This window comes from Nanorana parkeri, unplaced genomic scaffold, assembly GCF_000935625.1.
Source record: "Nanorana parkeri isolate BGI_ZX_2015 unplaced genomic scaffold, ASM93562v1 scaffold448, whole genome shotgun sequence".
Taxonomy (NCBI): Eukaryota; Metazoa; Chordata; class Amphibia; order Anura; family Dicroglossidae; genus Nanorana; species Nanorana parkeri.
Window position 1 is genome coordinate 912,141 of NW_017306716.1, and position 71,778 is coordinate 983,918.

General features: G+C 41.8%; 3 protein-coding genes across 4 annotated transcripts; all 3 read right to left on the reverse strand.

Moving 5' to 3' along the window:
• Positions 1 to 5,041: 5,041 nt before the first annotated feature.
• On the reverse strand, positions 5,042 to 29,367 carry RRAGC (Ras related GTP binding C). Of its 2 annotated transcripts, none has more exons than XM_018560316.1 (7): positions 29,080 to 29,367; positions 18,819 to 18,922; positions 17,647 to 17,846; positions 16,377 to 16,491; positions 8,664 to 8,806; positions 6,772 to 6,920; positions 5,042 to 5,198 (listed from the first exon to the last, which is right to left on the reverse strand). In XM_018560316.1, exons 1-7 carry the CDS (start codon positions 29,255 to 29,257, stop codon positions 5,050 to 5,052), a joined length of 1,038 nt encoding a protein of 345 aa, XP_018415818.1. In that variant the 5' UTR covers positions 29,258 to 29,367; the 3' UTR covers positions 5,042 to 5,049. The 2 variants fall into 2 exon arrangements, with proteins under 2 accessions (XP_018415818.1, XP_018415817.1); XM_018560315.1 differs by having other exon boundaries at positions 18,819 to 19,022; positions 29,078 to 29,367.
• A 9,554-nt stretch (positions 29,368 to 38,921) lies between these two features.
• On the reverse strand, positions 38,922 to 48,424 carry MYCBP (MYC binding protein). Its single transcript, XM_018560318.1, has 5 exons — positions 48,320 to 48,424; positions 45,865 to 45,937; positions 44,341 to 44,389; positions 40,802 to 40,931; positions 38,922 to 39,094 (listed from the first exon to the last, which is right to left on the reverse strand). Exons 1-5 carry the CDS (start codon positions 48,332 to 48,334, stop codon positions 39,050 to 39,052), a joined length of 312 nt encoding a protein of 103 aa, XP_018415820.1. The 5' UTR covers positions 48,335 to 48,424; the 3' UTR covers positions 38,922 to 39,049.
• Positions 48,425 to 68,739: 20,315 nt separating this feature from the next.
• Positions 68,740 to 70,317, reverse strand: GJA9 (gap junction protein alpha 9). Its single transcript, XM_018560310.1, has one exon. It carries the CDS (start codon positions 70,315 to 70,317, stop codon positions 68,740 to 68,742), a length of 1,578 nt encoding a protein of 525 aa, XP_018415812.1.
• Between the last annotated feature and the right edge of the window lie 1,461 nt (positions 70,318 to 71,778).

The window sequence follows — 71,778 nt, forward strand, 5'->3', positions numbered from 1 at the left end:
CCTCCCCAGAAAAAAAAAGGGGGGGGGGGGGGGGTTGTACCATTTGATTTACACAACCTGCCTACCACTTTAAAGTTGCAAAATATTTTTGATCATGATACAAACAAAAAAAAGAAAACTTGAGCGTGCATAAGGATTCACCCCCCTAAGTCAATACTATGTTGAGCCACATTTTGCAGCAATTACAGCTGCAAGTCTCTTGGGGTATGTCTCTACAAGCTTGGCACATCTAGCCACTGGGATTTTTGCCCATTCTTCAAGGCAAAACTGCTCCAGCTCCTTCAAGTTGGATGGGTTTCACTGGTGTACAGCAATCTTTAAGTCATGCCACTGATTCTCAATTGGATTGAGGTCTGGGCTCTGACCAGTTCATTCCAAAACATTTAAATGTTTCCCCTTAAACCACTAAAGTGTTGCTTTAGCAGAATTCTTAGGGTCAAGGTCCTACTGGAAGGTGACCCTCCTTCCCAGTCTCAAGAATGTCCCTGCATTTAGCACCATCCCTTCAAATTCTGACCAGTATGCCAGTACCTGCTGATGAAAAACCTCCCCACAGCATGATGCTGCCACCATCATGCTTCACTGTGCATATGGTGTTCTTGGGATGATGAGGTATTGGGTGAATTTTAAATACTTTCACTTGCAAAGCATTCACTTCCTCCATTAAAAGGGCAAAATGACTTCAGTTTGGCAAAGCAATGCACACTGGGATTGCCTTGTCATCAGAGCATTGCTGGGAAATCTCATCTGTAATCTCAGGATATCTCAGGGAAAGGAATGTTTCCCCCCTGAGATGATATGCATTGTCACATGTCCTAGTCACATATGCCAGAAATCGAGGAAGTAAAAGGAGAGCCGTCATCTGCCCTTAGTAAACATGGCCAATGTCAGAAGTCTGGCAAAGAAAAAATAAATAAGGTATGCAAAGAATAAAAAGCCTGCAATTATCTAGAAGTATGTGTTTGTAGATTGTCATTACTAAACATTTCTAAAAGGCATGTTTGTTATTTTAACGATACGGGTAAAGGTCTGCTTTAAAGTGGGTTAAAAAAAAAAAGCTGGCTCCGCACATGCCATATATACTATTTTTGTCAAAAGTCATAGACATTTACAAATAAAACTGGGAAACAAACACAGAATGTAATTTTTATTTAGAAACATCAATTACAGGATACTTTTGAAAAGCAGAAACCAAAAATATTGATATAAGAACCACAATTATGAAAACGTATTTTCAGGTGACTTGGACCACCACTAGAGGGCACCAACCGTGCATTCAAACAGAATAATAATAACAAAAAGAAAAAGAAAAAATGATAGTGAAACCATAACTTATATATTGTTAAAGGCAATAATGTGATGGTCTGGAATATTTAAAATACATGCTGTTGGGGAGTAGCAGACACTGCCATGGGTAAATATGTTTATTGATAACCTTTGTTTGTACAGACTTTAAATAGAAAAGCATTTTTCCACTTTCTGTAGACTTTCACTCAAACATATGAATACCCAGCGAATCAGCTGCGGAAGTCCGGCTCGCCAACCATGCAGAGTAGAAGAGGTTCATACACAGACAGGGCACAAGGTTTTGCAATTATCCAGCACAAAAGAGCCTTTGGTACAGCAAGAGGTGCAACATTGTGGAATAGCCTTCGTATTAATATAGAACTGTGGATTTAACTATGTGTAACACAGAATTAACCTGGAAATCACAAATTGCAGCAAGTGCCTGCTCCAAAAAAAAAGTCACAGTATTTATATGGACTGAACTGAAACGCATGATAATTCTGCCCAAGACTGAAAGCAAAGTGTTGGCAGAAGTCTGAGAGTCTGATTAGCTATGAAACAGGTTGTTCACTGTGTAAACTGCTTCTTTTACTACCATGTAATGCTGAACATAGTAGTCGGTCAGGTCAGTTTTGGATATAGTTCTAATGCCAGCTTTAGTGAAATAAATGTGTGATTCTAACCCAGGAGATTTTGGAGAATCCCAATTGCACCCAACAACGTATTTTCTAACTGTGGGTGAATTATGCTTCAAACAAGGAAGGTAGTGTTACTGCAGGTGCGTTAAAAAAAATAAAAAGCAAGCCATAAACATACATTGTGCATATACTGTTAAAGCAGGATCCCTATTCCAAAAGAAGTATCCTCCAATATTATCTGTGACACTTAAAACGTGAACCTGCACTTACATTAATGTGGCCAAAGTACAGCAAGCTCCTAAAGCAGCACAGGTGCCTGAAAACCCAAGGCACTTCATCATTCAAACAGTGACTTTAGTTCCAAAGTTTGCCTTGTGTACCTTACCATTGGTTCCATAACATGATGCATGGGCTTGCTGACCAATACAGAGGTGCAGCAAACAAACATATACCAAGTGTACATGTAGCAGGCATATGCAGTTGCTGTATATGAACACAAACTTATTTTTTGTCTTCATGCTCCTTCAGCTCCTTTTAAAAATGGCCACCTCTGTGTTTTGCAAGCAGTCTGTGTAAATTAACACTCCCTCTGAGCTCTCTCCCTATTCATTAGTATTCATAGTGGGAACTCCCCCTGGACAGTGTATTGTGACCTGGAAAGGCAGAGCTGGTGTAGAGTGATCTTGTAACAATGACTCACAGGGAAGGGGCAGCTGTTTACAGCCTGCTTTACAATCCGACCTCAATGTCAGACTGAGTTTCCTGTGGAGAAAATGTTCAATTTGTAGGACCCAGGCCTACTTAAGTAAGCCTGCAATCTGAGTCATGACAAATGTACACACATACACACCATCATTGCCCTCTACATTACCACAATATTTGCTAATCACATACAAAAGGTGGAAATGAGCTTAAAGGCTGTATCTACATAAGTGAATGGTCCAGGTTTCAAAGCTCCCAGGACAAGCGGTAAGATATCTAGGGGTGCTTTCTTACCCTTGGTAGCAGGATCCTTAAAGTTAGCACAGGTTGACCTTAAAGTGGCATATACCAAGAGGGTAGGCCAAGATGTCAGAGCAGATTAGGACATACTAATACAGACTCTTCGCAGACATCAGTGCACACCAGTCTGCTCGTACAGAATATTAACAGGTCATACTGTCCCGATCTAAAAAGATGAGTTGAAATAATTAGTGTAATTTATAAGATTACCACTTGATTCCACTGTAGTCCTACCTGGAGGTCTTCCAAAAATGAGCGAACCATAGATTCCAAGGAATGGAATTTGACCACATTTAGAAAATGGGGGACATAAAAAAAAAAAAAACTAGCAAAGGATAAAACTAGGGCAATTTCTGCATTTGTTTAATTTTCCTTAACTGAGCTTTACAAAACAATGTTTGCCAAGCAAATATGTAACAAAATAAAAAATGTGTAAACCTAAAAAGCCACAAATAAATGCAGCCCATGTAATTACTTGGTTCTGACTTAGTATCAGCCTCTCGTAATCTCTTGTACAGCAGGACTTAAAAAAGCACTAGGAGCCAATCAGATGTGCTGCATGCACATGTGCCGACAGTGGGAGAGAATATTGTTAGCAGAAAGTTAAGCTGCTCCACTGTCCAATCACAGGCTGGGGACAGGGAGGTGACCTAGCTCTATTGCTTATCTGCAACAGAGAAAAGCCAGGCCCCCCCAGTCTGGCAGGCCTGTGTAAAACTCCAAACTGGATAAAAAGAAATATACAATGGTGCCTCGGTTCACGAACGCTTCTGTTCGCAAACAATTCGGTTTGCAAACAGGAAGTTCTGCAAAATTTTGCTTCTGCATCGGGTGACGGACACAACCGCAGCCATCTGCCCTGACACATGGACGTGGCTTCCTCTAGTCGAGATCGCGGTCTGATCACAGTTTGATTCGGTTCACGACCTATTTGGCTCCCGACCAGAATCGTGGAACGAATTAAGTTTGTGAACGTTAGCGTACATAATATACATTTCATCTGTGTATTTTAGCCATCTGCTTGGAGGTCATTTTAAAGAAAACTGCAGCCAGTGCCCTGTTTCAATCCTGTGCTCTTTTTGTAAATGTCCCAAGTATTTATTACATCACGCTCTCACCACATAGTTCATAGATCAGTGCAGTCAACTAGCAGCTCACACAAAAAATTATCTTGCACCATAGTTTACTTTTGAACAGAATTGAACAATTATGCAAATAAGAAATCATTGTGACATTTTCCTATTGATAGCAAAACTTTCTTCAATCAGCTGTAAAACACGAAATACTCATTCAACACCAGTATGGCACCATTTTTTGCTTAATGTGCACTTTATCCCACATCAAAGCTTCAAACCCAATTGAAAAATCTAATAAACTTTCTCAATATACATTAGGCACCTGCCCCCAAAAAAGGCATTTGGAATTAAGCAACTTGTAAGAGAATCAGAAATGGTATACAGAGTAAAAGCTATACAGTGAAAAACTACTCATTTATATCCCAGCTGTTGTCACAAAGTCTCTAAGGAAGGGAACGGCGGAGCTTCCCAAGTTATCCGCAAGGCTTCACAAGTCCCGCTACATGAATAGCATTCAGAAGCATTACAGGATAATGCACTTCCCACCTCTGAGGAGTCACCTGATGAATGCCAGTTTCAGGCATAAAAGATGAGCACTTGCATCCTTTTTTTGGAATGTTTTAGGGTCTGAATGAGGATGCAATCTGCAAAGCTAACTAACCCCAAATGGAATATTGGGTTTGCATTCTTTCACCTGTATCTAGGACACTTTGAAGGCCAACGATGTGCAAAGCAGTCAAAAATTTACCAGAGAAGATCTGTGCTACTCAATGCACGGTGCAGATTTTTACTTGAGGACTGGTTCTGAGATTTATTACAAGTGCTCCAAACCAAACGGATACATTTCAAATGGTACACAGCTGAACCATTAAAAGAGCTAAGCATAGGGGAATGACCCCAATGCTTAGGTATGCTGAAGAATACATGATGCAAATCCATAAGGTTTGTTCCATATGTGGTACCCTGTAAATCTTTCACTGGCCTGGTCTTAAGTGACATATTCCACATGGTGGGCAGTTGATTTTTGAGGAGTCTAAGATTTCAGTTTAGACCGTGTTCGCAGTGCCATTGTGAGTCACTGCATTAAGGTTGGGACTGCTGGCTTGATGGCTGAAGGTCCTGTGCGTGGCAGCTCCTACCTCAAATACCTCATGAATGGCTTTTCGAAAGCAGTGAAAATTGTAGTCTATTAAACCTACAGGGAAAAGCAACAATTAATGGTCGAGTGTGAAGTAAACAATACACAACTGTGAGAGATTTTGACATCTCACCTTAATATACATTAGTATACTTTTGACAAGTCATATTAACAAACATTACATTTATACTGGAAATGTGAAATTATTATTGGAACATTTTTTTATTGACCCTTGTAGTGGGCCCCCCCCCTCACTGCAAGGATTAAGTGCTCATTTTTCGACTAGGTTCAAAAATAAAGTTATATACTCACCCGAAGCTCCAAGCAGGCCGGTTGTCCCAGAACTCCCTCTAGTCCGTCTCCTCCTACACTGCACCAAAACGGTTATACTCAACCGAACTGCCGAGCCAGTTCTCTGGTTACTTAAGTCTGTCTCCTCTTCCACTGCAGCACTGGGTTGTTCCTCGGTGTACTCAAGCCTATACACTGTGTATAGAATGTGATGATTTACGGGTCCTTAGACTGCTGCAGTGGAGGGGAAGAGAAGCTGGAAGGACTGGTATAAGAGCATGCTGGCGCCATGGTTCAGGTGAGTCGAACTTCTTTTTTTTTTTAAACTAGAAAAAAAACGATCAGTTAACCATTGCACTGTAGGTATAGCCCCACTGCAAGGGCTAATATATTAAAGATGAACAAAAGAAAAAAATGTAAGCCTTGCAAACATTCTTCTCTATTATATCCTCATGCACCACTAACCACTCATTTTCTAACTCTTTACAGAGACAACTCTTTTACATTTCTGATAGAAATTGTGTTTGGTTCCATTTTTTGTGTGTCCCCTTTGGAGAGATGTCACTTATGAATAGCTCCTACCTGCAAGTCTGTAACGCAAGACTTGCTAAAGAACAAGTGTACTTTCATTATAATACAGCTAAATGTACTCAATGGGCACTCCTCTACAATTTCTATTTTAGAGATGTCTTTTTTTGTGCCAGTCATTTTCCTCTCATTACCCAGTGTGTCCTCTGGGGAGATGAACATAGCTTTCTCAGGACTTACTTTCCATGGTGCAACTCCTCCTCTCCTCCATACAGCACAATGTCCCCGTTCCACAAACCACTCTAGAGAGCAGTGTACTGTGCACTTGTTGGACACACTGCAGCAGAGTTACAGACTGCTCTGGTCTTGTACGGCTCAAGAATAGAAAGTCAAAGTGTCCGCAGATTAAATACTAAATTACTGCTGCTGGACACGGATGCCGACATCCAGCAGCAATTAGCAAGCAGTTTCTGCTAAGAAATGGAGACCCGTTTCAAGAAGTTGGCAGAGGGGACAGCGAGTGAGAAGAGTAGGAGAGACAGGGAGGAGAGAGCGGAATGAGATTACTGGATGGGACATTTATTGGAAGCAGAGGAGGTGACAGACAGACATTAAGATTAAAAGGAGGGAAAAGGGATGTGAAATGAAGGTGTAAAGCAGAGGAGGGCTGCAAGGAAATTTTGGGAAGGAGAAACTGCACACTTGACTTTTTTTGGGGGGGTTCCTGAGATTTTCACCGTAGCCTTGGAAAACCTAAACAAAGCTCAGTCCTGTCACAGATATTATTAAAATGGCTATTCATTACGCTCACCTTTTCGTTCAAAGCTTTCTTCTCTGAGAATACAGACGAGCGATAGAAACTTTGTCACTTCTTTTAAATAGAGTACTGTTGTGTTGTTCAGCTTGATAATTGCCATGGACTCCTTGTCATATGCAGTCCCATTACATTCAGCATGCAAACTGTGTAAACATTAACTTGATCAGTTAAGCAAGATTAGGTAAACAGATTAAAAAGGCTACCCACCTAAAAATGGGTCTACAATACCAAAGCATGGATTTATTGCACATGTAGAAATTGCTCAGCACCACCAGGAGAGAACACCCTACCTGCAGCTAAAGGTGCTGCTCTGCCACTGTAAGCACCAACCACTCCAGACCCCACGTCTTTTTGTATGACCAGTTCTGGGCCAATGATATTGCACAAGCACCAGTGACTAATCAATTTTATCAATATTAATTCAGCGCAGGCAAAGGCAAATTTTTCTGGTTGTCCAGCCGTGTGTGTGTGTGTGTTCTCCTACTCCCGATGTGCAGGGTGATACCACATATGTGTGCATGTTGTTGGTACCTGTAGTGAGGACCAGAAACCGTGCGCATTTTGTCTTCCTGGACTTCCAGATGGTGTGACAACTGATTAGATGTCACAGTCTTCACCAGATCCAGAGCTCGTCTTATGATCATCACTGACTGGGAGCCTTAGGTGACAGCGATGTCACTGTGCTGAGGGCTAGCGACTAAGCTTCCGGCACAAAAGAGCAACATGGAATAAAACCCACTCCATGCTGTCACATATATGTGTGCAGCCAGAAGGAAGTGGTTAAATAAAAACCTTTCATAAGTAAAACAGGGGCTTCCACTGCCATAGCACTTATAGAGAGGCTAGTATCCTGGATGTCATACAAGCTCTGGTTTCAGTACTTTTGGAATCACCGCAATAAACCTGCCAGGCGTTCTAATGCGTTCTTGCTCAACCCAAAAGTAAAAATAGTTACATACACTTTAAGTCAATATCAGTCAGGCAACTAGAAGTTTCAGAAATGGAAGCCCCACATACCTGTCATAACTAGGGATGCACCGATACAAGTACCGGTGTCGATACCAAGCATTTGGGCGAGTACTCACCCAAACGCTCCTGATGCCGGAACTTTCAGTATCAGAAAGCCAGGCGGCATGTTCTAAATTGGCCTGAGAAGCCGACTCCATGCTCCCTTGTCACCTGGTGGAGCCGACTTTCGTCATGGAGCAGACTTTCTGGCCAATCAGGAAGCCAGGGGGTGGGTAATGAGTTGCCACCTGGCTTACTGACTGTCCAGAAAGTCGGCTCCATGACAAAAGTTGGCTTCTCAGGCCAATCAAGAACACGCCACCCAGCTTGGGAAGCTGGGTGGCGAGTCGTTACACGACGCCCCACTTCCTTAATGAGACTTCCAGTATCGGTATCAGCAAGTACCAAAAAAAAAAAAAAAAAAGCTGTCAAATTGAAGATTCATCCTATTTCTGTCCTGGGGACAACAGTCATGACAGAGATTATTTTCCCACTCCTTCTAAAATGTTTTGTTTGTCTAAGTCCGACAATTAGAAGTAAGCAAGGTAATCACTAAGATTTCTCTCCGCTACCAAACACCTTTGCTAGTGACACCTAAGCTATTAATGTTTCCATTGTTACATTAATACATAATAATTTAGCAGAGCATGAAACAGTGGACATGCATTGCCCAACCCCACATCTTCATTTGAGGCAAATGGTACCTTACCGGAAAGGCAGCAATTAGAAAGGGCAGGAAGATTAACTTATTAACCTAAACTTATTAACCTAAACTGAGATTACTATCCACATTAAAACTATACCCAAATTGCTGGACAGAGCACAGCACAGCACATCATTCTAAAGGATAAACGAAAACTTACATGCAATATAGTTACCTGTATATACATGAAACATCTATTACTACATCTATCATATCGCAGCACAGCTCATACGACTGCATATCTACAGGAGAACTGTCTGTGGCAATGTAGATTTTACTGACCACATCAAACAAGAAGGCCTTTTCAATGCCTGAATTCTGAAAAAGAGAAAGCAGAAACAGATTAATCTGGTGGAAATAACATTTAAAAGGCGAATACAGAAAGTGCAAATCAGTTGTAGAGGAAGTGGCACTGATTGAGAGATGCCGGCCGAAAGGGTGCCAACAGCAGCAACCACTGTGCGAATCTCCTTCAGAGTATTGATCATTTCTACCACCTGTGTTCTTCACCCCACTCTCCCCAAGTGTCAAAGATTACCCTGCACTCTAAAGCTGGCCATACTTTATGGAGATTCACACAGTGGGTGCTGCTGTTGGCACCCTTTCGGCCGGCATCTCTCAATCAGCTGATCGAAAGAGCAGATCGGAAAATGTTTGAACGAACAGAGCCAGCAGCCAATGAGCTGCTGGCTATGTGCAGATATTCCGACAGCAGCTGGTGGCTGCTATCAGAATACAAAAGGAACAGCAGAGATTCCTCGATCAACACACCCACAGCGTTGGAGCAATCTGTTCTATTTTTTTTTTGTTCAGCCCGCAAGTTGTACAAAAGAAATACCGGTAGAACAGTGCATGGCCAGCTTAAGATCAGGGCTAGAAAGCTGTATTGGGAAGGAGTGAGTGGAATTTACATTCCACACTTAACTTCCTCCATTATCATACATCAATGAGTTATTTGACTTCACAGCAGATTGTCCCATGAAAAAATAACCGTTAAAAACAATCTGTTTTTAGGTTTAGCAGCCCTTTAAACATATTAACATGTCTGCTTTATAAAGATCTGCTTATTTCTCACAAGCCAGGAATCACAAGTGATCTTCAAGTCACATGTCTCTGAAACAGACATTCTGAGTAATATACTTCATGCATGCTTTGCAGATGTTGAAACTCTGAACTTCAGCTTTTTTTTTTTTTGCATTTGTACATTTCCCCTAAATAGTCCTAACATAACCAATGTTACACGCAGGAAAAGTCTTGAATGTGAATGTGTTTTATTGCCACCTCTTTACAAGCCAGCATAATAGAATAGAAAACTACTACCTAAAAAGGACATTTTTCACATGTCCCTGTGTGAACTAGGGTGACCAGACCCTAAACGTGTATGTAACACCTAAAGCTATTTTTCAGTATTTTTGGCATGTCTCACTGGATGTACAAACAAATATTTTTTTGGGCAAAGTATTTCATGTTTTTGTACATGGAGATCCTGCCAGTAAAAGCACTTCCAGTCTGACAACAGTAAGGCACTGCCCTGAAATTAGCAGCAGTGTTGTCAGTCATCTGTATTTATCATACAGGCAGCCAAATGATCAACTGAAGGGGTTCATACAGGAAGCTGGCAACACTTTTGCATACTGTAGTGGCTTAAGCCTCGTTCACATGGACAGCCAAGGCAGAAAAAACAGGTAGTTGATCCATGTTTTTACCACTCTTCGGCCATCGGCTAACAAATTAGCGCTGCAGCCAGACAGTGCTATAGGCATTGCCATGGCTGCTATGGTTTGCTTCGTGGTGCAGCAAAAACTAGGACAGCATGTTACTTTCGCCAGGTGACGTGAATAGGACCACACTGCTTGCCAAATACTTGGCCCAGGATTGTTGTGCTGTAGCTCCATGTAACATCTCCCTTGGTATTAAAAAAAAAAAAAAGAAAACCAGGCAGTCAGGAGGCTTCAGTATCACTCCTGAATGCCTAGAAGAGGATGCTCTACCGCCCTCCGAAAAGCAATCCACCGCAGATCGTTTTTTTAGAGCAGCAGTAAAGTCCCCCAGCCATGTGAACAAGGCCTTAGTGTTGTCAACCTACAACAAAAGACCGATACTGGCAGGATCTACTTATCTACAGATTCACCAAAATGGATTTGCTTAAAAAGGAACAGTATAGAATGAAACCAAAACAAAGTGAAATATAGATTTTGGGTTTACAAACACTTTAAAAGTAAAAATAGATTGCTCCATAAATCTACACATTTCTTTTGTTCATCATTCTAACCAGCCGCATTTTTTTCTTCACTACAGAGCGGCTGCTTCCTGTATATAATACGCAGTGTATTCTTTTCTACACAAGTACAAACAGGTCTACTGGGAATCCCCATAGCCTATTAATAATCACTGTATGTGTGGGGAGGCACCTATTTTCCACATAAGTTAAACACTTGTAATCCATTGATTTTGCATTTTTCGGTGTCATTACTGAAGTATAGCAAGTGAAACATTTATTTAGGAGAGATTTAGAAGCGTTGACAAAACGTGAAACTCAGGTTGCACGCACAAAAAAAATAAATAAATAGTTAAAGCATTTGATTATCACTGCATTCCCTTATCACCATTCTGTTTATCGGCAGGGCTGCCCAAAAAACAAACACCACGCAGCCTTTTTCATTTACATTCTTTTGCCGTCCACTAAAAATAATAATACCATAAACATGGTCTACAGAGCATATTTAAAGCTCATCAGCAGCCACACCAATAAATGTGTTTTCATATTTTGGACATCAGAGTTATGCTACAAAATGTATTTATGGTAAATTACAAATCACCAAACTTTTTTTTTACGTACAGACGTCTCGTACAGGTGAGCAAGGAAATATCTGTGGCCACTCTGTACAGAAGCACTTTTTTAGTTAGAGGTGGCTGCAATGTTATGTCATTACTTGTCCTGTAGGGAGCAACCACAGTGCCTAGCGTTCGAAAGCTGGCATACACTTAATATTTTCTTCTTTCGACCTGAACGAAGGAAATATAACAGATTCCTCCATCAACGCTGAAGAGCATTGAATGAGGAATCTCCCGCTATTTGCATTGTATTCAGATGGTGGCCGCCAGCCGCTGTCTGGATACTCAAACGGTTTGTTTAAACATTTTTCAGCGGGCTCCTTCGATCAGCTGATCAAGCCAGGCGAAAGGTTGCCAACAGAGGCACCCACTGTGAGAATTTCGGCTTTAACAAGAACCGGCCAAAATTTTCACACTGTATGGCCAGCCTAATAGCAGTGGCCCTAGGAGGAAAATAAACAGTGGCAAATATACCTTAAAAAAAAGAAATCAACTTACAGTGACCAGTAATTTATATAATGGCTAAAATAAAAATTAAGTGCTCTGTGCCACTTTTAGATAAAACACATCAAGCTTGGACATGTCACTTTGTCGGTAGCATCAGCACACACAAGAACACAGAACAGGTGTATGTTGACAATTTGTATGCTGTTTAGTCCAGTGCTGGTAAAGCACTTGGCAAAGCGAGTTTGCAGTTTTTGTTTTCATTCAATTAAGATTTACTACACTATAAGTGATCTCGCTCCTCTTCCTTTTGTGAGCCGTGTTATGATCCATGGGTTACTTTTGGAGCAAGGAGTTGTTTTAAACACATGGAGTTTGATATCGTGTGCCATAAGGGCTTGTTCACACTAGTACTAGCACTGGCACGGTTAGTGGCCAGAACGCACTGGATCGCATAGAGCAAGCCTCCCTGCGTTTTGAGGCAGGAGGGGGCATGGTGGTACCATTCAATTCAAGAGCACCACAGCCACGCCTCTTGCCAATAATGCAATATTTATTTGCAATCGCACCAGAATGCAGGGCATTGCTATACCACACGTTCTGGTGAGGACAATCGTACTGCAGACCGGAGGAGTGTCTGCGGTGCCATTGACGTTAATGCTACCACCACACCCCCTCCCACCCCAGAATGCAGGGAGGCTTACTCTATGCAGTCCAGTGTGTTCCGGCCACTAATCGTGTCAGAACACACTGGATATAGTGTGAACAAGCCATTAGACCTGCTGGTCATTGTAGGTCTGAAAGTTTGGTGACTTAATTTAGGATACATTTCCACAGAGGTGTTGGTTGAATATGTGTGACTATGTAGGAGATTTATTTATTCATAACTGGATGCACTATTGCAGACATTTTTTTTTTTTTAGATTGGTTTTGAATTGTTTTTGCAATGAGGCACTTTATTTATAAACTTTTTTTTTTACACTTTATAAATTGTTTCACTGCAGTTGAAACCAATAGTAGTATAATTTTTGGGTGTTTTAGTGCTGTGTGCGTTTCAAGTTTTTATTGTGATCGTACTAGCACAGTAGCTAATACACTGTTCAGCTATACAAGGTTAGCACTACACACTGAAAACTTAAGTACACCCCATGGAAATTGTTGAGTTTTTCCATAGCTAACAAATGAGATCTTTATTCAAACTGTTACTAAAGACATAGGTAATATACTTCAACAAGTACACAAGAGAAACAATCATTTTCAATCATTTTTTTGGACAAAAATAATCTAATGGTGTACTGTGGAAAAAAGTAACAAGTAACTTTATACAAAGTGTCTAACAAACTGCATAAAACTCCTTAAAGGAGAACTATGGGGTCAGTGTTTTTCCCCATAGTTCTCCTTAGGGTAACGGGAGGACACAAACTAGCGTCCTCCCGTTACCCTAAGCTCAGTATACTGCGAGCTACAGCTCTCGGTATACTGAGACGCCGCAGCCAGAGCGGATCCCGACTTAGACGACGGGATCCGCCCAGCTGCGTGAGTGACAGCTGGCTCTGCCTATCTAGAGACAGAGCCAGCTGTACCCGCCCCCTCCCCTGTCCGTTCCGCCAGTCAGCGCTGGCAGATCGGAGCGGGGAGAGGAATCCAGCCCTTCCCCCCGTCACAGCAGAGAGCCGTGACAGGATCGAAAGGTGAGCGAACCCGGTATGTGTTCGCTCACCTCCCGATCTACTGAGCCGACCTGTGACAGTCTCATTGACAAGTTTGTATGCAGGTAGAATGTATCAATTAACTAGTAAACCGATCTGCCTAAAGATCTGACACTTAACTGCTACTATTTGGCTACAACATTGCATTGAGGCATTTCATGCACTTTGTTAGTGGACAATTTGTATAAAAAGTAAATACCTTTGTGGTCCACGCTTGGACCCAAATATTTCAGTGGAATTCTGTGGTCGCAGCAGATACCAGTGAAAAATATATAGATTTTATTTTTTTCAATCTCACTTAACTATAAGCGCTGCTACTTGTGTGTTTTACTATTTGAAGCAAGGTCTAAATGTTTGCTTGTTCAAAATGTTGAAGAAAAAAAAAAAAAAAAATCAACAAATTTCTACATAGGGTGTATTTATTTTTACACATGACTGTATAGATATAGGTTTCCTCTAAACATTAGACTGAGCCGTGAGTATTGAAAATTGTTTGAGAAGACAATTATTTTCTTACTGTGTTGTGCAAAGCAAACGATCAGCATTTCTCCATATATCTAGTAATTTTAGTTCTCTCCCTGTGTTGCCTATAGCAACCAATCAGTATTTTTCTTTTACTATGTTTTCCACAGTAATCAAAGCATGTTATTTTTTTTTATTTTTTTTAGATATCTTCACCCTTGTATTTATTTTGTTTTATGCTTTTATTGTGATGTTATTAGAACAGCAGCTGATAGATTGTTCAGAGAGATTGTTCAAAGATTAGCAGAGAAAAAGAATAGCACAGTGCAGGGACCAATTCCTGAACAGAAATTGTGGCCAGTAATTGGTAAAGAATTACCATGGGGGTCATATTTAAAAAAAAATTGTAGCTCAGCTGCATATCATAGCATTTTCTAGATGGCTATGTGAATGTTCCCCTTTGAAATTAGGTACTTGTAAAATATTTTAAAACACAAAATAAATAAACTGATGGTTCTGACTGCTGGTACTTTTCACTTTCGGTATCTATAGCCTACAAGTTTTGCCTGGCAGTAAGAAAGAAAGACTGCAATTTTGTTTTATAAAGTTTTCTAAGTTTACATTTTAAATACAGTACATAATTATTACACACACACACACACACACACAATAAAAGGGCCTCTGTTATAACACATTATGTCAAATTTCTCAACTCTTTATGTTCCCATAAAGATAAACAGATAAACACACATATGGAAGTGCCTAACCTGCCAAAAGATTTGTAATTCTGTCCAGCCAAATTTGTTATTCATACACCATTGCTAGTTAGCACAGCAAAGAGGGTGACACTAAGATGTTACCGCTCCACCCACAGCTTGCCGATAGGACAAATTAAGAAGGAGCAAAACACTGACATTTGCTCTGCTCTCTCTTCATGTCTGCACCATATCTGGAACAGATCAGCAAATGCAGTGCATTTTGACGCAATTTTTTGTAGCTTAAAAAATGGGCTTTTAGGTGCAGTTCAGAGCGTTCCAATGTGTTTATTCGTTTCTATGCATTCCAGACCAGAGAAAATGAGACAAGCAGTATTTTTTTTTTGCCTGGACCGGAATGGACTGCACTGGTGTGAACAGAGCCCAGAAATACCATTGGGATGCTTTTTGGTCCGGGAACAAACTGTTCTGGCCTGGACATGGTGTGAACAAGTCCTTAGCCTGTTACATGTCAGCAGATGAAGCCGAGCCTCATTGGCTCCAGTCTGTTCTACTATGCAGGGGATAACAGGAAACTGATTTCAATACACTCAGGTATGGATACTAGCTGTATATAAAAGACACATTCTTGAAGAAATACAAGACAGCATAAAAAAAAGTGTGCTTTCATGTCTGTAGTTCAGAATTAATGTATTCTAAGAGCAATTCTGTTACGCACTAGGAGGTACACAAATCTCACTTGTAAGTGCTAAAGGACAGGATGGCCTAATCACACCCCTAATTAAAATAACACTTTGATAAGGCCTGGGTCATCTAAATGGTACCTCACGCAGAGGTAACAAACCCCTTTCACTGAGGCTATCTGCCCTATGTGACCACTTATGATTTGTAAACATCACAGACTGCAAATCAGAGTTTTGCTTATGTAATAATAAACACCACAGTGATGGATAATACAAGAACGTAGACAAAATGCTTTATCTTCTAAATACCGGTCACAGTTTAACATCGTTTCGACATTTACCTTCCCCAGTTCTACACATAATAAAAGGGAAAAATGTTGACTCATTATGGAGAACAATTACTTTTAAAAAGATCAACAAGGATGCATTTGCACTACAACACACATTTTACTATTCCTTAAAGCAATGCAGGAATATACGTGCATTGTGATGCGCTGGCATTTGTTTTGAATGGCACCCCAATGCAAAAACAAAAAGACACACCTGCACTATAGCCAACCACAACGCACAGATGTGAATGCTCTGTGTGTTGTAGTGAGTACAGTGCCAAAAATAGAACAGGTGTCTTTTTTATGCACAGAAGTGCATTAAAAGCACATTCAAAATGAAGGAGCTGCTTTAGCCACAAAATCCACAAAAAAACACATTAAAACTAGACCCACCAATTGAATGCCTCCCAAAGACAGTTCATTTCAAGGGAAACCAACTGTCCCGGTTGCCAGCGTGTTTATTTCAGCTCTCAATCCAACTTTCAAGCCGTCAAATGGCTGGTGTCATAGCTGATCACATGTGCAGCACCATGGCAACTGCAATCCAAATAGAGGTGAAGATGGAAACCTTCCTTGGTTATAAGAGATAGGAGGTCATAGTTCTGCTTTAACACATTGTTTTGCATTTGGGACAAGAAAACTATTGAAAAGTATTTACCGTTACTGGAAAGCTAAAATATAGTAGCAAACCTGAAATAAGAGATACTTACAGATATAAAAATATTTAGCAAGTTCTCTAAAGTTGGCAACTGTGGAATAAGTTTCTGCACAACTTTACTGAATGCCTCAAAGATAGAGTGGTCATAAATACTTGTCAAGTAGAAGCTGTAAGAAAACAAAAAAACACACATAAAAGTAAAAGGTGTAAAAAACAAAAGTAGAAGTGGATTATTCAGCATGCAGTATCCTTGTATCTGTGTGCATTGCCTGCCCTAACCACTAGACTGTATTCTGATCATCTGTGTTCATTGCCTGCACTGACCTTTGTCCTGGCCATTCATGTCTGCTGCCTGCCCTGATCTCAGGCTTTTTTCCTGGTAATCTGGGTGCACAGTCTGTGCAGACATCGTGGTGACCCACTCCGCTCTATTCTAACCTTCAGTACACTCACCTGCTGCAGCCCTACATCCAGGTCTATTCCAGAATCGTGTTGTCCGTGGTACATAGAGCAGGGTGAACCCGGGTGTCGCTGATGAATACAGCTGACCCTTAGACTCCACACCCTGGGGGATCCCACATCACCTGCTCTCACGTGACCCATCTTAGAATACACTGGTAAGTTCTGGCGCAGGTTACAGGTCTAATCTGTACCGCCGGAGTGTTCCAGCATGGGTCCAATCCCAAAGTTCCAGCTCCAAGGTCTTACTTGCTCCAGCGTGATCCTATGTGAGCCGTTTCACAAATTCAGTATCCAGGTCTCATCTGTTCCATGGTACTTCACCCAAGCAACAGTCAGCTTTTGGCCTCCCCTTGGGTATACCATAGAGTGTAGGTAGAGAGATCACATTAGCTTAGGTTCAGACTGCTACTATGTTTAGACTGGTTATAGATATACCAGTAGTAATGGATTTTTAGCAAAACAAACATAAATATAGCAAGCATTCAAACCTGTAATATACAAATATAAAATGACCCTTTTTTTTTATTATTTTAGTTTAATACCTATGAGAACATTCAAAAGGGTCTTATTCACACAGGCCTGCTTCAGGGCAGCTGCGCACTGTATTGAAAATACATGGGAGAACTGTACAATTTCAATCAATCTACGCAGTTACATTCTAGGCACTTTTGAAACCTTCATACATCCAGCACTTTCTGAGCACGGAAGTGCACATACTTGGTTCATGAAAAGAAAGTCAACGCATGATGTCAAAACATATAAAAGTAATCTTTTAAAATGCACGTTTAGCATGTAAACAAGGCCTAATGCATAGAGAAGGAAGCAGAGAAACTCATCACTGTAAAATACCAAATTCCTACCTCAGATGAAGTTTTTCTAGCCCAACATCTGCAAGGTCATCATTAGCTCTCTGATGAATGTCTCTCTGAGTTTCTATCTTATGATCATCTGACAAACCATCTACTTTATGAATAAAAACCTCAAAATTCATATCAGGATTTGCTTTGTAGGCTTTGGTAACTGTCACGTGAAGTCTTGCTAGTGCTTCCATATAGTCATCCTGCAAAAAGAACAGATCAATCGTCATTACCTGCACATACAGTAGTTGCTAAATAAAATGACAACCATCATCTAAACTTGCTCCATCTAGACTTATCCAGCCTATGGCCACATGCCAAAAAAAAAAAAGATTACTACTAGTAAATACATGTATTTCACTAAATTGCTCTAAGACAAAGTCCAGACAGTGCAGTACCTGGTCCCAATACTCAACCTGAAACAGTATAGAGCTCCAAATATGCAGCTGCAGTTTATGAAGCTGGAATTGTGTCACTGGTATTCCAACAATCTTTTACACCACACTGCTTTTGGGGAAGGATTTTATTACTCCCCGTGACATCACCAAGATTTTTTTACTTCTTGCAGGGGCAGCTCCTGAGTGGTCATATCCAATAATGGAGGCATGCCCCAGAACTACATCTCTTATGAAACCCTTTCCCTTCCCACATAGGGTGGACAGGCTTTTGGGAGCAAGGCAACAGCATTGCACTGCTAGTAAAGACATTCATGTATGCATGTGGAGTGGGACAGAGAGGGGTGGGGGGTAGGGGCAGTTCTGTAGTCTAGCAGGCAGGGCCGTGTTGACCGCAGGATCAAAATTGTATTTTTCTCTACTGGCAGCATTTTTAAAAGGGATGGAACATAGGAAATGTGTAAGTATTGCAAAGATGTACTGAATGTACTTTTTTTTTTTTGCTCCAACAAAACACTACATCGTTATGTCAGCTGAAACTCGAGCTAATAAATCTCAGAAGACCACGCACTATCATACATGAGGACTTTTCAGTTCTCACTAGCTTAGGTTCCCATCAGAACAGTGCATGTACAGACATGACATGTACAGAAATCACTTCCATAATATTTGTAAATACAAAAAAGTAATAACTCAGAATGTCCTTTTTATAATTATTTCCCATTTTAGAATGGACAACTCATCATTTTGTTCATGTAAAGAGTTAAAAAAGACAATCACCTGTGCATCAATTACATAAATTAATGCTCCTGTCCCTCTGAAGATCATTTCATAATCAAAGGTGGGGTCAAAAAAGTCCACTTGTCCTGGAAAGTCCCAGATTTGAAAATTGACAAAAGAACTATTAGAAATGTCATCTTTGTAGATCTTGTTGGTGCTCTCCAAGAATAAAGTTTCATTTGGTGACATCTTGTGAAACACAACCTGGAGAACAAACAAAATAGATTGTTAAATTATACCAAAACAAATGACAAAATTAAAATAGCATTATTTTTAGTTGCCATTCATAAGCCCATTAAGATCCCAGTCTTTAATTAATTGTTCTACTCCCTAGTGGCCCAAGTAAAGAGTTGTTGAAGTTCATAAATCTAGAAAGGTTTACAAAAGGTTTTAAAACCAAGGCCCCAATCAGAATAGTCAGGAAGATAGTTGTTAAATAAAACTCAGCACCATTGCTTGTGCGTTACTAACATGCAATACTCAAACAATAAAGAATGCTAGGGTGACAGAAAAAGATCTGCAGAAGTCACTTGATAACATCTATGTTCATACGTACATAAGAAAACAAAGAACAAACCAAGAATGGTGCCGATAAAAAATTATCACAGACACATTTACAGATCACCTAGATGTCCCAGGGCTATCCTGTAAAAATGTCATGTGGACACAGAAGCTACACTATTGTGTAAATGTACATAGTTTTTTTAGCGAATAAAATTTATCAAATAGCAAAACCTCATCCTAACAGTGGTACATGAAGTGAAACTTCTATGCTGCACCTAACTAGAATGGTTTGCAACTGCAGATTTAAATATTGTGGCATGATCTGTAGAAAGCCATTCAAACAAGGCCTGCTACAAACCCTAAAAGATAGATATAAACTGGAACATGTTTGAATATTTTTTAACAGTTGCAGTGCAGAGGGCAGACTGTGGTCTGTGGACGTAAAACATGCCTCAGAGTTGCTGTCCAATGGTTAGTGGTCTGGTAATGGCGACAGTGGTAGGAATAGTGCCCCGTCGTTGGTGTCAGTGGAAGGAATAGCGCCCCGTCGTTGGTGTCCGTGGAAGGAATAGCGCCCCATTGTTGGCGTCCGTGGAAGGAATAGTGCCCCGTCGTTGGCGTCCGTGGAAGGAATAGTGCCCCATCGTTGGTGTCCGTGGAAGGAATAGTGCCCCATCGTTGGTGTCCGTGGAAGGAATAGTGCCCCATCGTTGGTATCAATGGGAAGAATTGTGCCCCATTATTGGTGTCATTGGGAGGGTGCCTTAAGGGCCAGGTAATTATAACCAAAGGGTTCCATCTGGCCTTCAGGGAGTAGTTTGGAGACCACTGCTGTAGAAATAAGACAAGCACCTACCAGATTGCAAATAGATGTTAAAAAATGTCCTAAAATTAGATTAGTATAACTCACACACAAAAAAAAAAAAAAACACCTTGAAATGGCAGGCAGGCAAAAAAATTATTTCCTTCCAGAGACTTATGCCAGCGTCGACGCAGAAGACTGCAACACTTGCACTGGCAAAAAATAAAAACCTGACAACAGCATAACATAACCAAAATCAATTGCTGCTAAAAGAACCAAATCAGGTAGTAATGAAATTGTGCAAGATTAAAGAACATTAACCAAATCACTACAATTACGCATATAGTAGTACAGGCACTATGACTAATACCAACAGTACACAAGTAGGAAATGCTTTACGAGGAAAACCATACCAACACAATATTTTTCGGGTCGGATGCAGACTTTTTTTTTTCTGAGCTTTCAGATGCTGAATAATTGTCAGGTCATTTGTTTCACAGGTACAACCATAATGCAACAAAGTGCCCCATGGGTCTCTTAGCATTTATCTACGCAGGACAATATGCAGCTCAAGCCAACTCAATTGGTACACAAATGCTTTTAGTCTAAAGCTAAAAATATCCACAGATGAGGATTTTATTCCCTAGTACAAACTCTCTGCCAAAATGTAATGAATATTTAAGGAACGCCAGGTAAAATTATTATTAACCTTTGCAGTCAGGCTACCTTTAAAAAAAGTGGTTTAAACATACTTGTGTCTTCCCCGCGCGCTCCCGTCCGAAAATCTGAAAGTTCTCGGGTGGCCGCAAAGCATCTTGGAGCGGGCGCATGCGCAGTTCACATTTTCGGCCGGGAGAAGAGGAGAGACGCAAGGTAAGTATATGGACGGCATGCATCCGCATGCAGACACCGTGGGACAGAAAGTACCAGCAAGGACAGAGGAGTCAGCGCTGGATCGGAGAGCCGCCGCACCGCTGAAGGGACAGATGAAAACGTCAGGTAAGAAGAAGAAGATCGGATTAAGAGACATCATTTAAGGTAAGTGCTGATATTAACATTGGGGGGAGGGAAAAAACTGTTTGGCTTTAATGTCACTTTAATAATAATTTCCCCTGGAGTTCTGCTTTAAAGATCATTTTTAATACAGGAAAGCAAGGTATCTAAAACCAAAAGACGGTGGCTGCATTATTTTGGCTATTTTCCTTTATTTGCCTCTTCAATGTTGACCAATGTTCGATAAAATAAAACTATGCTAATGATTTTGCTGGAATGGATAAATAAAGAGTGGTAATAGAACCAATAAACCTATGCGGCCTGCGATGCTAATACTATGTCTGTATACCAAGGCTTGACAGATTTACTTTGAATCTAGGAGCCAGCTAAAAAAGTTAGGAGCCAGGTTTTTTTTTTTTTGTGTAAACTAAAAGTTTAAAAGCTTTATTTTCAACGACAGTTGCAATTTTCAATTACTGTTTTAATTGGCACACGCAGGGATACCTGATATGTGTAGCGCAATTGTCGTTTTCGTACAGAGATGCACCTGACTTTTTTCCATTAGTATGCGCAAACACTCACTGGGCTTTACATTTCTTTTGTGTTTTTGGTATTTATTTTATTTTAATTCTCTCACCAAAACGCAAGTTAAAAGTAAAAGAGCTCCTGCTGCCAGCGCCACCATACATATGCCACTTCATCGACAAGAAACCCCTAGCGAAAGTATTCTCCAGAAACCAACAGTTCCCAGAGAGTTAATCTTAGGGTTCCCCTCCAACTCTCAGTAGATCCTTTCAAAAAAAAAATCCACGTCACTACAGGAAGGTGGTGGTCCTGCATGGTACGTGATGATGTCAGAGTGCGTCCGCTAGCCAGAGCACCTAAGGGAAAAGGCTTCCAGAGCAAGGACCAAGATAATGATGTATCACAGTGGGGGACACCACTGCAAGGCTGTTTTAATTTTTTATTTTTTTTATTCCGTTGTTAAAGAGGAACTTTACCCATAGCTTCAAATAACAAGAAAGGCACCTTTAAAAACGCTTAGTAATGACAAATCTACAAAGATACATATAGATGATTGCAGGTTTTTATTCTTTGCATACCTTATTGTTCTTTTCTTCCCCAGTCTTCTTACAGTGGCCATTTTTACTAAGGGCAGATTACTAGATCTCCCTTTACTTCCTGGAACTCTGGCACGTGTGACTAGGACATGTGACCATGCACATCATCTCAGGGGAGAAAAATGCCTTACCCTGAGATCTCGTGAGATTACAAATGAGATTTCACAGCAATGCTCTGCTGATGTAACCTTCCCCGGATGCAACGCATGGGCACATTACATCATTTGTGTCAAAGTGGACCAGGAAGTGTGAAAATAAGTAAAATAAAAATGTTTATTTAACTAATGAATGTAACATGATTTCATTACAACATGCAAAGCTGTGTATCGATTGTGTGATATTTAGTGAAAGGGGTAAAGATTCACTTTAAGCTTTAATAATTGTATTATTAATGAATAAATTACTTTTATAGAGGGTTGTGTTCAAACCTGACTTGAGTTCAGCTTTTCCGTTTAATAACTCATTATTGAAAACTGAATTACTTCAATAGGATCCAACTGAAGGTGACTTCAAAAATAAAAAAGGAAAATATGTTAAATATTTAGTTATGATGTAAACAGTATATGACCTTGCCCTTAGTTGAAGATTATAAAGTGAGCGTTTGTACAAAACCACTTAAGGCAAGCAGTTGCGCTACAATGCACAGCCACTGATATGTGTTTGAAGTCACAGTGTGGATCCCAGTGCATTGCAATACTTTTTCTTTGTTAGAACTTGATTGAAATGTCGTGAGTGACATTTTATTAGGCTCTATGGGTACAGCATGGTGTAATGTGGTTCTACCAGGTCATAGCCTGCTGTGCTGAAAAAAAAAAAGTACTACATGGGACTGTGCTGGAAAAAACAGCCAGAACCGCCCCAATACATTGGGTGTGTATTGGGTGTAAAGGTTTACAACAAATATTTAACTGGTCAGATGTTTAAATACCTGTTTCCCCCACCACACTCAGTGGTTGCCCTTGCCATCTCTTACCTGTATTGATTTTTGAGCCCATGGACAAAACCATTGCACGCAGTAGGGGAGCAGGTATTCTCACGCACACCAAAACATTTGAATACCCGCAGTAGGCCAGGGAATCGGCATTCTATGCCTCTTTTTTATAGGCATGCAATTTTGCTGTTTTGACCCTGAAGTGGCAGGGTTACTATAATATGCAATGAAAGATGGAATTATAGATAACAAAGGTGTTTTGACTGGAGGCAAAACAGGAGTGGAATGTACAAATGTTATTCTATCCTCAAAGTTATAAGTGGATTTAAAAGTAAAAACAGAAACTGTCACTTTGCACATTCAGATTATATCCAGTCCTTCTGTGTTTGAATGAGCACATAACCTCCCAGGATGATTTGCTTGAGCCTGGGTGGCCAATCGCCAACCCTGATCACTGCAAAGAGGCAGTTAACATCGTGTAAGCACTGGCACAGAATAATGGGCACCTATGTAGAATGAGACCTGCCATACAAACACATCTTTAGTTGGACAACTGAAAGGAAAAACACACACACACACACACACACACACACACACACACTTCACCACAAGGGTCATAACTTTCAAACTCATCTCCAAAGATTTGTATCCCATGTGTTAACACGTTTTAAGTAGGCTTGAAATAGTTTGAAAGCTATGATGTGGCCTGTCATATAGGAGCTCCCATTTGTAAAATCCTACAAACATCACTAGCAAAGCTCTGATCAAACCATACAAATTTTGTAGCATATGACCACCGTCTTCTACTACGCAAACTACAGCAAAGCATAACCTTAAGATCAAGAGGCCTGGAAAGATATGACAAAATCCCTATTACATATTCTACTGCGAGTATGGGGAAAAGCACATTTTACACCCTATGGGGTTCTCATATAATATGTACTGAGACATCAGCCAAGAAAAATGTTAGGATTAATTTTTTATCATCAGCTACTGGCCTTACATAACCCTGGGGGGGAGGGGGAGTTGCACCAGGATAGTGGTTACAGACCACTACAACAAAAGTTTCATCAACCCGACGGTATATAAGCAGTAAGTCCAGGGTATCAAGGGAGGCCTGAAAACACGCTGTCCCTATATACCGTCGGGTTGATGAAACTTTTGCCACACTGACTGGATCGAGCAAAGTCTGTTTCTATATTATAGCAGCAGCAAGACCGTGGATCTTGAGCCTGGACTGAGTAGTTTGCATGCTCACACTGTCTGATAGCAGACAGACCTCCGATCCAGTGCTCCTCGGGCACACCGCCTCTGGGATTCCACCCATCCCCGCTTCATTGTGCGGCCGCACTTGCAAGGGAAACCCTTGGGTTTTCCCACAGGCGGGGAAGTATTCGAACAACGTTGGCCAGTGTCAGTTCGGATGAGCTGTGAGAGAAACCTCACGACCTCCAAAAGCACAACAAAATAACCTTTGGGATTACAAATCACCATACGGATATGTTCTACTGAAACACCTTATCTACATCAAATACGGAACCTCATATGGACTGTTGCACTTTGGCCCACATATGAAGTGAGTAATCCTGACGTATTTTTGATACATTTGTATCCGTTTTTTCTACACAGCACATGTGCTCATATCAGGGACTGCCTACCACCTTTGGTGGCTATTAGATCATCACCCCTACTGCTTTTGTCCATTACTCGGGTCACTTAAGGGAAGCCCTTGTCTTTTTTTAAGATTTTAGATGTTTTGTAATAGGTGATTTAGCTTTTTTTGTATTTTTTCTATATTTTTTTTTTCTTTTTTTTTTTTTCAGGGGAAAGCGCGAACGCAGTCCCCCACTACCACAAATTTTTTCTATATTAATTAAAATATTACCTTTGATATATTATATACCTACTGTGTTACTTGTTCACTAGACAGCTCCATTTGTGGGATTTCCTAGCCTAGGGGATATATTTGTTTTGAATCCAGTCCCTCCCCTGTCACGGCTCTCTGCAGTGACAGGATCGAGAAGTGAGCGAACGCCGGCATGTGTTCGCTCACTTCCCGATCTACTGAGACGACCTGTGACAGTCTCATTGTCACAGGTCGGCTAGAACTATGAGGATGAGTGAAAAGCACTCACCCTCATAGTTCTCCTTTAACTATTAACATAAATGTATCTTATGTGTGTATCACTCAGCTGTAGATCCTCCAATCATCTCCGAGTTCATGCTGACACTGTCCTTCCTTCTGGAGGGTGGTTACTTTTGTTCTCCATGGTTCCAGTGTGTGTTATAAAGTAGTCACCTCTCCAAGCTCACTCCTGTGATGGACTACAATCTCACGTTTAGTTTACTAATTTATATTGAGATTGTAATCTATCACAGGAGTGAGCTTGGAGAGGTGACTACTTTATAACACACACTGGAACCATGGAGAACAAAAGTAACCACCCTCCAGAAGGAAGGACAGTGTCAGTACCAATTCAGAGATTATTTGAGGATCTGCAGCCGAGTGATACACAAACAAGATACATTGTTGTTAGTAATTATGTTACTTGTATGCATTTTTAAGGTTGAACTCCTGAGTTTAGTGTCACTTTAAACCTGACCATAACCCACGTGACACACTATCTAAGGGCTTGTTCACACCATGTCCGCTGAGCTGTGTTTTTCTACACACCACTGCGTGTGTATGATGTGCACATAGAAATCAATTGGGGTTTTTTCCATATGCCCTATTCACATCATACATGAGGTAGTGTGAAGGAAAGGGGAACCATTTAAAAAAAAAAACAAAAAAAAAACACACAGCTCAATGGACATGGTGTAAACTAGCAGGCAGATCACACAGCAAAAAGGAGGGCTCGTTCACACCTCTGTGCTCGTCATTTGTTGCAACGCCTTTTTGGTTAGTTGGATCTTTAGTACCATTCGTTGCTATGGAAGATGAACTTCTTGGAAACCACCCAAAAACACAACAAGCCTTAAGGCTAGGTAGTGGTACACACCTGCACTACACCACACGACACCCGAGACGTGCGTCCCGGGTCTCATGTGGTCCTGCACAATGCAGGCAGCAATTGCCGCGCATCCCCATTGATTTCAATGGGGTGACATCCGCGCGGCAAATGCTGGAAAAAAAATACCGCGTGGCAAGGTGTCGTCTAGGTGTGAACCTAGCCTAAAAGCTGTGCCTGGCAGACCTGAATTGAATTCTTTCCACTGCTCACCACTGGGACCCTAGTCTGGTGTCACTGCATTCGTGCACAGTGAGAACCCTAAGGGCCCATTCACACCAATTGCAGTGCGTTCCAGAGCGGCAGCTGCTGGAATGCACAACAATCGCTCACTAAACTTCCCCCTCCGTTCTGAGCCAGGGGAGGGGGCATGGCGGTGCATTGAAGTCAATGGCACCGCAGCCACGCCCCCCGCCGGCCCACAGTTCAATCGGACATGTGCCAAAATATTAGTGAGCGATTGCTGTGCGTTCCAGCAGCTGCTGCTTTGGAACGCACCGCAATTGGTATGAATGGGCCCTTAAAGTAGAACTGAGCCTTTTTCTTTTTTTTTTAAGTTTTGGTTAGAGTAAAGAAGGGTTATAAACCATCAGCTTTTTTTTGCCATCTGTGTGCCACTGGGGAAGATTTCCCTTCACTTCCTGTCCAATAACCACAACAGGAAGCGAGAGGATATCGTGAGGGAAAGTAAGGGAAATCCCTGGTGGTCAGCAGAGTCACCAGAACTAGTGTCCCCATTGGAGGACTTCTCATTTTGGTAACCTACGATACGGGATTTTGTTTTCACAACTTTCACAAGGACAAATAGAGAGGGTAAATCTCCCTAATGGGGACACAGACAGCAATAAAAACCTGACATTTATTCTAAACCCTCTCCACTCTATCCAAAGCTACAAAAAAGGTTTTGGCTTTAGCTACACTTTAAATGGAGTGATGTCAAAAAAAATGTAAGCTAATTCAGATGCTGCTCATTGATGATTACAATTTTTATCTTCCTGAAGAATCAGCTGGTCCCCTGAGCACTGGCCCCAATATCCTGTTTTAGGGTGTATCCTTTCCCTTGCAGGGTCCTAGGCAGCCACCCTTGCGTGTGCTACTATGTTGTGTCGCCACAAACACACAGGTACAGCAAGGCAATCCACTCTCCTGCTCTTTACCCCTCTCCAAGCGAGTCGATGAACAGTTGCTGAAGACTGCTCTATCCTTTGTGATTTTGTGCTGGACAGGAAGTTCAAGGAAGTGGAGCTGACAGAGTTGGAGCTAGTCAGAAACATGATGACTGTAAATGCTTGGGCAAAAATGTAAAATACTTTGCAAGGCAATGTATATTTACTTGATCTGGATTCATTATTAAAAAAAGGCTTAAAGTGACATTAAACCCTCAGATTTTTTGACATAAACCAATACTGTAATGTGTGCCTTACTGTAATCCATGGTTGTTTCCCTTCTCTTTGCTGCTCTTCCTTTTAAATCTGCATGTCTTCTCATGCTGGACAGAACTTCTGTTTTGCAGCCGACTGCCTTGTCTCTGGAATGGATACATGGTGTCTGTGTGTAGGTTTGCAACCTGAGCCAGCACTACAGGAAGAGGCACTGAGCTGCAAAGGGAAGTTCTGCCCAGCATGAGAAGAGATACAGATTTAAAAGGAAGAGCAGCAAAGGGAAGGGAAACTACCATGGATTACAGTAAGGCACACATTACAGTATTGGTTTATGTTAAAAAATCTGAGGGTTTAATGTCACTTTAAGTGTTCAATACTACTTTAAGGCTAAACTCCCAGCACAAACCCTTACATTTAAAAGAGAACTATGGGGTAACCTTTTTCATCCCATAGTTCTCTTTAGGGTCAAGGAAGGACATATACTAACCTCCTCCCGTGACCCAAAGCTCAGTATATAGCTTGCTATTGCCTGCGATATACTGTGAGTGCCGCAGCCAACGTTTTCGCTCACTTCCCAATCAATAGAGCCAACCTGAGACGGTTTCAATGTCACAGGTCGGCTCTAACTATGAGGATAGGTGTAAATCACTCACCCCATAGTTCTCCTTAAAGTACCTCAACAGTCACAAAGGCCTGTGCAGAGAAATTAGCTGCGGGAGACACTCTGCAGGCTCTTCCCATTACAGCAGGGGGCGGATACAAGACCAACCACCTTGCACACACAGAGAGAGAGAGAGAGAAGCAGCAATAACTGGTCTTCATTACAGTAAGCTTCTGCACAGATGCAAAAAGTTCTACACTGGATTACTGCACAGATCTGGAAAATACACAAAACACAACAAGACTGAAATATGAAGACACGTGCCTCTAGTATTTAGACAATATTTACTCAACCTGGAGTTGGCAGAAGAATCAAAGCAGATCAGTATGAAAGTATTTCCAAAATATTGGTCATGGGAGAGGTTTTGCCCATTCTATGTTGCATTGCTGGAGTGCCAGGACTCAGAACTAACATCTGAACATGCCACCTATAAGGACAAGCCTACCGTACCTAGTGTGCAATCTGGCCCAGCTTTCCCACATGGATAAAGGAAAGATGTGTAATTGATCACAGAGAGGGGCATTTATAAAGACTGGAGCCAACACAATCAGGAGCAGTTGTGCATGGTAACCAATCAGCTTTGATCTTTTGTTTTTAAAGCTTAACTGAAGAGAGAAGCTGGCTGGTTACTATGGACAACCGCTTCAAATGGTGTCTGCTCCAGTTTTGATTCCACCCAGCTGTACCATCTATGTGCCTGTGATGATCACTATCTCCAAGGGATGAAATAAAGGCCAAGTCGTCATCATGCTGGAAATCAGCAGGTAGATATCAGCCTGACCCATATACTGACCGGCTGATGGTGACAAGCCCGGCCCAGATCGGTCACATAGGGATACAGTGGATGGCCTCACCTTCTGGATGGAAGACTTGCCGCTGCGTCTCATCCCCATGAGCAGGATCCGGGGTTTGCTGTCTGAAGAGGTCGAGCTCTCGTCCATCTCTGACTCATCAGCCCCGTAGCCGAAGTCCTTGGGGAAGGAGTCGGCCACGCCATAGCTCAGTTGTTCCTCCCCGGGGTACTGTATAGACATGTCGCCGAATGGTCACTGGCACCGCCGGTGCGATTCTCCAGTCACCATAATCTGGCTGCCGCTGTGTCACGTGACGCCCCGGTAGCTCGGCGTCAGCCCGATGCCTCCAGGCCTGCACACTCGGCAGTACACCCGTTTCCTCTCTCGTGAGCGGCAATACAAACCGGTACAATATTTTTCGGCACTTTTTTTTTTTTTTTTTTCTCGTAGCTACCGAATCTTTCCTGCAGTACCAGCCCTGTTTGTGCGTAACACCTCCTCATTGGTGAGAAGGCTGCATGCTGCGGTTTTCTGATTGGTCAAGGAGCGAATTTGCCTAACACAAGCGCCTAGCAATGTAGGTTGTAGCAGATCATGTGGTGAGCAGTCACCTGACTGAGTAGAGAAGGGGGGGAGATTCGCATGTGACCTTTAACCTACAGTTCTGCCCTGTGTGATGGGGGAAGGTTTCCTGACTCTGCGGAAATGGACATAAACACTGCAATTAAAAGCTTATTAGTATTCAGCGCTTTACAAAAATAAAAAGGGAATGTACAATTCAATACAGGAGGGCCCTACTTACAATCTAAAGGGTTGGGTTTTACATAGAGAACATTCCTCTTTCATAAGAAGGTTGTAAATGTTAAAAGCTGCAAGAAAACTCTCTAGGAAGGAGATTGTTGAGTCAGAACTGCAGTGAGCACAAAGATGAACTTGTTTGCTGACATGTGAAATCAAGCTAGGCATTACCTATATTCATCCCACTAAAAAGACAATTCTAAAGAATGTAAAGAAAGTGGAACAGAAGTGTGAACAGGTATTCTTACTTGCTGGCAAGAGCCCCACATCCAGCCATGCCATTAACAAGGCAGGATGTCTTTCTCGGGTGTGGCATTAAGCTAAGCATAAACATTTAAATGCCCAAAAAAAACATTTTGATATATTGAGGCAAATTTTGAGTCACTCAAATATTCATGATTATGGAATATTTGATACAGATATCAGTGGCAGTACTGTGGAGCACTACCATAGATCTTATCCTGTCAACCTTTTAGCTTGTCATCCCAGTGCTACCGGCCCTTTAAAAGTAACAGGGAAAGGTCCCAATCATGTGACCACTATCACAATGATCACATGGTCAGGAGCCCATGCCAGACTCCCGATCGGAAACTGTAATCTGGAGCTGTTGGGAACAGCTCAGTCACTGTGCTGAGAGCATGCAGCAAAGTATCCTTCCAGCATAGAGCAGGGGATGGGCATTGTAGCCCACACAAATATAGGTGAGGCTGGCAAAAAGTGGTTAAAGCAACTGTGTCCTTAGGAAAAAGTCCAATTGAGTTTTCAGTTCAAATTTGTTGAATACATTCCAGGTGCATCACAAGAAAACATTTTTACGGCAGGTTCACACCATTTTCCGGACCAGATCTGCAGTTCCAGTGCATTTCAGACCAGACAAAATGAGACATGCAGTATTTTTATGGTCTGGCCTGGAACAGACTGCGTTGGTGTGAACAGAGGCCATAAATAACATAGTTGCAGAGCGGGACCCTTGCTCTCTGTGTGGAAGCAGTGGTCTCTTTGCAGAGGTCCAACACACCCACTAATAAGTCAGACCTATAGCTGTGCAATCTGCAAAGCTCATGCTCCCTAGTGTCTAGCTCTGACTTAGCAAGGGGCATGTTTGACCTCTTGTAGTGAGATAACTAGGTCCCACTCTGCAGCTGCTGGCAGGGGGCAGGCTTGTCTACTCACACAGTGGCTGCTTAAAGGTGGCCATACACTTTACAACCATCGCAAGACCTTAGTCGTGCGATGGTTGTAAAGTAATAAAAAAAAACGTACGATCTGCCCATCTTGGACAGGCAGATCGTACTCTCGATCATCGCAAGCCCGCCCCCGAGGGGCGGGCTTCCGATGACCGCAATGCTGAACGGGCAGTGTGCGCGTGCGCACACCGGCCCGTTCGGCATTGGTCTCCCGAGCACCGTTCAAACCAGCTGAAAATCGTACGATTTTCGGCTGGTTTTCTAGCGTGCTCCCTAGACAAAAGACGTGCGAGCGTACAGTAAAAACGGTCGCACGTCTTCCATACACTTTGCGATTATCGTACGATTGCGGGATTTCCCGCGATTATCGTGCGATAATCGCACAGTGTATGCGCACCTTTAGAAAGAAAACAAACTGCAAGATTGAACACCTTTTGTTTTAACACACCTGGAATTTATTCAGCAAAATGTAAGCAGAGTTCAGTTGGTCTTTAAACAAAGACTTACCTATCCCACTGCCTGCACCTCCAAACTTTGCTCTCTTGAAGCACTACAGCCACCGAAGAATCTTCAGCATTTGGCTCTTCCAGATGTATCAGATGCCTGGTGCCCTGCTGCATGCTATGGTTCCTTCCACCTGTCCTTTCATTACTACTATGTCTAATAGTGGCATGGGGCCAGCAAGAAGGAGCACAGAGAGGGTCTGGACGTCCTCCACTCTTGGAAGTGTCAGATCCTGAAGACACTTCATCAACAAGGAAACAAAGATTGGCGAGTGGCAGGACAGGTAAGTTTTAACCACTTGCCTTCCTCCGATTGTAATGCAACTAATGGACGGCAGCCTTCCCAGGGTGGGACAAGGTTTTAAAACATCATATATTTTTTTCTATGTGCTTGTGTGCACTACAGTACTGTGATTGCACTGTCGAATGTATAGAATAAACACATATAACATGCATTACCACTACGCAGTACAGTAAATTGGCCCTATTTCATTCATTTTGCATAGGGTAGGAAATGGTTGCAACCCCTGTCTGGTTTATTTTTCCATCTGTGTCCCATCTAACAGTTTCCCTTTCACGTCTTGTCCTAGACACAACAGAAGTAAGAGGAAATCTTTCCAAAGTGAGGGAAATCCCCTCGCAGTTGTGAACAGAGCAAGTGTCCCCATTTGAAGATTTCCCCATTCTGCCCGCTCTGGTGGCACTTTAAACATAACTATTCATCCCCCCTAAGTCAATACTTTGTAGAGCCACCTTTTGCAGCAATTACAGCTGCAAGTCTCTTGGGGGTACATTTCTATAAGCTTGGCACATCAAGCCACTGGGATTTTTGCCCATTCTTCAAGGCAAAACTGCTCTAGCTCCTATAAGTTGGATGGGTTTTGCTGGTGTACAGCAACCTTTAACCCCTTCATGACTGAGGCCCTTTTTTCAATTTTTGCACCCATGTTATATTCCACATTTTAGGCCTGAAAATGACGATTTAGCAGAATTCTTAAGGTCCCCACACACCTTACGATAATCGTACGATAATCGCGGGAAATCCCGCAATCGTACGATTATCGTAAGGTGTGTGGAAGCCATGCGACCTCTACTACTGTAAGGTCGCACGACTTTTAACTTACGGACATGTTCGAAAACCCACCGTACGATGTTCGGCGGGTTTGTGGCAAGTTCATACGATAAAAGCCGTACGGGCCGGTGTGCGCAAGCGCACACTGCCCGTTCGGCATTGCGGTCATCGGAAGCATGCCCCTCAGGGGGCGTGGCTTGCAATCATCGCAAGTACGATCTGCCTATGCAAGATGGGCAGATCATACATTTTTTTAAGTACCTTACAACCATCGCAAGACAAAAGTCTTTGCGATGGTTGTAAGGTGTGTGCCCAGCCTTAGGGTCAATGTCCTGCTTCTTACCAGTCTCAAATCTCTGGCAGACTGAAACAGGTTTTCCTCAAGAATTTCGATCATTCTTTTAATTCCAATCAGTATGCAAGTCTCTGCCGATGATCAGGGTCTGACTTTGAGCTGATTTGATGTTTATCACTTTTATTGAGAACTTTTGTATTTGATGCACGTTTTGGTTGCAACAAGGAATTTCTTAATAAGGCATAGTTTATTACAAATAATTTATTACATTTTTGCACGAAGTGAAATTTGGTATTTATCTATTTATTATTTCACTGGCTATCACTTTAGCATATTAATAACGGTTGCAAACACATATTTTTTTGATTACATGTTCTTTTGGTAACACTTAATTACGCTTTTGCTCGTTCACCTATTGGTGACCCCAAGCGCTGCACACCCATCTATATACATGATGAAAAACATCCCCACTGCATGATGCTGCCACCACCATGCTTCACTGTGGGCATAGTGTTCTCGGGGTGATGAGAGGTATTGGGTTTGCACCAGCCTATTCCTTGGAGGCCAAAAAGCTTAATTTTAGTCTCATGTGACCAGAGTACCTTCTTCCATATGTTTGGGGAGTCTCCCACATGCAAATGTGTTTGCCTATTTTTTCTGTAAGCAATGGCTTTTTGCTGGCCACTCTTCCATGAAGGTCAGCTCTGTGGTGTGTACCGGCTGTGATCCTATGGACAGATACTCCAATCTCCACTGTGGGGCTTTACAGCTTCCTCAGGATTACCTTTGGTCTCTGATTAATGTCATCCTTGCCTGAGTTTTGGTGGGCAGCCCCCTCATGGTAGGTTTGTTGTGGTGCCATATTCTTTCAACTTTTTAATAATGGATTTAATGGTGCTCCGTGGGATGTTCAAAGTTTGATATTTTTTAATAACCTAAGCCTGATCTGTATTTCTCCACAACTTTGTCTCTGATCTCTTTGGAGAGCTCCTTGGTCTTCATGGTGCCGCTTGTACACTTAACCTCTTGCCGTCCGCCCGTAGTAAAAAAACGGACGGACGGCACTGCAGCATCTGCGGGTTGCCGTCTCCACCACATGTGTGCAATCCAATTATGTAATTTCTGAAGATTAACTGGTTTCACCTTATGTGGGGGCTTTATAGCAAAAGGGGATGAATACTAGGGATGCACCGGTACCGATACTAGTATTGGTGTAGATACCAAGTAATTGGGCGAGTACTCGCCCAAATGCTCCAATAGTTACCCCTGATACCAGAACTTCCGGTCAGAGGGAGATTTTCTCTGACAGGCAGTGCCGCAAGGAGCCATCTTCCCAGCCAATCAGGAAGCCGGGTGGCAGGTAATGACTCGGCTCTAAATGGCCGGGAAGCCAGCTGTTTGGCCCGCTCGATGGCTTCCCTGCCAATCCGCATCGAGCCAACCAAACAGCATGGAGTCTGCTTCCCAGACAATAAAGAAGCCGTGTGGCGTGTCATTACCCACTACCCAGCTTCCTGATGGGAATCCGGCTCCATGCTAGTGGAAGTACCGGTATTGATAATGGATTATATCGAAAAATAAATATCGGTACTTGTACTCAATACTGGAAAACCGATATTGGTGCATTCCTAGTAAATACATATGCACGTACTTTTCCGGTTTCTATGTTGTTGTAATTTTTTCAAATAAGTTATTTTCTTGATTTCACTTCACCATTTTGGACCTTTCTGTGTATGCCCATTACATGTAATCCAAATAAAAGTTCATTTTAATTCCAGGTGGTAATGCAACAAAATAGGAAAAATGGGGTGAATACTTTTGCAAACCACTGTATTTGACCACTAAGGGGTCAGGATCTACCTGCACAGTGAAATGTGTGTTATGTCTCTTAAAACTGCAGCCAGGTTTTTGTACAACCCCAGGTTATTTATGTACATCACTGCTGTGCATTGATAAGGTGCAGAGAATATCTTCCAAGCCAAAAAGGCTCACAGAAAGGGTCTACTCTGGGACAACATCTTTACAAAAGCCACAACATTAAAATATGTTGCAGAAGGCAAATCTCCCTGTCCAGGGAGAAGAAAGAGTTTTCCCACTTGGACAGTATATCCTTCTGTGTGTACCTGGTGTGGAGCAAAGGGGACAACACCATAAGACTCAGTACCTCCATGCAGAGACATTCTGCACTGGAGTAAGGTTAAAACCCATGTCAGTGTATTTTCTGCTATCCATGTCCTGTGGAGAGATTTCCCTTACTTCCTCCCTCCAGAAACAACAGGAAGGAAGAATAGTCTTCTCAGACAGTTGTTAGTTTGAAATAGTTAATACTGGGCCAAATCCATGTGGTGATTATGTAATTAGAAAAAACCCGAAATGCATCTGCTATAAAGGAAACCTCTATTCATATAACTGCAGCGGTGGTAAATGCTGCCCTCCTAACACTATTAGGTTGCCTGGATGCCTCTGGGTTTATCACTCATTACAAAGTTAGTGTAAAGTCAGAGCTGCTGATGTACACATTTGAGTTGCCATGTGCATCGGCAGGCAGACTTTCACAGTCACCAACTAGTGCTAAATGCTTTTATAGATTAATAGTGGGCAGCTACTAGTTGACTATTGTGGTATTCAGCTCTGAGGGTGTACTGTTATCAGTGTTCGTCACCAAGGTTGTTTGATCTAACCACCAACTGAACTTTGCCTTTCCTGACTTGCTACATTCTCAAATCTGACCTCTATCTGTTTTGACCATCCTAACCCAGCCTGTTTGCACAGTAGGACTGTTTGAGCTCAATGATCTTACACAAATTCTGGGGCACCCAATAATAGCTGAGGCACACAAAACTCTGCAGCAGTGGTTACAGAGCTTAAACTGGGGTTAGACAATTACAGTAACATACAGATTTTACTTTCCTGCTCCAAAAAAAACAAACTAAAATCCGGTTGCCATTGCTATAAGCATATATACAGTGCATTCAAAAAGTATCCAGACTCCTTTCACTGTTTCAATGTTGTTATGTTGCAGCCTGATACAGTTGCTTAAATTGTTTATTTTTTCTCATTAATCTACACTCAGTACACTATAACAGTGAAAACAGAATTTTAGAAAGATCTGCAAATTTATTAAAAACTAAACACTGAAATATGACATTAGCATAAGCAGGGCCGGCCTTAGGTCTTTAGGCGCCCTGTGCGAGAAAGCTAAAGTATTCAGACCTTTTGCACTTGAAATTTAGCTCAGGTGCCTCCCATTTCTCTTGATCATTGCTGAGATGTTTCTCAGATTGGAGTCCGCCTGTGGTAAATTACGATGATTGGACATGATTTGGAAAGGCACGCACCTCTATATAGAAGTCCTCACAGCTGACAATGCATACTGTATCAGAGCAAAAGCCAGGAGGTCAAAGGAACTGCCTGCAGAGCTCAGAGACAACATTATAGCAAGGCACAAATCTGGGGAAGGCTACACAAAAATTTCTGCTGCACTGAAGGTTCCCAAGAGCACAGTGGCCTCCATAATTCTCAAATGGAAGAAGTTTGGCACAACCAGGACTCTTCCAAGAGCTGGTCACCCGGCCAAACTGAGCAATCAGGGGAGAAGGGCCTTAGTAAGAGAGGTGACCCGATGGTCACTCTGATCTCCAGAGATCCTGGGACAAAGTTCCAGAAGGACAATGTAAGCAACATGCCCGTTCCGCACATGTGCCAAGTCCCGCTAGGAGGATAAACAGGCGCATGCGCACAGCAAGTCATTTCCACGGAGAAACAACACCCAAGACGAGATGTCAGCACCCTGGAAGGAGGTTACGCTTTAATGAATCAGTCCAATTATAACCTAGAAAGCTATCGCAAACGCTATCTTTACATATACACTATCAGCTGCCTATATAAAACACAACCGTGCGAAACAATAATAAGAAGTATTTTTATTCCGACTCTGTGTCAGCGTGTGTTATCTCTTCACTGATAGTGTGCACACTTTGTACTGAATTTGGCCCAGGGACAGATATATGTCGGATTCTTGATGTCCGAGTCCTAAACAGCGCCGTATAACGCACCGGAAGTGACACGCATACAGCGCGAGTCACAAAAACGCACCAAAGGCGCACAGGAAGTGACGTACTTGATTGGCCCACTTCCCTATATAAACCGGACCTGCATGTCACTTAGTTGCTGGATTGTCTTCTCAGCTCCTGTGTGTGTGTATTTGTATTCTGTTTCCTGCCTTGAATACCGTTTGCCTGGATTTTGACCTGTTACTGCCTCAACCAACTTCCTTGATTGCTGCCTGCCTTTTTGACATTGGACTGTTTATTGGATTCTACTTCTGCCTTAACCCTCGGTACTGCTTCTGACCTCGGCTTACCTTGACTTTGATTTCTGGATTACCCTTCTAATTGCACGGTTCCATAACCACTGGCACTCGTCTGTGTCTGCCTGGCCTCTGTTACCATCATCAAAGGCCACAAGACACGAGGTGCAAGGGAAGCCTCCTCACCCATCCAGTCTCCCAGACCAGGTACGTGGTAAGACCACCATCACTGCAGCCCTCCACCGATCTGGCCTATATGGCAGAGTGCCTAGAGTAGACAGAAGCCTCTCCGCAGTGCGAAACACATGAATGCCCGATTGGAGTTCACAAAAAAAAAACACCTAAAAAGGACTGACTGTGAGGAACCAGATTTTATGGTCTGATGAAACCAAGTTTGGACTGTATGGCCTCAATCCTAAAGGACATGTTTGGAGGAAACCAGACACCCCTCATCATCTTCCCAATACCCTACCAACAGTGAAGCATGGTGGTGGCAGCATCTTGCTGTGGGGGTGTTTTTCAGCAGCAAGGGACTCAAAAGACTGGTCAAGGTTGAGAAAAAAGCTTAGCTACTCTGTGAATTTCCTAGAGTAGCCCAGCCAGAGCCCTGACTTCAAGTCCTATTGCACATCTCTGTAGAGACCTGAAACACTGTCCACCGACAATCCCCTTCCAACTTGACTGAGCTTGAGAGGATTTGCAAAAGAACAAATGGCAGAAAATCCCCCAATCCAGTTGCGTCATACCCAAAAAGATTCAAGGCTGTAATTGCTGCAATAGGTGCTTCAACAAAGTACCGGGTAAAGTGTCTGAATACATGTGATATTTCAGTTTTTTCTTTTTTATAAATTCACGGACATTTCTAAAATTCTGCTTTCACTTTGTCATTATGGGGTACTGAGTGTAAATTGAGAAAAAAAAAGAATGTAAACAACTGTAGTATCAGCTGCAACATGACAAGATTGAGAAAAGTGAAGGGGGTCTGAATACTTTCTGAATGCACTGTACATTTCGATTTCAGAAAGACGACATGCATTTAACTGATCCATCTAGCTTTCAATGGCTGTGACAATGATAATTAATGTACACAACTTTACAGTTTTAAATAGAAATAACTCCAGGAAATGCTATCTATCAGCATTAAATTGACCCCTGCAGGGCAAAGTAACATGTTCTCTTTATAGCTTCCTTTGTTTACTGCCAATACTACTTACCATCTTTTTGCTCTCCTGCCACCCCAAGTAGTCCTCTGTAAGCTCTGTATCAGAGACAACACAGTGTTGAGGATCTTACCACCCTGCACCCCAACAGGCTGGAGAATTCCCGCAAGATGAGCGGAAGTGTAGGTGGCAATACAATCTCCCCATACCCAAAAATCCTGAGTTTTTTTCCAATCGTGAGTATTTCTCCGCAGTAAATAGGAAGACAGAGTGTGGTGAAGACATTAGCAGTGGAGGTGGGTGTAGAGAGAATTGTTACAAAGTGCATAGGTTTACCTTAAAGTGACACAAATAGCAACCGCTCACAGACAAGCTTTCGGTACAAAAACTGCATCACATAAAACAGTTTTACTTTTATGACTGTTTAATCCCACCCAGTAATATCTATAGTACATGATTATGTCATGTATGATAAAGCAATCTCACCAAATCCTATACATTCATCTTCAACAACAGTGACCAAGCATTTTTACAGGATACAGGAAATGTCAAACTATGTTTTTTTTCACAAGTTGTTTACTTAAGGTAATAAACCAAAAAAAAAACGAAGATAAGTGTTCCCATGTCCCCCAAAACAGAATAATTCCTAGCTGTATATATTATTTACAGTTCCAGTGCAGCATTTAAATAAGGGAATTCAAGATAAGCTCATTCAGCTCGTTTTTCATCAGATGGAGGTTCGTGTTGGGAAAGCTGCAAAAGGTAGCACAGAAAGAAAAAAGTTAGATCTGTTTTTTTATTATGCATCAGCAATGATTAAACACCAAGCTAAAAGTAAAAGGCAGGGTGCAGCTTTACTATGAGACACATGAAGCAGCAGCAAGAGCAAACAAACAATCGCAAAAGCAGCCTATCACTTACAGGTCTAGGCTAGACAAGTGATCTTTAGTAGTAAGATTAACCCTCATTCTGCACACGCATTAGACTGTGGTTGGTTACTTTACTTCTTGACTAGGAAAATAGGCGATAGGCCAAGGCATACACTGTCAAGTGCTCAAGCATGGCTGTTCCTCTTTACTACCTACAGATACTAAACCATGCAAGTGACCCAGACTGTTACCAATACTTACTAAATTGGGTTTTAATAGGGCGTACATTTATGTTCATCTATACAAGAATCCACATTGCCATGAAATCATAAGGGGGGGGTTTGGGAAATCACATACATTTCCTTTCTTTACCATAGCTGATCAAGGGAGAACTACTTGGTGCACACTCCCATGGTTTCTCATTTCCTGGTAGTAGAGAACATGCACACTTTCTGCCCCAACCATAATACAGCACATGGGGCAGCTGGCCCAGGTCATGTTAGGGGTATACATTTGATTATACAAACAGCAACTATAAGAAAACTGCTTTTTGCATATTTAAGCGGATCTTGCACTGAAGTAGCAAGGTCCGCCAATTTACTAAAACACTGAACTGAATGGCAAAAAGAGGGGCAGGGGGGAAAATGTAGCTACATTTACTTACTTTTCCCGTTTCTGTCAATGGCACCTAAGCAAGGGAGACATACCTATCCATCCAGCAAAACCATAAAGAAATCTGAGTAGCTCAAATCTATTGTGGTCCTTCACTATGCTGGAGCGTCAGAAGGATGGTGACGTTATCCTCTGCAGTATGAAAGCTGGGGGAATGGTAAGTATATTAAATGACCCATCCCCCGTGCCAGTGGTCCAAGATCCTAGAGTCATTACTTGCCATACATTATATTTGGCATGAGGACACCAAGGTAAATTCCATTGCTGGAGCAGAGGAGGAGACAGGCTGGAGGGAGTTTTCTAACAGCCAGCCGGCTGCGAGGTTAAGGCGAGTATAACTTTGTTATTTTCGCTCCTAGATGAAAACGAGCAGTTAACCCTTTACAGTGCAGAAGTAGCCCCACTGCAAGGGTTCAGATTATTTTGCCCGGGGTTCTTCTTTAAGTGGGATCCATAAACGCAAATACTTTGTGCTGAGAGTTTATGTTGGCAGCAATTTGAAACAGCTACTTATTTAGCAATTTGTCTTCCCACAAACAGTCCTTCACTCGTTAACACCATCTCCATTGCTCTATTCAGATCAATCTCAAAACAAGGGTACATAGAAAACAACTGATTCTGAGTACCCTGTTCACAATACAATGCTGCGTTGAGGTGGGTTGCAGTTCTTTGTGTAAAATACAGACATGATCACATCACCACATGTCACATCACCGCAGTGCGTTGCATTAATTTGCAGTGCATGGACTTGCATTAGGTGCCATTTTGTTATACTTTATTAAATGCTATAAAACAAGAGAAAGAAAACAAAAAAGAACTAATACCACAGGACAGTCATTTTGCTTCTCAGCATATCAGTTTTTATAACAGATAAAAAAAGATCAGCCATGGGAGAAATTATTCCAAAAGTAACACAAACCTTTGCTTTCAGTTCTTTATTTTCCTCTAGAACAGCATCATACTTTTGTTTCAGTTCTGCGACCTCCAAACGCAAAGCTTCCACATCTGGCGTTTCTGGGCCTGCAGCACCTAAGTGCTGTTTTAAAAAGCTGATTGTACAGGTCAGGAAGCACAACAAATCACTAGTCTTGTGACAGTAACATTTCTTCATTATTTTTAGAAGAGCTCAGAGAACACTAGGATAAAATTGAAAAAGCGCTAATGTGTGAACTGAGCCTAAGGCATTTGTTTTCTCATCGAAACATGCCTGAACGCATGTAAACGCACCAGAATGGGCTTAAATGAAAGTGATAATGTATGTAGAGCTGCAGCTAACGATTATTTTCAAAATCGGTTAGCCGATTATTAAGTTCGATTAATCGGTTAATCGGATAAACAATAAAATAAAGTTTAAAAAATGGCTCCAGTGATAGGACTACTAGTTTGTATTGAGGTTGTAGTCCATCACAGGAGCAAGCTTGGAGCGGTGGAAGTAAAAAAGAAAAAAAGATAGTGTGGTGTGATATATAGTGAAATGAAAAGTGTAAAACTATACAGCAATGAATGCAGAATGGCATCGGCTATAGAGGACTACAACAAATCCCAGCAATAGTACATTATAAAGTGGTACAATGCTAAATACCACCAGCTATAGAGGACTCCAAAACCCACGTGCTAATCAAGATGATAGAGTAAAAAAAAAAAAAAGAAGGAAAAGCCATGCGACGCATTAAAAATGCATCAAAAACATGTAACAAACTCATATAAGCGCACGCAAACAGAAACACATACTGAGCGCAGGGATTATGGTATGAACAAGCCCTAAAGGGGAAGTATGAGACTAAAACATACAGCTTATGGCAAGTGTGAGACACTGCAAATGTCATACAGAGAACAGATTGATCACGTAACCTCTGATCTCTCAACTCATGGTCTCCTCCCTGCAAGGTCCAGTGACATCACCCAGTCACCGCTCCCAGCAGGGATTGCCCTCTCTCCAGCGCTCATTGGAGGGACAGACACGGGAGGGGGCAGACACAGCTGGCTCTGGATCTAGAGAGCCAGAGAAAGCTGGCAGGCAGCTTTTAAAATGGCATTGACATGAATACCCACTGTCCCAGTGCAGTCTGAAAACACCATCTGGTATTCAAACGGTAAGTATCTCTAGCCATTGTTTTCTGAGGTTTAGAAACCCTGTTTTGTTTTGCCACTTTTCATCCAAAAACTATATTAAAAAAAAAAAAAGAAGTTTTGACCTAGATCTAAATTTTAAAGCAATCCTACATTAAAAGAAATATGGGGGCGGCCACGTCTGACCTTGTTGTCCTACTGTTTGTTACTTTAATCTACTCCAGGATATCCAGAATAAGCAAATATTGTTTAAATGTAAGAGGCATGTGTATTCTTAGTTGAATCGTGACATCCTTTGTGTATTACTTCCAGAATGAAACTTTGCCTCAGTACAGGAGCTTCCTGTAATAAAGACCAGTCACTGCTGCTCTTTTTCCTTGTGCAGGGTGACTGGTCCTGTGTCTACTCCCCTCCTGTAAACCCCCCCCAAAGCTCTGCTCGGGCTATGTAGAGCACAGTGATGTTCTCCCTGCTACTATTATAAGGTAATAACTGAGTTTGTAAAAGGTATTTAGTGCACAGTGTGGATATCTTTTGTGGCTATTAAGGAATATGTTTAAATGAAAACTTGTGTGTCAAGAGTTCAGCTTTAAGTCATTGAGCTGGAACAAATATGCAGCAACCAAGGTCAGACTGAAACCAGAACTCCTGTTCTGCATACTTGCTGCAAGTTAGTGACAGAGAATACTAAAGACAATGGTTCAGCATGACAACCATTTTTTTTTAGAATGTAGTAATGGCGACCTCCATCTTTCCTCGGTACATACTTCCTTTAAAACTGTGCCTTGTAAACCTCATCCTAAGCTGAAAAATACTTCACAATCATAGCTTGGGTTCAGTGGAGATATGGTTTAGAAAGCAAGGTAGAAAAGCACACTCCAAAAAGATAAGATGTTCCCTCTATGACCCCATGCTAAGCTGATGTTTCAGCAATCTTGTCTTCAATCAAAAAGGCATCTTTAAAGAGAAAACATCTTATGCCTTTTTGTTTTGCTAAAGGAACCTTACAATTATATTTCCAAGAGCCCATCAATAGCCTTCTACACTTTTCTGGGGAAGGATGATCAAATCTTCATCAGTGAGACACTTCTCTCACAGAAACTACAAATATACTAGCGTTCTAATATAAACCTCTTGCGGTAGAACCGTGTCAAATGAAAACATCCACCTAAATCTAACATGACCGTTTGGGGCCCAGAGCTTGGAGGCTTTGTAGAGCTGGTGGGATAAAGCCTCCATTCCAAGGTCCACATTTTACCTGGTAGCCAGATCTCATTATTAGTCTCAGCTGTCCACAGACTTTTATATATATGCGAGCTGACTGATGCTCAGGGCATGCTCTCTGCTGTGGGATCCTGATGTTAGGTAACAGGCTGACAGAACACTAAACAAGTGCTGCATGTTTGTTTTGGGAAACCCATTAGGGGCACCTCTTTAGCCAGGAACAGAAATAAATGCAGTTACTGGCTTAGACAAGCAGATGTTTTGTATGTTTTATGCATTAGAATTGCTATACAAAGGCCTCCCGCATTGAACTGTATTTGTTTGCTGAATAAAAGTACAGGACAAATCTGCTGGGTGCCTGTGTCTCATCCATGGTTTACCACTGCCACTACCAGTTGAGCCCGTCTCAACTGAACATATATATTTTACACTATTTTACACTTTATCAAAAAACATCTTAAATCCAATAAAGAGATCCTGTCAGTTGTTTGAATAATCTAAGACATAAGCAGACTATAAAAGTAGAAGTTTGATACTTACCTAATGAGTCAAATCTTCCTTTCCTTAAGAGATACTAACATTACTACTAACCAACACAAGGGAGGAAGCATCTATAAAACCAGATCATTCTGAAACCTGGATTCTATTCAAAACATTGTTAGTTAACTCAGAAGGGGTGAATACTGTAACTTCCACACTGGTCAAAAATATGCAAACATTAAGCAGTAATTACGGTCATCCTCCAACATCTGCAAGATTCAAGAGAGCTGAAGATCTATAACGGCACATTTTTCATTCTTAATTTACCAAGTTTAGCATTACCCAAAATTATGAAAGCGGACGCGCAACGGACATAAACAGGAAGGCATGTTTAGATTGCATGTCACCCAAATTACAAACAGGGTTATTCACAGAAGGGTGAAGAGTTTGGAGAAGGCAGGAGAAGTGAACAATCTAGGACAACATAACTGATTTGGAAAAATTCTCCAATTCATCTTACTTCCAGTTCAGCTATGTTGTCCTAGATTGTTCACTTCTCCTGCCTTCTCCAAACTCTTCACCCTTTTGTGAATAACCCTGATAGAATGCCAGGAAAAGTGCACTTTTCATGTTACATAAATAAAACTTTTTTTTATAAATGACCATAAGACTTAGAAAGGATACTCTAGTGCATTGTTTGGCTTTTCTGGTTCTTCATACAGCTCTACCAATACTGCAAAAAGACAAAAAAAACAACAAAAACAAAGAAATCTCATTTAAAAGCATAGAGATTGTCAAAACAGATTTTTATATATACTGGCAACTCCAAGCCAAATTAGCAGGCCCAAATGGGAGGGTTAGGGGATGCAGTGCAAAGTAACAGGTTTGCTCTAATTTCCTGGTCTACAGCAACATATTTTCTTCACCTCCCCCCATCACTCCTTTCGTTGGGAAGAAGTCACAAAGCATGTGATTCAGTGAATATGACAGTGATGGGTAATCAGTACACACCATTGCTTTCACATGGGGAGAAATCATAGCCCTGTGAAAGCTATGGGGAAAAGAATAGATTTAGCAAGGTACTTGCTTACCTTCAGCAAATGCGCTCCCCAATTAATTTTGCTGTCCATTATTCCACTATTGTTTCACCCCCATACAGTGACGGTTTGCCTATAGAGAAATGGCTCCTGCTAATGTTTCCTCCTATGAGTGGTTTCCTGAAGGACAGCGGTGACATGCTTACAGCATACTTCCTTCTGTGGCCGTATGTGATCTGCAAAGCACCTGCCCAAAGCCACTGACTGGCCCACACATCAGTGTATCCTGTTGGGATCATGGGAAATGTAGCCCTTGGTAAACAGGTCGGATGTGACTTGTGGTGCCTGCAGAGATTCTTCCCCCCCTCCCCAACAGTACCCAGTGCATTTTATAATAAAGAAAAGCCTTTATTCATTACAACATAAGGCATTAACTTTACATTTAGGCGTTTTTACTGTGCAAGGGGAAAGTGAGCAAGGAGTCAGGTCAGGATTTCAAAGTTCAGCTTTAAGTGTTTTGTTGCTCCTGCCAGCCAAACAAAGTGGTGGGAAAGTGAAGGAAACTTATGTAGTGTTTTGGAGGATTGAAGTGATCCTCTTGCTTTGCCCAAGCACTTGTTTAGATTCCCAATGAGAGTAGCTTCCAGGAACTTCTCTCTCATCTGTCATCCCTCCAAGCCTGCAAGGATATCGATGACATCCATGATGCTTTCCTTTTTATAGGATAGCCAATGTATCACTAATAAAAGGGTTAAATGTATGAAAGGTTGGATGGTCTACCCAACAGCCTGTATGAGTCTGTATGTTAAGTCAACCCAACCTTTATCATGTGGCTTATGCTATGAAGAATTGTATAACATGTATTATGCTCACCTTATACAGTATTACTTACTGGCCAAAGCCTATTTGCAACATGTGACCCTATTAGGGAGAGTCTCCCTTGCTTTTTATTACTGTCTGTGCCTTCCTGACCAGGTAAGGAGGCATGCACCCACCGGCCCCCCTTATTTTCTTGTACTGGTGTCAGAGACAGGAAATTAGGGAAAATCTATTGAATGGGGGCACTGACAGAAAATCAAGCTATATGTGTACACGGGGTCTAAAGAAATTGTGATTCTCCCGAATCTGTACATTTATTTCCATGCAGAACAAACTGTTGTAAACGGCTCACTTTTAGTAAGCGTGTCAAGCACTCCTGCCTTCTCCAAGTATCTTCTAAATTGTTCCCTTTTGGAATCAGCAGCCTAAAAATAAGAGTATTTAAAAAAAAAAAACAAAAAAAAAAACAGAAAATCAATAATAAGCATCTTTGTTTATTAAATAAATCTGTAGCTGTCACCAACACATAGAACAAAATAATAAATGTGTTGCTAATACATACAATGACACAGCAGTAAGGGAGATCTGATCACTTGAGCCTACACACAATACAATGAGGAAGATTTATTTAAAAAAAAAAAAAAAAAAAATCAGGCTGCCTCTCATTTAGCAAAGTTTGTGCACCTGCAATCCATGTGCTTTCACCTGTGTATTTTATGTACGTGCCACATTGTTAAAAAAGGTAATGAGGGGAATTGATCAAAACTGGAGCAGACAAAATCTGGAGCAGCTGTGTATGGCAACCAATCAGCTTCTCTCATCTTCACTGAACAAACTGAAGAGACAAGCTGATTGGTTGCCATAGGCAACCGCTCCAGATTTTGTCTGCTCCAGTTCTGATAAATTCCCCTCAACCTATGGGGAAATGGTCTAGGAGCTAAAAATAAAGATACAGGTGAAACTCGAATAATTACAATATCGTGCAAAAGTAATGGCAGTAATTGCTGCAAAAGGGGCCCTAACCAAGTACTGAGTACATATGCATGCTTGTACTTTTCAGAGGTCCGATATTGTTCTATGTACAATCCTTGTTTTATTGATTGCATGTAATCTACTTTTTTGAGGTTGTGGATTTGGGGTTCTTGGGGTTTTCATGAGCTGTAAGCCATAATCATCACAATTATGACAAATCACGGCTTGAACTATCTTGCTTTGCATGTAATGAGTCTATCTCATATATTAGTTTCACCTTTTAAGTTGCATTAGTGAAATAAATGAACTTTGCACGATATTCTAATTATTCGAGTTTCACCTGTATACTCACCTGATCCTCGATCCTGCAGCAGTGACCATTCACCTATCTCCCCCTCTGCTACCTTGGCATCGTCATGTCCAATGGACTTGTATTACATGTGAGGATGTCACGGATACTTAGACCGCTGCAGCCCGGGGAAGAAGAGGTTGCGGTGACCGGTCTAGCAGCTGGGTGGGACCGAAGATCAGGTGAGTATATCTGCTTTAGTTTTGTCCCTTGACCAAAACAAGCGTGTATGTTCTGGTCTCTGCAGGGAGTGATCAGCAGTTTATGATCACTAAACTCTCGGTATAGAGAGCTGGCATGTCCTACACCGACTCTAAGTAGTGGGAAGAGTACATTTTACTCCCCCAATACTTTTCTTTTAGGGCTCATGCACACAGACGTATTGAAGAGCAAACACGGTCATACTTGTCATGCAGTGTAAAATACGCCTGTATTTACAGCACACAGGTGCCGCATCTGCTGTGCGTTTTCTGTCCACACCCGACTACAGGGTTTTCTGTCCATACATTGCTATGGACAGAAAAGCGCAGCAGCCGCTACATATTGTTCTCTGGATGAAAGCACACCTGGATTTGCTCTGCAATACGTCTGTGTGTATGAGCCCCTTTAGTATTGTACAAAGAGGGGGATTTATCAGAACTAAAAGCACACATAATCTGGAGCAGGTGCCCATAGTAACCAATCAGCTCCTTTCATTTTCAAAGCTTAACTGAACAAACTGAAGAGAGAAGCTGATTGGTTACTATGGGCATCTGCTCCAGTTTTGATACATGCCCCGCCCCTCCCCCCTAATGAGGTAAAGATACCAATTCTGTCAGTTTAAGTTTCTATTTCTGTGACCCCCCCTCACTTTTTGAGACTATGGTCATTTATCAGGAGCAAGGAATGAATCTTGTGAAAGTTCCATGTCATTCTAGTCTCAGGGGTGGGCAAACCCCAGCCCTACCAGGGGTGGGCAAACAAATCCCATGAGGCATTGCAAGACTCGGACAGCCAGAGCCAGATGCATTATGTGATTTGTAGTTTCACTACAGCTGGAAGGCCAGAGTTTGGCCTCCCATGTTCTAGTCAGAGCTTACACAAGACCCTTCCCCCCACATCCATCCATGTGACAGTGCAGGTGTAGCGGTGAGTCACCTGCTCCTCCATACCTGCAAGTACCAGCCATTTCTTCACTGCTGCCAGCTAGGTTGGCATTAAAGAGAACCTGTTGCTTTGCCCTAATCAGCCTAAGACATGCTGCTATGTACAGGTGTTCATAAAACTAGGACTTCCATGGTAAAACCCTACAGGCCTGCTTTGGTGCTGTGAGAATCATGGTCACTTACAGCACGCCCGTGTATTACTTGTCCTCACACCCACATAGAAGTTTCAGAAGCCTCTATTCAAGTGAGCAGCACTGCTATTACTTTTCTATTACTATACAGCACAAAAATGAGAAGTAGAACAGAACATACACGACCGTATCAGGTATAGCACAGCTCACCTTGTAGCTCGCCATTCTCTTCCTGGCTACCTCAGCGGCTTCTGGTTTGTTACCCAACAATCTCCCCAGTAACGCAAATCCACACACCGCACATGCGCAGTAGCCACACCGTGGACGCCGAGCAAGCGCAGTGCTCACACCTGCACGATGGCCCGGGATCAAATTCTGCGCATGCGCGGAACGTCACTGTAGCTGTATTGCCAGCAAAGTACGTTGTTTGGAGTGTGCTTGCGGCGTGTGCGTGTGCTGGTATTTCTGTGTGTATACGTCTCTGTGTGATTTAATGCCATGGTCAGCTCTTGCAACTTGGGGTGCATTAGGTCTTATAAGGAAAAGGATGAATAGCAGTGGAATAAAATGCTATTCAGAAATCACTTTTTATTAGAGCCCTTTATTTAGGACCAATTCACACTTTGCTGTTCTTGCATGTTGCAATAATGCACATTGTGTCACGTGTTAACGTGCATTGCATTAAGCGATGCACAAGAATGGAAAGATAGCATGCAGTATTTTGTCCATTGCACATGTATTAGAGCTTCGTTGCCTTTACATCGTAATGTGCTGATGCACTAATTGCGCACGGCAAGCTTTACCTCAATGCAAAAGTGTGACTTGGCCCCTAAGCAGGGCTGGCCTTAGAGGTGTGCGAGCTGTGCGGCCGCACAGGGCGCCATGACAACAAAGGCGCCAGGTGGCCGACACAGCTCATCCTCGGGCAGCTTCTCTCCTCCTCACCGCTGGCCATCCGACATGACAGCGCTCCCTCCTCAGCCCAAACCCCTCCCCAGGAGGGAGCGCTGCCTGCTGTCAGTATGGCCGAGCGGTGAGGGGGTGAGAAGCCGCGCCAGCAGCTTTCAGGATGGCCGAGCGGGAAGGAGATCGGAGCTGTTTTCATCCTGTCCGTTTCAGGATGACAGCGGCTCTGTGCGTGGCAGAGCAGGGTATCGGTAAATATCAATGATATTTACCGGTCCTCCGTGTGAGAAGGACAAACACTAGAGTGATCGTCTGATCACTCCAGTCCAGTGTTTGTAAATAACTGGGGACATATACGGTAGGACTATGTGTCCCTAGTTATGAATGAACAGCACTGTGATTTACATCGCGTCCTGTTCATTCAAGATTTCCACAATGGGGAGAAGCACTCACTACAGAGGCTCCTCCCCCATTCAGAAACTATTGATAGTAAATATTTTACTATAATCAGTGTCTGAATGAATGGGAAGCCTCTGTACTAAGTGCTTTTCATTCATTGACCTGAATACATGTTACGTACCGTATATTCAGACATATAGTAATTCATTCATTTACATGTAGTCTGGGTTTTGTGTTCTGTTTTCTATTGTTACTTTTTATAGACACCCTGACACTTTGTTTTTATAGACTCTATTTTAGTTTGACATTTATTGTTTACCTTCGGTTGTTTTATTTGATAATACTAATATTGTGCCTACAAGTTTAATACCTTTGAATAAAAGTTTTACTTTTATCATACTTTTTAATATATTTTTGTTTGCGGCTTAACAAAATAGGAGTCTTTAAATGGTGCGGATATTGGGGGAAATGGGTGTGGTTACTGGGGGTGTGGCCACTAAAGGGTGTGGCCACTGAGGGGCGCTGTAAAGCTTTCTCGCACAGGGCACCTAAGGCCGGCCCTGACCCTAAGTAGGATTAGAATTACAATTGTAATAGATTAGGGGCCATTTATTTGACCTAATCGTTGATGCAGTGAAATAGATGATCAATGTCGAGCGCAGTGACGAAAATATTCCAAAGAGCATGTTGGAAAATGTTTCTAACAGTGAATGTGGTTTTCATTCGAAAAACTCCATTCATTCCAAAACCAAATGTTGTATAAAAACAAAAGTCAAACGACAATCGCCTAGCTGATGGTACTATTGAACGTTCCAACGGGATTGTTCATACGAATGTTTGTGTGTTCCTGTATACCCAACTTTAGGGTCTGTACTAGCTGATTGTCCAAGTGTGCTCACATTTCCATGCTATGGCATCATTTCACAAAGCCACATGAGTTAATTTTTATGTGTTTATGATTTTTGTTTCATCTATTTGCCCTCATTCACACGACTAACAGCCGGCCCATACAGATCCGTGCTGCGTGCACGACCGTATTGGGCCGCACCCGGGAAGGACAGGTGCTGCATGTGATTTGTACGCAGCAGCCTGTTCTTCTCTATGGGAGTACCCCGCCGTACGTTCACCCGAACTGCGGTCCATGGGGGTGCAGGTGTCCCTGTTCGGATGCAGACAGGATCCATCCACAGCCGCGTACTCCCATACAGAAGAACACCTGTCCTTCCTGGGAGCGGCCCTATACGGTCGTGCACTGAACTGTATGGGCTGGCTGTTAGGCTTGTGAATGAGGACTTCGGAAATAAAATGTTCACTGCATAAATACTGCATTGGTGTAGAATTTTTACACATGGAATTAAAATGTATCCATTAACCCTTTTGCTACCAGAGCCTTTTTCTCCACACGTTAAAATGCACACTTTAGGCCTGATGATTACTTAACCCCCCCCCCCGAATTATATATTTCCTAAATCCCAACATGTGTCATGCAATCATTGTTTTCGTACGGGTATTTGTGTTAGTATGTCTGTGCACGCTTGGTGCGGGATTTGAAGAAAAAAAATGACTTGTGTTTTTACATTTATTTTATTTAACTTTGAGAAGCAGTGAAATAAAAGGCTGTGTGGAGACTTGTTTTGGATTTATTTTATGTAACTTTATTTTGTAAAACTTTTGTATTACTTTATTGCTATTACATAGGGATAGCTATAAAGCACTTTAGTGGTAACTAAGTGCCACCTTTGCACTTCAATAAAGCTGGTCAAGCACAGATTGTGCTTAATCAGCTTCTTCCCTGGCCTCAGAAAAAAGAAGTGACCAAATCATTGTCGCTTCCGGGTTCACACAGCAGGGAGGAGATCGCAGTACGGGTGTTTATTGCTCTCCGTCCCCTCTCTCTAACACGTGCTTTGCCAGTCCCAGGCCCACAAGAGGGGCAGCAGAACCTGGGAAACATGGTGGGGAGGGAGGGGGGGGGGGGGACAGCCGGGAGTCTGCTTACGTGGCCCCGCTGCTGCCGACGTATAGCATATTTCCCTTCAAATAGTCACAACAGTAAGTGAGAGGAAATGCCACCAAAGTGAGGAAAATCCATAGGGATCACCATTATCACCAGCACTAGTGACCCCATTGGAAGATTTCCCACCTATTTCTGTTCTGATGACAACCCAAAATATGGAATTTTCTTTCAATCACCAGGACCTAATTGGTACACAGACAGAAGTAAAAAAAAAACCTGACAGGTGTTCTAATCTCTCTCCACTCTATCCAAATCTTGAAAAAAAAAAATTGCCTGCAGTTACACTTTAACATTCAATGCTTCTAGATCTTTAACCCTTTGTTAGGACAGACAGTGTTCCAATCTAGTTTCCAGCTGATAGTGAGCACAGTACAAACAGGGCTAATTATGATTAACATTAACTCCCCAGTCCTCTTGCATTCAACAGGTAAATTCAGCACAAGAAAAATGTTTCTTCCAGGAAAGAGCAAGTAAGCAGCCATTTTGTTTTTGTAAGTTATGCTATGTGAATGAGAACATAGAACAAACATACAGTATGTGCTATCCCAATTTGGCTGCGAAAATGGAAATACAATTTAAGGAGGCTAAAGGTGGCCATACACTCTACAACCATCGCAAGACTTTAGTCTTGCGATGGTTGTAAAGGGATTAAAAAAACGTACGATCTGCCTATCTTGGACAGGCAGATCGCACTCTCGATCATCGCAAGCCCACCCCCCTGAGGGGCGGGCTTCCGATGACCACAATGCTGAACGGGCAGTGTGCGCGTGCGCACACCGGCCCGTTCAGCATTTATCTTCCGAGCACCGTTCTAACCAGCCGAGAATCGTACGATTCCCGGCTGGTTTTCGAACATGCTGGTTCGACAGAAGACGTGCGACCGTACAGTAGAAACGGTCGCACGTCTCCGTTCACACTGCTCGATTATCGTACGAAAAACCGATCGCATACGATTATCGTACGATAATCGTGCAGTGTATGGGCACCTTTAGACTGACGGGGAAAAAAGGATTAACAAAATTACAATTTTCTGCAGAAAGATGGACCCTCCATGACCATTTTCATTTCCATGTATGCTGATGCTTTTCTCCTGGTTTTTTTTTTTTTTACTTGCCTCATAACTGTGTGGACAAAGCAGACCAAAACGACAGTACATGTGCATGGCCAAAGAAGTCAACAAGCCGTAAAAAAGAAGGCATAAACATGAGACCGCCATGGTGTGTATACTGTAACCTTTTCCTAATTCCATAAATCAGGTCACCAAGTCAGAAAAGATTAACTTTTTTTTTCGCATTTAGTGCTTGTAACTTTTTTCATTCCCTGTTAGACGTCTGTGCAAATCCTTCTTTATCCTCTGGGTAAGAGAAAAAATCGTTTTTTTTTCTTTTTTTGCCCTGGAGAGGCCGGGAGTTTTTACTGCTTGTTACCCATGTATACCTGGCAAAATACCTCTCCTTGATTTTGTAAGTTACACACTGGAAAATACATACCGACTGTATGGCACTCATTGAAGTTGGGTGACAGAAGGTAGCACCATGTCTAATGTCCAAGGCTTCATTTGCAACTTCTGCATACATGTGATAATACCAGACTCATGTGTTTCGCAAAAGACACACAACTTTCACCCAGGATTTACACATTTCCCCAATTAAATCCAATTAGAAAACATGTTGGATGAAAGTTCTTTTGTAAAAACATTTCTAAATAGACCTCTTAATGCCCTCAGTTGTAGCTGGGATAGAAAGCATTGAAATATATATATATACACATACATACACACACACACACACACACACACACACACACACACGCACAGTATATATTAGCTCATATCTGGTATATTTTATAAAGCAACATATTTAGAATATATTGTACAAGTATGTATTTTTACTCCTAACAAATCAAGAATTTTTATTGTAAATTGCACAGTTGCACTAGGTGGCAGCAGATTGCAAACTTGTGTGTATCTAGTTAGATCCTTTAGGCGTGAGTTGATATTGCAAAGCATGCAGTTTGTACCGCACAGTTAGAAATACAGCCATATGAAAAAGTAAGTACATTGTTGACTTTTTCAACTTAGTTTATCAAGCAAACATCAGATATTCATTCAAACAGTGCCTACAGATAAAGGTGATATACCCAAACAAACCACATATACAACTGGCATGGTGTATTCATTTTTGTAATCTAAATTAGCAGAAATGCACATTTGTCATATGGAAAAAATAAGTACAACCCCACATTTACCACCATTTCAAATTCATTAGATTAGAATCAGGTTTTTCCAGATTAGGTGTCGGTGTTTACAACCTTCTTAGGGAGTATGCAGATGCAACCTGACTTGTTTAAAGTGACAATAAATTCTGGAGTTAAATCGTAAAGCATTTAAGTGCCAGAGCTATAAACAAAAATGTATTTTATTTGTGTATCACTCAGCTGTAGATCCTCAAATCATCTCTGAATTCATACTGACACTGTCCTTCCTTCTGCCACCGCTCCAAGCTCACTCCCGTGATGGACTACAAACATGAGATTGTAGTCCATCACGGGAGTGAGCTTGGAGCGGTGGCAGAAGGAAGGACAGTGTCAGTATGAATTCAGAGATGATTTGAGGATCTACAGCTGAGTGATACACAAATAAGTTACTTTTTTGTTAATAGTTCAGGCACATGAATGCATTTTGAAGATTTAACTCCTGAGTTTAGTGTCACTTTAAACCTCAGATATCTAGGGTCTGCTGTTCTCTTTGCTATTGACATGTGTGATGTCGTTATGGCAAGATCAAATGAGCTCTTTAAGGCCCTCGGATAGAAGGTTGTGGATGCCTATGAGCCTGGCAAGGGATTTAAAAAGATCTCCAAATTATTTTAAATCAGCCTTTCCACTAAGAGAAAAATCCTCAAGTGTCTTAGATTTCAAATGACTGGTAAATTGCTCAGGTTTGGCCAGCACTGTAAATTTAGTCTAAAAGCTGACCGTTTGATGCTAAAAGATGTCCAAAATTTAATTGCAGGATCTGCAGGTAACTATTGCAACAGTTAGTGTCAAAGTGCATGTATCTACAATCAGAAAGAGATTGCACAAATTAAACCAGCATGACAGGTGTGCCAGGAAAAAATAGGATTTTTGTACTCATCGTAATATCCTTTTCTAAGAGTTAATTGAGGGACACAGCTCAGATGAGATTAAGCAACATAACAGGGTTATACTGCTGCCTACAGGAGAAATGGACACAGGGCAGAGAAACTAAAGGCCTGTCCCTGCAAGACTATAACCCCTTTTGCCTAACACCTGCCAGTTTCGCTTAGTGTGTTCAGGAGAATGGACAGCATGTCAACCTTCCCTCCAGCTGGAATATTTATTTGACTTAAAGGAGAATTATGACCTAAGGGCAAATAATAGTACTTCTTGCCTTTACTCTAATAGCACTCTTCTTCTTCTTTTCCACAGTCGCAGCACATCCCAGATAAATTAATCACAAGTCACAGAAAATAGCCACCTGCAGCCATGCTCCAAGCTCCTTTCCTGTTAGGGGGCGTTAACAGGGAATGCAGCCCCGCCCTCAGCTTTTTTTTGTCTAACTCTATGGTCTCGTTCACACCTAGGCGTATTGCATATGCGCGTCCGTCGCACGTTTTTTTACCGCGATTCGCGGTAAAAAAGTCGCGCGACAAACGCACGTTTCCGAAGGCTACTTGGCTGTAACCCAATGGAAACGCGCAACAAAACGGCCCAAAGTTGTACATGGACCTTTTCAGGCGTGGGCCGTTTTGTAGCGCGTTAGGGACGGGCGGAAATACGCCAAGGTGGGAACGAGACCATTGAATACAATGGGATTTATATTTCTGAGCGTTTTGTAGAGCGTTCGTCGAGCGTAGAACGCGCTACAAAACGTTCAAGTGTAAACAAGGGCTAACCGCCGTGGCCGCGCTTTCGCTAGTCAAGCACACTGTGTACGGCTGGGGTGTGCACGCTGACATGTGGGAGCAGGAGGCTGAAACTGAGAAGCAGCAAGCTGACTCAGCCTCCCTTCTCTTTCCCTCTCTCTTCACCGATCTTCTCCTGCTCTGTCTCAGTAATCAGATGCTTGCAGCAGTTGTATGAAAACCTGTTCCCCGTAAATGATAGTTCCCCCTGACCGTTCAGCTATTACCATAACCCCGCCCCTTCCTTACAGCTGATTAGTATTTACATAGCCCCGCCACCTCTCTGCAAGCTCCGTTGTTCTATGAAAAAGAGACGAATGTCTCCTCTCACATTATTCAGCTTCCCCTCCCCCCCACTGTACAGGAAATCTCTGACTTGTCCCCGTCACATGTCACCACTCTCAGTGTTGTGTTGCTGCGATCTGATATTTGATGTCACATCCCCATCCTCACTGCTTATCCCCATCCGCACTCCTCATCCCCATCCTAAATGCTCATCCCCATCCTCACTGCTCATCCCCATCCGCACTCCTCATCCCCATCCGCACTCCTCATCCCCATCCGCGCTCCTCATCCCCATCATCCCTGCTCCTCATCCCCATCATCCCTGCTCCTCATCCCCATCCGCACTCCCCATCCCCACTCCTCTTCCCCATCCGCACTGTTCACCCTCACTCCTCATCCCCATCCTCACTCCTCATCCCCATCCGCCAGTCACAGTGAGAACGATCAGTTGGGAGGATCCCGACAGCGGATGAGGAGCAGGGATTAGGAGTGCGGATGTCGGGATCCTCCCAACTGATCGTTCTCACTGTGACTGACGGATGAGGAGTGAGGATGGGGATGAGGAGTGCGACAGTATTGTCGGGATCTCTCCCCCACTGCGGCACTTAGCACCGCCCACCATCTTAAAGTAACGATTGTATGTTTAGGGTGCATTTTGGATTCCATGGGCTATAGGAGTAAATTTTGCAATTTACTCCTATAGCCCATGGAATCCAAAAGTAAAGAAAAGCTTGGACCCCATAGTTCTCCTTTAAGAGAATCTGTGCTATCAACAGCTGCTAGTAGATTTATACTAGATATTTTAAAATCCTGGAAGTTTGTTCAGTCCTCCATACGCAGGTTTTCTCACTCACTGATGTTTCTCCTGTGATGGACCTGTGTTTTTTCTGGGGATGTCCAGCTATGTCATGCAGTCATATCTTCACATTTAAAGTCTGGCCAGTATTATCTAGGGATTCCTTTTAACGTCAGGACTAGAGCCATGGTGGTCATGAGTAAGCTGCAAAATTCAAGTATTTTATACTTTTTCTACGGCCTATTTTACTTATGCCAAACTGAGGCTTTCCCTCCTCTTCATTTTCTCTGGGCCCTGGGCAATGCCTTTCATTCCTGTCATGACTCACTACAGCACTGGCTTTTACGTTGTGTATGACAGCTCTGAATATAAGTATGTATTTCCCATCCAATAAAAATATTAGCGCAAGACTAGAGTTTGCTATTGAACATATAGACAACAAACAGGCATTCTCCAACAATGTTCTGTGGATTGATGAATCAAAGATAGTTGTTTGCCCACAACAACAGTAGACATATAGTATTTGGCACAAACCACAGACAGCATTTCAGAAGAAGAACCTTAATACCAACTGTAAAGCAGGGTGGTGACAGCATTTCAGACGTAGAACCTTAATACCAACTGTAAAGCATGGTGGTGAAAATGTTATGATTTGGGCTGGCTTTGCTGTTTCAAGGCCTGGTCAGCATCAGATTGATCAGTTTTATGTTGTTTTTTAGTAAGGTTTTTAATCAAGTGAAATAATAAAGATTGGTTGGTTTTATTTTAGGTATGGCTGATCTATATTAATATATACCACAAGTTGATAGGGGATTTATTTGTATCATGAAAACAGTCAAAGTGATAGTGTATATATAATTTATAAATGAATGTATTGATATACTTATTTCTTTATGTAAATAATAGCATTGTTGAACTTGCAGGACGTTGTATGACATTGTATGCTATGCCGTGTGATATAAGGCTGGTCCCCTTTAATTGTGTTACCATGTAATGACATGTGCATGGACTTGATAATATAAAGCACAGCCTACCCTGATCCGCCTTCATCTCTACAACTAAGCCCATGATTGGGTGAATTGTGTCAGAGAGGCAGACCTTGGGCGGGACACCAGTAATGTGGTACAAGCGTCAACAAACTATTCCAGTGGAATCCGGCGTGCAGCCATCTTTTCTTCCGTTTGTATGGGCCCATGTTGGAGTGAGGACATGATCCCAGCTTCAAGCATCTGGCATATTCCTTCCCTGAGTCGTGGAGGAGCGCTGCTTCTTTTGTGTGTTCTCCTTGCACCTGGGCAGCTTGTAGCCATTGAATTCTGCATCATATCAAAGTGTGCTTGATAAGAATGTGAGAGTGAAAGCTGAACCAGAAATGGATCTTTCAACACAATATTGATCAGATTAGAAAATCTACTAAGGATAGACTCAAAGAAAAAATAACAAATGGAGCATTATGAACTGGTCTAGAAAAAGATTATGGAAATTCAGAACATAACATTATAGTCACAATTATAACTTACCATATTTAATCCCAGGAAAAGGGGCCACCAATTATTTCTTGAATAATTTAGCTACAACATTTTGTAAGGTAGTTTTACTTATGACATGGAAAACACTTACAATGGATGCTGCTCCTTGATGTTTAAAAGTTTTAGTTTCCTGGAGAATCAACTGGTCCCCTGAGCACTGGTCCTGACTTCCTGTTATTGAGTGACTCCTTTCTCAAGTAATAATTGGGCAATAATTGGGATACTACATTCATGTATGTAATAATGCTATCTATAAGTCTTATCCATTGTAATAACCAAGTAATGTTTTTACTGTAATTTATTTTATGTACAATAAATTTGATATCGTTTTACGCATGGTCTGATATATCTCTCCAAAAACCCTTTCCTCTACTTCTTTGTCTATCCTTTCTCAAGTAGAGTGCTATGCAGTCACCTTTCTATGTGCTAGTAACTTTTGTGTCTCCACAAACAGACAGACACAGCAAATCAAGCTACTTCTCTCCCTCCTGGCCCCCTCTCCAAGCTAGTAAATGAACAGAGGCTGTAGTCTGCTCTGTCCTTTGTGATCTCGTACTGGACAGGAAGTTCAGGGAAGCTGAGCGGAGATACTTGAAAGCAGCTGTTCAGAAACATGATGGTTGTAAGTGTTTGGGAAAAATGTAAAGCAATACTTTGCTGTACATACAATGTATATTTGTTTCATCTGGATTTATTATTGAAAAAATGTTTGAGAGTTTAATACTACTTGAAGTTGCAAAAATGACACGGAGGCTTTTGACATTTTTATACAAATTCAGTTGTCTGTATCACTGGATCTAATAATAATTGTGAAGGGTACCTCAGCTTTTACATTATTATTGATTTAAGTCGGCTAAAACAGTCATGTCTCATAGCTATTAACAAGTTGCTTATTTGGAGGGGCTTTCACTCTTCTGAAATCTCTTTCCTTCTCTATTGTCCCTCTTTTTGGTCTGATTTATAAACCCCATTAAAATGTACTTTTTAACAACCAAAACATCTTATACTATGTTTAACCATTCACCCCACCTCTTTATTGTTGCATTTGTTCATTTGAAATTGCATTTTTGGTGTATTAATTCTTCATGGTCCATGTTAGTTCCGTTAATCCAAAAAACTAAGGTTTATTTCTTTTTTTTTTAGGACAGTGGATGGAGCCATGCAAATCATTTATTTGCACACCTGGGCCCCCTTTGCAACTAGATCTACTGGTTTACATAAGACGCAGGCAGTTTCTGTCACAGTTAATGTGACAGAAGCTGCAGTAAGTGACTGCTGAGACAGGTGGCGCTGTGATTACAGCGCCAGGGTCTCAGTGATCACACAGAGCAGACAAAGAACGGATGTTCTTTGTCTGCTCTAGAGGCTCTATGGTGAGCTCCTATCCCGTGGTTACGGGTCCCCCAGAGGAGCGGGGGACCCGAAAACCACGGCGGGGGGCGGACTCGATCGCTGCTGCCGCCGCTCGGTTTTAATTCAATGAAACGAGCAGTGGCTTCCATTGTACGTTTAGCTCCGCTTTAGCAGGGCTAAATGTACAAAAAACTAGGGATTCGCTCCATAAGACGCACACACATCCCCCCCCCTTTTCCCGCCTTTTTGGGGGGGAAAAGTGCGTCTTATGGAGCGAAAAATACGGTACATATTTTTAGGTTTTTTTTACCATAATGCTGACAATTTAATGCTTTTTGCCATTATCAGTGCAGTGTATAAAAACCTTCTTATGGAGCAGGGCTTTGGGACCAATAAGGCAGTTCTGGCTTATTATATTAGGCTGTAATTTTTTTTTTCTTCTGTTGTTTTTCATCAAATGGGTTTATGTGAAAAAGCAGTGTATCTGAAATGGGTCTGCTTTTACATGTCTTTGATAGTTGCATACTGCAGTAGTAGCCAGCTCCATGCACAATGCTGGCACAACGCACAATAGCAAATTAATTAAGCATACATGCATGCTGTACAAAGAATGGGCATTAGGCCCTCTGGTGGATCATCAGTCAACCATTTGTCAGTCATACAAAAGGCAAACCCATGTCTCCTTTACTATGTCTGTAGCTCTGGGCGAAACTTGTCCTTTGTGAGACTTCAATCAATGAGGGAAAGCAGATTGAAAAAATATTAAATTTGTTTTATTTTCTTTCAGACCCTACATTACTCTTTTAATGCATAGGCTTTGCAGCAGTACACTATACAAACAGCCAAGTTTTACATCATACAGGAAAGTAATGCCATGAGACCATTTTGTTTTGTTGTGTAAAAGAAGTCTTTTGTTTTTTTGTTATTCGTTTATTGTTGTGTACATTTTCTGTAGCAAGAAAATAATTCACTTTCTACAATACTTTTTCCAAAATACTTCCCATTGAAAATAATGTCCGTGATTCATTGCCTTGCTTCATTGTCCCTCCTCTTGTCTGGTGTAAAATGTATTTTAAAAATAGTGAGACCATACTGCAGTCTTATTAATGTTTCTTCATAAGTGAGGATAGCTGCAAGACAATGACCTGTAAAATACAAACATACACATTAAATGCAAAGCAAATTAGGCTTAAAGGACTGGCGTGGGATCTACTTCTTACAATAACACAAAGGGCATTATTCATAAAAGATCTACCTGGAGTATAGCTGGGCAGATGCCATCAGCACAGCAGTAACTTCCCTAGATGGCACTGATATACTATACTCGTTAGTGCCATCTAAGTGCGCTTTCCAAACCTGGCCAGAGTCGGGGGTAACCGGTTGTAAATGGATGCCCATACATTTACACACAGCTGTCCTTAGACTAGCATTGGGCATCTGATTGGGTCCGCTCGAATAACATTTTCCACTTTTACAGTAAAATATTAACTTCTCTGTTCACAAATTTCTGATTTGCAGCATATTGAAATACTGCGCTTAAATATTATTGTCAACAAGTGGTTAATAGCATGTAGCTACTAAATCAAAGAGACCCCATCACCAGCTTAAAAAATTGCAAGTAAAATGCACAGAAAATTGAAGTATTTGAAATGCTTACTTGCAGCATTTTTTTATTTGCCTTAGGCAGGGATCACCCCAGCCACCCGCTAAATTGTTTCCTTTTAGCATGCAACTGATGCCTGCTGGGTGGCAGCAACGCGTAGCTCTGCCTTGCTTTGTTACAAAGCAAGCCACTGTTTACTTTTTTATTTTTTTAAACTTTATTTGCAATGTGCAAAGTGTACACTCCATTTAGGTCTCTGCACAGCAGCAAGGTGAGCTGTGCTGTGGTGGCCTACAAGGTCAACCAGTGCACATACTGCACATCACATCTGCCTTGCAGTGTGAATGGGACACATATAAAACAATTTTTTTTCTGTGTACCCTGGCAGTGGCGGGCATTGACCCAATGCGGAAAAACTCTAGTCACCTCAACGAGTTTGAATGAGACCTACATATTGCTAGGAAATTTGTCTAGTCAGTTCCCCAGCACGCCCCCTCCTCCTTACACATTGTAACTCTCCTCTCGTCTGGGAGTGTTTAATTACTGTCTGTAATGGCCAAGCTCCTCTGCTCCTCCCCTCGTCACTCTACATAATCTTTTATGTAGCAGCTTGGGGAGGAGAGATGGGGAGTAATATAGAGTGTTAATTGAATGACAGCTTTAAGTCTGCTGGGGCTGCTGACATCACATCCAAGATGGTGGCCCCAGCAGCAGTCTCAGACCTTGTAAAATGGGTAAAAACAATGCTTAAAATATGTTTAATGCACACATAAACATATAGGAATATTATTGTTGAAGTGAATGGTCTGGTGACAAGATCTCTTGAAAAATGTGTAGTGTAGACTTTACTGTATACTGATTAACTTGCGTTTTGTTTGCATTGCTGAATACATATCTGCAAGGACAAGTAAAATCCAGCAATGCAAGGGTTGGGTCAGGCCAATATGCCTTGCTTTAAGTGAAAATGCATTGATGGCAGGATAAGGAAAATAAGAGCGGCAGAGGACATGCTGCCCAAACTCATCCAAATACGCTTTTTCACTTTGTATGAGAATAAAACAAGGAATTTGTTTCTGCTTTCACTGCTCAAAAGTTTTAAAATCATCCTCACCTTTTTTAGTTATCCGGTTTAGTAAAACTGGTCGCACAAAAATCTGGCTATGGGTGGTGCCATCGTGCTCAAATAAATTCAATTTACAAATCGAAGGAGCTGGGCAGAAAATTGTTGACTGAACAGTGACTGCAATGATTATTTGGGTATTCTGACAACCGTGTGCGCCAGCTGTCTGAATACAGTAGTCAGCAAGGCAGATTCCTCCATCCACATTGTTTAGCGTCGATGTGGGATTCAAGCATTTTCTATCGTTCAGCCTGGGAGATAAACTATATGTGTATTGCCAACTTAAATGTAGTTATAACCTGAAAGGATGTGTAGGCATGCTTTCCGCATGGCATCCTTAAATGAAGCCTTATTAACGAACTGGAACTGCACTTGTAACACCATGGCTTGTTTGGAGTCTCCAGTGCAAAACTCTGAACGGGCCTTGAAGCTTTTATCGGGCTGAAAACAAACCTGTCTCCACACTGTACACGCTTTCTGCACAGGACTTTGCCATGCGTTTTTCATGTATTTATATTGTCTCGTGTAAAGGTATTAAAGCAAAGCACAAACTAATCTTCAACTGGCATTAAAGTATTATTAATCTCAAACTAGAGGTGCAGCGAAATGAAAATTTCAAAACCGAAATTAAAACAAACGTTTGGCCGAAACTGAAAATGTTTTTTTTCTAACCTTTTCATTTTAAAAAAAATATTATATTCGTATTTATTTTTTATAAACTGTTACATTTTTTATATTGTATTTTTATTTATTATTATTGAATATTTGTTTTTTTTACTTTTAGGGGCTTCTGGGAGATATTAGGAGTCTAAACAGACCTCTGATATTTCCCTTTTAAAATACAAAAAGAGAGGACACAGAGTCCTCAATGTCTTTTTCTGCAGCCCCTGTTATCAATGAACAGGAATCCTCTGTACTGAGTGCTTCTGACCATTAATAACATGTGGATATAGTGTATTTAATATAACCACAACCATTATTTATAATTATGGATATACTAAACATAATATGTCCTCAATTATTTACAAACACTCAGCGATCACTGATTGCTGAGTGTTTGTACCTACTCTCCATCCTGGATAGGCGGTGCGGGGAAGAGGTCTCGATCTGACAGCTGACTTCTCCCCCGCACTGCCGGGCCGGCCTCCTGGGACAGCTTTGAGAACTGTCTCTGCCCCCACACCGCCGCTCTCCTAGTCTGTCACAGGAGGCTGAACGGTTCGGGAGGAGAGACGCTGGCCACTCACAGCGCTCTTCTCCCGCACTGCTCGGCCTCCTGTGACAGTTTCTCTTCTCCCCGCTGGGACACAGAGCAGCACCCAGCGGGGAGGAGAGAAAGCAGATGCACCATTTTTGGCCAAAAAATGGCACTTTCGGCATTTTAACAAAAGTGCCATTTTCGTCCGATACGAAATATAGTAATACATAATTATTGTGTGTAACTGGAAGAATGCATGGTCACGTCTCAGTGTATAGCATCACTGGTCTTTTTCAATCGAGAACTAATTTTAAAGAGCAATAACCAGTGAGAATGCATCCTGTACTGATCTGTCTGCATTTATTAAAAATGTACTCTCAAGAAGGCAATGAGGAAAGATTACACTGTGTATGAGTGTTTTTGATAAAACCATTGACAAAATTCCAGTATGGCTTAATATTGGGGAGTGAAACATTTTATGGACACCTATAATCTCTCTATAGTCTCTCTTTATGGGCTTTCCATATAACCTACTTTAATCATCACTGTTTAATCATGGACTGTCCAAAGAATGTGAACTGTTGTCAGTCCTGTTTTATTGCTAGTCAAAAAGAATATGATTTTACTGAAGTAGGACTTGAACAAAAGGTAAAATATAGTTAATCATTGTCTTATAATAAAACTCATTTCTTTAATATATATCTGCTTCATCTGTCAGCATCAGCGTGACAACAGAGCAGTAATTATTCTGCAGTTAGTCTCCACTGGTCATGTACCATTGGCTGAGAACCACTAATTAAAGTGATATCAAAGTCAAAAGGGTATTAAGTGATTTCAAATGCTGATTAAATCACTTACAATAGATACTGCTTCTTTAGGTTTAAAAAAGTTTTCGTTTCCTGCAGTATCATCTGCTCCCCTAAGCACTGGCCTGTTTCAGGGCGACTCCTTTTCCTTGCAGGGTCCTATGTAGCCACATTTATGTGTGCTAGTAAGCTGTGTGTGTCTCCACAAACACACAGACACAGTAAGGAAATCCACTCCCCTTCTACCGGCTCCTCCCTTCTCAGAGCTAGTAGATGGACAGCTGCTGGAGACTGCTCTGTCACTTGTGACCTTAAGCCTAAAGAAGATCTCTGGGCAACAATGTTATTAACCCTTGCAGTGGGGATAGCCCTGCATTGCAAGGGTTAAGTGCTCGTTTTGGTATAGGGAAATTTTTTTAAAAGTTATACTCACCAGATCCTTTGAGCCGGCTTGCTTGTAGACTGGTCCCTGAAGCCTCTCTTCCCCCATCTGCTGCAGTGGCCTAAGGTTCCAGAGTCCTCATGTGCTATGCACCGTGTATATGATGTGAGGATTCCGAGGGACATTTCATCACTGGAGTGGAGGAGGAGAGTGCTATCACAGCCGGCTGGCTCAGAGGATCAGGTGAGTATAACTTTATTTTTGGCCATACCACTGCTTAAAGGAGAACTATGGGGTAAGTGTTTTTCCCCATAGTTCTCCTAAGGGTCACGGGAGGACACAAACTAACGTCCTCCCGTCACCCAAAGCTCAGTATACAGCGAGCCACAGCTCACGGTATACTGAGACCGCCGCATCCGGGATGGATCCCCACATTACTGTCGAGATCCACCCAGCTGCGTGATTGACAGCTGGCTCTGCCTACCTAGAGGCAGAGCCAGCTGTACCCGCCACTTCCCCCGTCCGTTCCTCCAGTCAGCGCTGGAGGATCGGAGCGGGGAGGGGGAAATCCCAGCAGGGAGCCGTGAGTGACAGTCACGGCTCTCTGCAGGGACATGATCGAGAAGTGAGCGAACGCCGGTATGTGTTCGCTCACTTCCAAATCTATTGAGCCGACCTGTGACAGTGTCATTGTCACACGCCGGCTTGAACTATGAGGTTGAGTAAAAATCACTCACCTCATAGTTCTCCTTTAAAAAAAAAACTGCAGGGGCCTCAGGACTCCAGAGCCAGTGGAGTGTCAATCTTCTCAATGCAAGAGTACTAAAAAATAATTACAAGGGAGTGCCCGGCCATATGATCTGTCAAAGTCCTGTGACTGGCTATCCTCAGTCTCGGAGTTCTCTCCGCTGTGGTAAGCAAAGCGAACACCAAATGAGAACGCAGGCTCTGCACCATGACCGCCAGCATTTTATGAATGGGCCATAACTTGCAGGCTGCAGAGTATATAGTGCAGGGATAGCAATATCTGATCTCTGTTAGTGTTATTTTTAAGGAAAGTAACTTAAAATGCTAGTTTTCAACCATCCAGGCTTAGCAATTGACATACTGTTCAGTGTTGACAGTAAACGTTGGCTCAGCTGCCAGGGTGGGGCAGGTCTTTTGAATTAGTTGGAATTTACAATGGTTTGGGGCTGTAAACATCACAGTGGTCCTTGTATATGAAAATGCCAGATCTTGCAACACAAACTTTCAATAGAGAGCACTCATATTGGCAAATATATTACAAAGTGACACTTGATATATAGAAGTGTCTCCACGCTGCTGCCCTGTGGCAGCTAAGTGCTGTGGTAGTGAGTTGTACTCAGTTTACTAGTCCATGCCTGAAATGCTGGACAGAATTGAATAAGCAGACCAACTTCTTGGTTCTTTAAAAGCTCAGATTATGTCTCACACATTTGTATCTCTTTATATGCCTGCCCCTTCTAGTTATCATTTGTGAATGATTTATGCTTTGGACATGCCTTGAAATACATTTTTTTCCCAATGAAAATGTCGCTCCCACTTCAGTGCAGAGAAGGGGAGGAGTGTGTCTAACCTATTACTGAGTGCTGATTTCCAAGAGCACTGGGTCTATCTCTGGTGCCTATTGGACTGCACGGACATATTTAGACACCCTGCTCAACTTCTGTAACAGAAAAATGGAAGACAGGCTATGAAAATGAAGGTTGTTAGTACAATGTCTTTCCAACTGATTTCTTATTTCTGTGACTTCAGTTAGTTTTGAAGTCTCTTATCATTCAGTGAATTGCCTCCTACTTTTTATTGATTTCAGCTTCTCTCTTCAGTTTGTTCAGTTAAAGTGACATTAAAGGATAACATTCCCCCCCCCCTCCCAATGCCCAATGCTGCTTTAAGGGCTTATCCTAAATGATGTCTCTTGATCTGATCATCGTCTCCTTTCCAGTAGTTTTAAGGAGTCCCTCCAGCGCTGGTGTCGGTCTCTGATCCAGCACTGATTGCTGTGTCCCACGGTGTCTGTCTGACGTGCACGCTCCCGGCTGCTTGCATTGACTGTGTCTCTCCTCTTCTCCCAGCCAAATATCTCTACTGCACATGCGCCCGCCCCATGATCCTTCGCGGCCACACAAGAATTTTACAGATCTTCGGACGGAGCGAGCGGCAGAGACAGAGGTAAGTTTTCACCAGAATTTCCCCCTAGTATGGGGGAAAATGTAGTAACAGGCATGCTTACTTAAATTCTATAGGAAAACCAGTTCATACAGTGACCAGTTTTAACAAGTTTCTGTGCAGTATGTTGGAATGTAGTATGTTTCAATAAAAATATTGGAAAATGCATATTGTTTGTTTGCATTTTAAATTCATGTGATCGTTATCTTTTTCAGCCTGAACACTGCAGGGCATGTGGGTGACTGACAGCTTTTTATAAAACAAACTGGGAGATAAAAATCTGTGCACAAATTGTTGAAAATGATTTTTTCTAATCAGTGGCTAAACTTGTGACTCGGGATTTTAGAGTCTGACCTTTCCAGATTTCATTTTGAGCGGCATTATAATGCAGGTCAAGCAAAATGACCTTATTATTGTTCAACAAGCCTGCTGTTGTACAACACCAGGCAAAACCTTTTTTTGTTTTAAATAGTGTGGGGGTAGTTAGAACATCTCTTAACATTTACTGTTTGGCACCAAATTCATCTTCACTTTCTGTTCTGGTGAAACACTGCCACTGAAACAGGAAGGGAGATCAAATACAAATAAGGGCAAAGCAAAGCAATAAACTGTTTTAGCAGACTTCGGGAAAGGTTCCCTGAACTGAATAGAATGGGAAACCAGTGGCTAATTTTGACTGGTTGTGCTTCACTCATTTATAAAATTCAAGTACATTCAATCCAGCTTGAGTAATGTTGCTTTACATTAGTTTACTTTTAATTGTTGTGGTATCTGCTCGAGACCTTTTACTTTTAACATTCTCAAATGGAGAACTCCTTAATTTCTTAATCTGAGCTTCAACAAAAAATGTCCCTCTTTTGAAGGCCTGTGGCTCCTGTATAAATAAGACACAATATGCTCAGTATTCCACATGCTTTTTCAAAATACTACTATGATACACACAATATATGTCACACAATGGCAAACAGAACTGCAAATTACTTTCACACCAGAAGATTGGAGAGCATTTATGCAATACATAAATTGTCCATCTCAAGCAAAATGTAAGAAACTAACTCTAAAATCATACCCTGATGGTATCGCTGTCCTACCCACCATTAACTTTTTCCATCACAAAACAAATTATACTGGTATTGTCAAACAGTGGACGGGTCCTATACATATATTGATGGGAATGCCCTTTCCCTAAGATATTTCTGCTACCTATTCATCAATATATGTAACATAAAAATGGATAACAACATTACCAACTCCCCTAAAATTGCAATTCTGTGCATGATACTAAACTCGATTTTGTCTCTTACTTAGTGTCTTCCTCAAAGCCACAAAGACAGTTCATCCCAAAACACTGGAGATGTTCTGGACCACTCAACTTACCAGCTGCACAATTTCTGCTACTGAATAGGGACCCAGAAGGATATGGAAGGTTCATCAGGGTTATAGGATTGCATCAGTAGGTCAGATCAGGAAAAGGGATGAGAGCTCACTAATGCACGGCCAATCATCTGAAACAAGGCCCTCATATTTAAATATTTAGCGGATGGCATTAAACTTATACATTAGGATCAGGAAAATGCAAAAATAGGGGGGCATGCTTACAGACTGTCAGCTCCTGATGAAGGTTTGCCAGGTGCTATCATAGCACCGTTTGCACTTACAAGGTGCAATGCCAATAAGCTTTAATGGGGACTCCAGTCTTTTCTTTGCTGAGTGGTGCTAGTTTAGTATTGTCCAGTTTTGATCCCAGGAATGATTTACACTGTGTAAACCCTATAGTTGCTACTGATAGGATATCTTTAAAATACATAAAAATGTATTTTTATAATCCGGACGAAAAGATTTAAAAATCAAATATGTTTGCCTACCCTTCTCAAACATTCCATGTATGCAACATATGGAGAAATGCATACATTTTTTTATTGTGGTATTATTCTATATTCCTTATGGCTGTTATCCAGCATTACTAGAAAAAATAAACCTAATCTTAGTGTTGCTTTTTTAGGGGTAGAATACAAAGGCTGTTCTTATACTAACAAAATTAATTTGTTTAGTGTCAGCTAACTCTGCCTAACATAATTAATCTAGATATTAGTGTAATGTGTAGGTAAAGTAACTAACTGTTAGATCTGTAGATCGGAGGGGACACGCCGGCTACTGGCGTTACTTGCCAGTGACATCCGTCGAGATGGAGAGAAGGTCACGGAACCATCACACTCCTTATCCTGCTTGTACTCTGGACTCTGCTCCCCTAGGGCTTCTGGTGTAGCAGGCCGACTGATGCGCTTGAGGTCAGACTTGGAGAGTGCCCATGATCTATTTGCGCTGAAACTGTAGCGTCCCCTGCTGCTGCTTACAGAATCTTGAACAAAACCACATCTGTCACCCATCCTAGAATTGTGCCAAGGGGCACTAATTCTCCTGGTCTTATGGACTGCATTACTGGTTGTAGAGCAAATAACATTCTGTACAGAGCAATCCACGGTGTCCTCTGAAGGTATTTCAGTCATTGTTCCCATTGAAATACCCAGTGCACTTTCAACACTGGATCGAGAGCTTCTTATACAGCCACTTTTCCTTTGCGGTTGGCTTTTTGGAGTCTTGTTATCAAAAATATAAGTCTTGGTGAACTTTTCATTATTGTTGGAGCTGCTGTTGTGGAAGTGGTTGTCTGCCATGTTTGCAGGGTTGACTTCATTAGCTGATTTGGTTTCTTGTTCATCAAGGATACAGGTACTATTGTTTTCTGTACGCATATCTACTATAGGATGAAATCCACAAGGTGGATTCAATATTGGATACACAGATGGATCATTTGGTTTATCCATTAACAATGTGTAGTTACTAGGGGCTGAAGGAAGGGTCTTATGTGGACTAGAAGATGTCCCGATGCCTGTATGAGTTACAGTGGAGTGCTTCTTAGGTTTCATTACATAAAAGTCATCAAATTCATCTTTAAATTTATATCTCACTAAACCTCCTTTCCTAATCTTTTTCACACCCAGATGTCCTATTTCCAGAATATTAAGAAAAAGAGAAACACCTGCAATGCTCTGCATAAATAACATAAATACTGTCTTTTCTGTGGGTCTTGATACAAAGCAGTCAACCACATTAGGGCAAGGGTCCCTCTGACATTTGTAAAGTGGATCTAATTGAACACCATAAAGCAAATGCTGACCGACCATAAAACCAACCTCAACAGCGGATCTAGTGAATATATGTATAACATAGGTACAAAGGAGAGACCCACGAAGAGGAGCCTTGTTGAGTTTTCTTTGCTCTAGCTGCCGGAGTTCACGTTCCAGTCTCTTACGATCCTCAGTCAACTCATACTCCACTCTTTCAAGTTCCCCTTTTAGCTGTGCTTTCTTCTTGTGTCTTTCTTTTTCAAGAGCTCTAAGTCTATAAATAGCATGGCCCATGTAGACTAATGAAGGTGAAGACACAAAGATGACCTGCAGGACCCAATATCTGATCAAAGATATAGGAAATGCTTGATCATAACAGACATTTTTGCATCCAGGTTGCTCTGTGTTGCAAACAAATTGTGACTGCTCATCATTCCAGACTTCTTCAGCTGCTACCCCCAAGACCAGCATTCGAAATATAAACAGGATGGTAAGCCAGATCTTCCCCACTATTGTAGAATGAATGTGGACTTCCTCCAGGATTACCCCAAGGAAATTCCAGTCTCCCATTTTTAGTCCACCATCTCAACACTAAATTAAACAGGAGAACAGAAGAACTGTTACTTCATGATGCAATTTGTTAAGGTGGAACGTATCATTGTTGGAAAGTTGCATTCTATAAATTCACCCTAATCACTAATTATAATGTGAGAAAATCAAGATTATTCTTTATGTACAGCAACACAACATCATTCATATATCATATGCAAATCATGCTTGGCCATCTTCATTCTCAAAAGCTACACATTATGGTATTATATCAAACGGGGGGAAAAAGAAAACTCTGACTCTGAATAAATATAACTGCATGTCTCAATATATGCTAATCACGGTTGTGCTATAGAACATTAATATATAGAAAAAAAATTCCCCTCTGAAAGCATTAAAGACCGTTAGAAAATACTTGTATCAAATTATTTTATTCTTATAAATATCTACTTCACCAACAATAAACACCATAAAAAGACAAATAAATAAATGTATCAAACAGCACAAATAAAGCCTGCAGACCTATGCGATGTATATGTATACACACACATAGTTGGTATAGACACTTATTTTGTTGTTGTTCATGGCTTAGACCGCTCTGCAGAAATAGAGATTAAGAGCTTGTGGTAACAGACTAATGCATAGACATTGGTTGGCTAAATGACACCAAAAGATCGACACTGGGGAGAGACATTTAGACTACTTCAGCCTTACATTGTGAGCTGACGGGACAGGGTGACATTGTGAGGTTTCATAGATGGCTGTCATTTTATGCTACACGTCTGCACCCTCAGCATATTCCTAAAACACAATTAAAAATATATTTGAGTGGGAAATGGAGCAGAAGCAGATTTACACTATCTATCATCAGATGAATACAGGGGAATGGATAGTAAATACACTGCTATTGTACATATAAACAGTATATAAGGAATTATAGTGAGAACTGAATACTTGGGCTGTGAATTTATAGTCTCCTTCTCTTCACTTGCTGCTCTGTTCAAACTGTTCAACGGAAAAAAAGACATGTTGGCAGTGACAGAGTCATCCTGAATAAAGAACAATCAGTGGTACAATGCTGTCAGAGAAATGCCATATATCGAGGAACAAATAAAGTAATGTTGCTAAGAGCGTGCAAAGTTGCCAGGAAAGGGCTGTTTGTTTGTTTTTTAAAGTACATTGTGCTTCTACAACCAAAGAAGAGGATTATCATGATACCAGAGCATAGAGGGGTGGCATGTACCCAAAATTATCCCTGTACCAATAGTGATAGAAGTTCACTGTTGCCTGAGGAATAACATTTTAACAGATGCCACATATACTATTTTCCCAGTTGGAGTGTTGTATTAACAGAAAGCTGATACCAGTAGCCATAGATGTGGCAAAGTGGGAATGGGGTGGCATAAATTTAGAAAAGTCAGGCCCCTAGGTGCCAGTACACTCTGATCAACCTCACTATATAACCTATAGATAGACAGTCCT

Coding starts and splice junctions, on each gene's coding strand:
- RRAGC (XM_018560315.1), bottom strand. CDS start 29,257: ATGTCTATACAGTACCCCGGGGAGGAACAACTGAGCTATGGCGTGGCC. Junction 17,847..18,818: donor TTTATGTAATTGATGCACAG/GTGATTGTCTTT, acceptor TTCTTTTTGCAG/GATGACTATATGGAAGCACT. Junction 16,492..17,646: donor CTAGAAAAACTTCATCTGAG/GTAGGAATTTGG, acceptor GTTTTCTTACAG/CTTCTACTTGACAAGTATTT.
- MYCBP (XM_018560318.1), bottom strand. Junction 44,390..45,864: donor GCTTGACACGCTTACTAAAA/GTGAGCCGTTTA, acceptor GTCTTTTTGCAG/TATTGGTAGAGCTGTATGAA. Junction 39,095..40,801: donor ATAAAGAACTGAAAGCAAAG/GTTTGTGTTACT, acceptor TACCTTTTGCAG/CTTTCCCAACACGAACCTCC.
- GJA9 (XM_018560310.1), bottom strand. CDS start 70,317: ATGGGAGACTGGAATTTCCTTGGGGTAATCCTGGAGGAAGTCCACATT.